The 68618-nt window shown below is 40.7% G+C and overlaps 1 protein-coding gene across 2 annotated transcripts; it reads right to left on the bottom strand.

Annotated features, from left to right (window-relative positions):
- Nucleotides 1–26083: 26083 nt before the first annotated feature.
- Nucleotides 26084–40612, bottom strand: khdrbs1b (KH domain containing, RNA binding, signal transduction associated 1b). Of its 2 annotated transcripts, XR_013771703.1 has the most exons (11): nucleotides 40212–40612; nucleotides 38397–38518; nucleotides 37197–37313; nucleotides 36718–36864; nucleotides 34772–34905; nucleotides 34442–34682; nucleotides 34095–34162; nucleotides 33684–33742; nucleotides 32262–32448; nucleotides 30043–30106; nucleotides 26084–26946 (listed from the first exon to the last, which is right to left on the bottom strand). XR_013771703.1 is itself a non-coding variant. In XM_079258250.1 (9 exons), the coding sequence occupies exons 1-9, from the start codon at nucleotides 40303–40305 to the stop codon at nucleotides 32342–32344; spliced, it is 1089 nt and encodes a 362-aa protein (XP_079114376.1). In that variant the 5' UTR covers nucleotides 40306–40612; the 3' UTR covers nucleotides 32024–32341. The 2 variants fall into 2 exon arrangements, 1 of the variants encoding a protein (XP_079114376.1); XM_079258250.1 differs by lacking the exons at nucleotides 26084–26946; nucleotides 30043–30106 and having other exon boundaries at nucleotides 32024–32448.
- Nucleotides 40613–68618: the final 28006 nt, after the last annotated feature.

Genomic DNA, 68618 nt, shown 5'->3' on the forward strand with positions numbered 1-68618 from the left:
CTTCCAGTCTCTCGATATCTCTGTTGCAACCTGCTGATGACACTCTGTGACACTCCAAGCTCAGTGGCCACTTCTGTCTGAGAACGTCCTGTTTGAAGCATCGCAATGGCAAGGGACTGTTGTTCCATTGTTAGGTGTCGTCTTGGTCTCATGATGTCAAAATGTGAACAGCATGATGAGGACAACTGTTTAAACACCAGCTCTAATTGAACCAGGACATTTATTGGTCAATTCAAGGATCACACACCTGCTGTGATTTTTGCCGTTAAGCTCCTTGTTAGAGAACAGCAACTTGTGCAAAATTTATTGAAACATTTAACAGCTGGACATGTGCATTTAAAAGCTTACAGAAGATCACATTAAGTTCACCTGTACAGGTTTGAATGCATTTTACGCTTGTTGTGAAATTTCACCCAAAAGCTGAATATCCCTAACTTTTTGTGAATAGTATATATATATATATATATATATATATATATATATATATATATATATACACACACACATATATATATGTTATTTGAAAGGGGTAATGTTATCAACATTATCCCTTGAGTCGAGTCCCTTTTTCTTAACTGAACATTAAATGGCTCTTTGAAACCAAGCAAAAATGGGTTTTCATTTAGATTTTATTTAGCAGAACCTACGGCGGTTAAAAGTGAAGCCTATGCGGAAGTGCATAAAACTGCAGTTCCCCCTTCATCCACTAGGGTCTGCAAAACAGACCAAATCCCCATAGACTCCCATGTTAAAAAGATTAACATCACAGTAGAAATAAACATGTTTACAGTCTGGTTCAAAAATCCATTTTCAGTTTAATAGTCAGGTTTACCTTCATGACAACTGTGGGAATAGTGTTTTTTTTTTTCTAACTTGCCCATTTAAAAGCAATTTAATCTAAAAATTTGACATATTCAGGGGTGTGTCCTTCTGATTGACAGGTACCCGATCTCCCGCTTCAAGTAAGAAGAACGTAAAACAACCGCGGTTTTTAGCCGGTTAACAACGTGACTTCGCTTTAGCCGGCTAACCTCCGTTAGCTGGTTAGCTCCTTTTATCTCCGGGTTAGCTCGGTTAGCTCTTAGCTACAGGCAGCTCGGAGTTCGCGAGATGTCAATCATCTGTATTATGATGTGTGGACATGCATAAAGAAGGCACATGTAGGTCTTTAGCTGAAGCTTTATTAACATGCCTCCACATGGGAACGTGTCACCTCCTAATGTGTCCTACCGGATACCACATAACATTAGTTCCTATCTAAATGCTCCCAGTACATCTCCCCCCTTTTGCTTAGGGTCTATATTTCCATTTATTTTCCACAGGACCTTTTTCTTATTATTTAGCCGTTCTTGTTTCTGTAGCCTTAAACATATAAAACATAATATTCAATAAACATTTAAGTGCTTTTACAATATGTCAACCTTGCACTAACTTTACCTTTTCTTTCCTCTTTTTTTTTTTTTTTTTTTTTTTTTTTACAGTGTCACAGTTCTAATAAACATTTCTAACAAATATGACACAGAACCTGTCTAGGGGTCAGGTCCGACCGCCTGGGTCCCCAAAGCTGTGCAGGGATTATTCTGCCCTGTGGACCACAGCGTTCTAACTTATTATAAGTCCAGTCTCTGCGGAGTGCGAACAACTCGCCCCGATCTTGTGACTGTGGCACCCTCAGGAATCACTCTGATGTGAGATCTGTTTCTCCTGAGATGTCCCGATGGCATGTCAATGTTGTAGGACCTCGGGGTGTTGGCTGGACTGCTGATTGTTCCTGAGTCATTGGTGTTCTTCACCCAGACCTTTTGTCCTGGTCTGAGCTCTTGTTTTATTTGTGTTTTGTGTCTCTTGTTGAACCAGATAGCTTGTTTGTGTTTCTGACCCTGGTCTTTCCTCCGAAATAGTTGAAGATTTGGCCATTTTGGTAGAGGTTTCTCCTGACTGACGGGCAGCGGTGTCCTGATGTTGCGACCCATCAGCAACTGTGCAGGTGACGAGCCATGAGCCAAGGGTGTGGCTCTGTACGCCATGAGAGCTTTGTGTGGATCCTCCCCCTTCTTCAGGAGAGATTTGACAGTCCTCACAGCCCTCTCAGCTTCCCCATTACTTTGAGGGTAGCGGGGACTTGAAGTCACGTGGTTGAAATCATAGTCCCTTGCAAATGTCGCAAACTCAGCAGCTGAAAATTGGGGGCCGTTATCTGTGACAAGAGTTTCCGGGACTCCGTGCCGTGCAAAAATCGCTTTCATCTTGTTAATCACTGGTACTGCAGTAGTTGAGGTAAGATTGGCCACTTCAATGTATCGGGAAAAATAGTCTATCACTAACAGGTACATGGCACGATTCCACTGGAAAAGATCTGCTGCCACACGCTGCCATGGTCTGTTAGGTGGTTCTGTTGTGAGGAGAGGCTCTGGTGCGTTGCGAACCTCCCGCGCACACACTTCACAGTTTTCAACTTTAAGCTTGATCCCTTTGGTTAAACCAGGCCACCATATGGACTGCTGTGCTCTCGCGATGCATTTTGTCATGCCCTGGTGACCTTCATGTATAATGTTGAGCATTTCTTCCTGCATGCTAGCTGGAATAACAAGCCTTTCACTTTTCATCAATAGTCCATCTGCAACAAGCAGGTCTTGGTGGTACTGCCAATACTCTTGAAGTTCAGGTGGGAGAGCTTTCCTGCTGGCAGGCCACCCTGTTTGGATCAGCTGTTTAAGTTTTTTGCATGTATTGTCCTTTTCTTGTGCCTGTCTGATTTGTGCAAGCTTACTTTCTGTTGCTGGCAGCTGTTGCAAAATCTGGTTGACAGAAACGCACACATCTTCTTCCAACTGCTTGTCCTGCATTGTGGGTGGGGCTTGGATAGGTGCTCTGGACAATGCATCAGCTGTGATTAAGTTTTTTCCAGGAACGTGTTCGATTTTATATGTGAAGCGAAGTAGTCGTAATCTAAACCTAAGAATACGAGGTGGCAAGTCATCAAGAGCCCTGCTGCCTAGTAGAGAAATGAGAGGCTTATGATCTGTCTGGATCAAAAAGTCCATCCCTACCAGGTAAGACTGAAATCGTTCACACGCCCAAGTCAGCGCAAGTGCCTCTTTCTCTATTTGGGCATACCTGCGCTCTGCGTTTGTCATGTGAAATGAAAGCCACAGGACGCCAGTCACCAGTTGGTTGTTTCTGTGACAAAACTCCTCCTAGCCCAAAAGAGGATGCGTCCGCAGCAACTTTTGTCTCTCTGTTTAAACAGTACTGAGCCAGGACAGTGGGTGAGCTCAGTTCTTGTCGGAGTTCAGCAAAGGCGCGCTGCTGTGCTGCCCCCCATTCCCAAGGGGTGTCTGCTTTGAGGAGCTCTCTTAGTGGCTGTGTGAGCTCAGCAACACGTGGGGAAAACTTTCCGACATAGTTCACCATGCCCACAAACCTCTTCACATCTGCGGTATCTTTAGGTGTAGGCATCTCCATAATCGCTTTGATTTTGCCAGGGTCCGCTTCAATGCCCTGTGCCGTTACAATGTGACCCAGAAACATGACTTTTTCTACTGCAAACTGACACTTATCGTTGTTGAGAGTCAGCCCTTCCTGCTGGAGCCGCTCTAGCACTCTGTGCAGTCTTTGGTCGTGCTGTTCTCTGGTGGACCCGAAAACCAGTATGTCATCTGCGTGACACACAGTTCCCTCCAGTCCTGTCATCATCTGAGTGAGTCTCTTTTGAAAATGTTCCGGTGCTGATGATATTCCGAATGGCAACCTTTTATAGCAGTATCTTCCAAACGGTGTTATAAAAGTTGTCAGCAGAACTGATTCTGGATGCAGAGACACCTGCCAAAAACCAGCTGTAGCATCCAGTTTTGTGAAGACTGTTGCTCCTGCTAACTTTGCCAATGTTTCATCGACAGCAGGCAGGATGTGGCGCTCTCTGCAAACATACTCGTTTGGGTGAGTCATGTCCGAGCAGATCCTGACTTTTTCATTGGGCTTAGGAGCCACCACCATTCCTGCGCACCACTCTGTAGGTTCCTCAATCGGCTCAATCACTCCCATTTTCTCCATTCTCTCAAGTTCTGTCTTCACCTTGTCATATAAAGGTAGTGGGACTCGTCGCGGAAGTGACAGTGCATAGGGCCTGGCATCTTCTTTCAGCTTTATTTTGTACTCCCCTTTTAGGAGGCCCAGTCCTGTAAAGACCTTGGGGTACAGTTTTTTCATGTCAGCCTCTAGCTCCTCGACACTGTCCACAGGATGTAGCAGGCATAATGCTGAAATAGCTGGAAAGCCTAAGAGGTGTAGACAGTCTTTGTACAACATAAATGGGCTGTGTTGTTGTTTCGTCTTTGTATTTTATTACAGCATCAAACTGACCTTTCACTTTCAGGGTTTCACCACTTGGACCACACAGGGGCTTCTCTGCTCTGGTGAGTGGGCCATGAATGTCTTTTGAGTATATAGCAGCTGGTATCACGGTCACGTCAGCTCCTGTATCCAGTTTGAAAGTCACATTTTTGCCATTTACTTCCAGCGTCTTTTTCCAGTTGGTGAGCTGTGCTCCTGCCGAAACTGCTCCTAAGAACAACATGTTGTCCTCATCCTCCAGGACTGCTCCAACTCTGCCTGATCTGCACTGAGCTGCAAAATGTCCCTTTTTTCGACATTTTCTGCACTCTGCGTCTCTAGCAGCACAGTCATTTTTGGAGTGTGCAGGTGATTTGCCACAGCGTCCACAGTACTTGTTCCCTTTTTGGTTTTGAAATTGACTCTTCGTTTCAAATAGTTTTCTTGCTTGGTTCTCTTTAAAAGTCTTTTTCTTAAACTTTAATGCGTCCACATTTGCCTCTTTCATGTCCTTAACATTTGTTTCTCTCATGACTGGTTGCTGTTTCTTTATCTCTTCATGCTGTCTTATCTGTAGCACTGCTTTTTCCTTTGTTAAACCACTATCCATCTGCAGTTTTTCTGACAGGTCCTGGTGCTGTATGCCCACCACTAGCCTATCTCTTATCATTTCGTCCTGCAGTGGTCCATACTGGCAGTTTTCAGCTAACTTGTAGACTGAAGCAATGAAGGACTCAGCTGATTCCCCTGGTTCTTGACACCTTTTGTTAAAACGTGCTCTCTCGTATATTACGTTGTGTTTGCCTATAAAGTGTTTATCAAAGGCTTCCTTCACACGCGTGTACTTTTTAAGCTCATCATCTTTCAACCCGAGCGTGCTCAAAATATCATCTGCTTTATCACCCATTGTGTACACTAAAGAGTTTACTTGATAGCTTTCATCTTTGCCGTCTAGTCCCGCCGCAACACGAAACCTTTCGAAACGGCGAATCCAGTTGGGCCATGACGAGTAGTCACCAAAATCAAAGTTCTCAGGTGGGTTGATTGAAAACAGGGGATCCATCATCTTTGCGCTGTCCTCCGGCCCTCTCGTTGCGCCGTTAGCTTAGCCTGTAGCACTTAGCCTCTTGTTTCGGCTTGCGGTAAGACTGCTGCCTCACACCGACCTCGTCCTCCGATCTCTGCCTGAGACGGGCTTCTTAACTTCTGACACCATGTATTATGATGTGTGGACATGCATAAAGAAGGCACATGTAGGTCTTTAGCTGAAGCTTTATTAACATGCCTCCACATGGGAACGTGTCACCTCCTAATGTGTCCTACCGGATACCACATAACATTAGTTCCTATCTAAATGCTCCCAGTACATCATCCACCATGACACTCACAGCCCTCCTCTCAGCTTCACCACTTTTAAATCTATTTGGGGCTTTACTCTTGGTCCAGCTTTCACATATTTAAACCATTATGCCCAGTGTGGTGTTTTCTCCTATGACTGGAAATCTAAAGCAGAAGCTGGATGAGTGGACATGAGAGAAGAAGACAGCAGAAAAAAAAAATCTAAACTTTATCAACACTCAGACACAGAGCTTTTTGCTGGAATTAGACAGCAGGGTCTGTCGCTCTAATTTCCCTCTCTCCTCCTGTTTCCATCTTTATCCCTGTTTCTGCCGAGCTAAGCCTAATGATGTCCCTCGTGACAAGTGCTTGTTAACTACTCGCCATCAACACACACGAACACGTAGACACAGATGCCGGAGCACCACCGTGCTTGCACACCACACACACACACTTACATTTCTGGCCAGCAGCTGGCAGCTTTGCCAACTGTGTCCCCCTGACTTGAAGGAGATATGGGGAGCAGATGTGGCTCTATTCTGCCTGACAGGTCTGGAAGAAGATGAGTAGAAGTGGCGAAACAAGAGCCTGTCTCCACCTTTTCACTGCATGGAAACATACAGCAGGTTTATTTGTGCTTGCCATGGCTGCAGTCGTATCTTATCCCTACACAAAGCATCCTGAGCAGGTTGCATCCCATTACCCTGGAAATGCTTCTTTCTTCCCTTCACTCCAGCCCCTCTCCCCTTTCTGGTGGTGTGCCCCAGCCATGCAGCCACTGCAGGAAACAGTAAGCTGCTTCATTATCTTCTTTGGAGAAGCTTTGTTGGAGGGAATACAGGACGATCTATTTAGAAACCATCTTCGCTGCCATTCCTCGCTACGCCCTCAGCTGACATCTGCAGCTGTGAGGAGCAAGATTAGCAATCCCCTAAATCACAGGGGTTAAAGATTAACAGAAGAATTTCCTTTTTTTTCAATTTATAACCCCAATTCCAAATAAACCTGGATTATGTGGGTTTAATGAAAACAGAACGTAATAAGGAACAAATCTAAAAATGTACTTCACTTCTAATAGAAGATAAACAATATCACAAATGTTGAAACAGATATTTTACTGTTTCATGAAAAATATAAGCTTATGAATTTGATGGCAACAACACATCATAAAATGTATTAATCTAATCAAATCAAATTAAACTTTATTTAAAAATCCATTTTCATACAAATGTAGCTCAAAGTGCCTTACTTAATAAAAACTTTGTAACAACCTTTACATATTCAAGTATAAAACATAGTGATCAACAACACACACCTTATCAATCGCTTTTACACACACACACACACAATAAATAGACAGATAAACAGATAGATAGATAGATAGATAAACAGATAGATAGATAGATGTGTAGCAGCGGTTTGGGATTCACCCAGTGTGTCCTGCAGATTGAAGAGTAAAGGGAGCATCTAGTTTTTTTTAATCAATGGATAATTCAAAAGCCTGCATCTTTTGAATTGGGGTTTGCATTAGTGCCTATGGCTCTTCTACATCCCAGAGTAATAGGAGTAAATGCTTGTGCCCCCCCCCCCCCGCAAGCAATTACAATATCCATAGAAATCGCTCACATTCGCTTATTGTGCATCTGTAATGACAAAGACATAATGACCAATGTTGTGGTAAAATATGTCAGGTCAGTACAGGATTTTTCCATTCTTCCAGACATTCCATAGTACTTTTATTTTGAAAAAAATGTTTTTTCTTTCCAAGTTGCAAGACAGTGAGTTTTAGAGGTTTGGTTTGTAGCTGGGTCAATGTATGGAATCATCAGTAAAAATTAATTAAACAAACAAGAATAAACATAAACAAAAGGAATGTGTCATATTCATTCTTTTTTTTCCCTTTTTTAAGATACCAGTGCATATTCCCTACAGCTCAACCTCTTATTTACATCCTTTATATATATATATTAATCTCATTTTTTGTTTTAGCTTTTGAAAAGCTAAATTGAAGCTCGGTTCCAATCATCACCATCTTGGCAGTGTCATGCCTGTCGTCTTGCCAGGAAAAAACATATAAGGGCAAAGAGGTAGAGCTGAAGGGAGGGGCTGTGAGCGTCATGGTGGATGATTGACATATAACGAACTCCGAGCTTTCTGTAGCTAAGAGCTAACCGAGCTAATCTGGACATAACAGGAGCTAACCCGCTAATGGAGGTAAGCAGACTAAAGCTAAGTCACGTTGTTAACCGGCTAAAAACCGTGGTTGTTCTACGTCTCCTTACTTGAAACGGGATATCGGGTACCTGTCAATCAGAAGGACACGCCCCTAAATATGCCGAATTTTGAGATTAAATTACTTTTAAACGGGCGAGTTAGAAAAAAATTCACTCGCCCCACAGTTGTCATGAAGATAAACCTGACCTATTAAACCGAAAATGGATTTTAACCACGTTATAAACAAGTTTATTCCTGCTGTGAAGTTGGCCTTTTTAACATGGGAGTCTATGGGGATTTGCTCTGTTTTGAAGCCCCTAGTGGATGAAGGGGGAACTGCAGTTTTATGCACTTCCACATAGGCTTCCCTTTTAAGGAAGGGTGCCACTTGGTTTTCCCCTCTGCTTCTTCATCCACTGTTCACATCATTTTATAGACAGCATTTACATTTTGACAAATTTGCTCCCCTACTGCATTTCTTTGTGTGTCAGATATCTTTCCTGGAGCTCCTGTTTTCTCTCCAAACTCGCCATGCTGCAAACCACCAAATGTGTCAAGCCCTAAACATGGAATATCCAACATGTTTAATCTGCCATCATTTATGCAATCTAGTAAATCACCTGCAAACCGTGGTGCAGCCCCACAAACAATTCTAGATTGCACACACAAATTACTCCTCGCAGATTGGGATCTTAGTAGATCTGGCTTATTTGTTGACAAAATCAGTAAGAAAACAGCCAAATTTTGGAACATTATTTGTGATATCAGGCCAACATTACTAAGTCGGTCTAATATCGTATTGTGATCAAACGTACACCTCTTGAATAATGCTGGCTTGATGAAATGTGGATTAACATAGTTGCATTTTTACAGCAAAGTGTCTTAATGGGTTGATAATATCAGTAATATCACCAATAAAGCATCACAATCTTTTGTTGCCCCTCCCCCACTCATTTAGCGCTCTCCCTCTAATGTGATACTTGGGAGCCGTGCCTCAGCTCAAACCAATGAAGATGAATGATAAAAACACCTCAGTTTGAATTAAAGATGTGTGGCTTTTTATGCCCAGAATCTAAATGCAATGCTCTGTGGAAGCTGCAGGACACGAGTTTAGCTGAGCTACAATGATTTATAATGAATAATTCCCAAGAGGCATGAAGCCCAATAGACACACTGTACATGTAAATGCTAAATGATCAAGCAAGGATATCCCTTACCCCTTGTCATCATTCATCATATTCAGACATTACACTGCACAAATGTGTGTTTGAGTGCATGTGTATGATGTGCATCTGCCTGAGTAGCAGTGTGTTTTGCACTAACACTACAGTTTACTCCCCATTTCATTAATCTTTAGGTGATGGGCTTATCTGCAAGCAGGCTCATTTCCTTTATATGGAGATTAAGAGAGAGTAATTAATCTCTCATCTCATCAGATACGCGGCTCTTGCTGGGGACTAACATTTTACTGTAGATGCAGCCATAACTCACGAAAGCCTGTATACGCACACATATATGCACACACACACACATATAGTTGGCTGATTAAAGTGTAATTTGCATAGTGTGTGTGCTTATCATGTTGCTTATCTGGGACAAGGTTATAATTAAACGTAGTCACAATAGCGCAGAAGGCTTTTCATGAGAAAGCCTGAGTGGTTGTCAGTGTCCTCCTAAACACACACGAACACATTAATCCAAAGTTCGGAAAGAGACATTTTTGGGCTGCTGGAAAGTTTACTTAGTCATCATAAGCCTTAAAGAATGTACTGGAGCTGTTACACTACATCGTTCTGCATCGATGCATTGATTCAGTGGTCAGCAAGCCAATAAGATCAATCCAAACTGAAATTATTGATCAAACATCAAGACAGTGATAATTTGTAAGGCACATTTAAAAGCAAAAACGTAAAATTGTTGATATCTGTTGTGGTGTGCAACTGAGATAGAGTCAGAATGTGGTAAATCCGCATGTGATATAGTCTCATGTTGATTGCTTGCACCTGATTTTAATCAGTTGTAGAACTTGTGATATCACCAAATGTAGAAAAGTTTGCCAAAGAATTGATATATCATTTTATAGTTCAGCTTGAGATTTATACCATTTGGGGTACCTTTTTTTCCCCTATTCTTTATCTAACACTGCTCGAATGGGGGACAATCAGTACAAACTGTGCAGGGCCAAAACTAGAGGGTGGGGGGGGGGGGGTGATGGTGACAGTGGCCACTTCTGAAATCTGATATGACACCCGGTGCCACTTCAGGTGACTCCATGGTCACATTAGAAGAGGACAGAAATACCTTCCCAGACAGTAATGGATCACCAGTTAAACTCCACCAGTTTGAAGTATGCTTCAAAATGGTTTTAAGAAATTTGTCTTTTAAACATATAAATAGAACAGATTTTTTTCCCTGTGCAAGTACAACTACTAATGTTATATAAGGCTATCAATCTAATGTTAGCTTGACGCTAAGCAGCGCTAATCTAATCATATGGTGACAACAGATTAGTTTTAAGACAATCCATGTCATATTTAGTTCCACAAAGTGTATTTAAAGACCACAATTCCTTAAATCTAGTTTTGAAAATAAATTATGAAGAGGCTCAAAGAGTATTTCAATTTCAAGTTACCTAGTACTGCGTAATCTAAAGTTAGACGATACAGTTTAATTTAACAGGAGGCCAGCAGGGCTGATTGTGGTTTTAAAATAAACTATGGCATGAAAATGTGGAGAAATATAAACTATTTTAGCCTGGAATCTGTCTAATATTGCACACTAACATAAGAATGAAGGGAAGGAAGATATTTCTAGGTTTATAGAATGGAATAATAAATTAAATACAATCTTTTTTGTCCATCAAAGTGGAAAATTGTCCTTTTGCTCACCAACATAAACAACACATACCTCTGAAATGCAGCACTGCAGTAAAAGCACAAATACAAATGCAACAAAAACACCTAAAAGGAATGAATTAGTAGGTAAAAAATAAAAGTGCAGCAGTTCAGTTAAATCTATGTAACCTTTTTATAATGAATATGATCACAGTTCAAGCCAAACAAACCCAAAGTTTAATGGCAACACCCTCAACAGTGGCGTTAGCTGTGGAAGTCATTGTGGTCAGACACAAGGATCCAGTCGACCTCCACTATAAGGTAAACTAGAACTCCTCAGGGAAGAGGCAAGCAATCCTCCCACTACCACATTAATCTCCACATATAGCACCCAAAAACAACCAACTTACTTCTCTATGAACCTTTCAAACTTCTTGCAAATATTTCAATTTGATGATCCAAATTATCAATATAAGATGTCCCTCGAACATGACCACAGTTATCACAGTAGTGGATGTGAGTATGTTGATCATTTTCTTCCCTTGTATGGGGTCACATTAAGAATATAACCAGGTGTGCTGAAGCAGAGAAACACCAGCAGAACCGGCAGAATTGTGGGCCTCGAGGATTATGGCATCAATACTAAGTCTCACTGGTGTGCAGGACCAACCCACAGTACACAGCCACAGCTGCAGCTCATTATTGTACTTCCATCCATTTTCTTAACCGCTTAGTCCAATTAAGGGTCGCAGCTGGAGCCTATCCCAACAATCACTGGGTGAGAGGCAGGGTACACCCCTGGAAAGCTTGCCAGTCCATCGCAGATGTCCAGCACTACAAATGGAATTAAGACATTGTTTTGCCATTAGCTGTCTTCTCAGCCTTTATATCTGCAGTCTGAATGTAACCAGTGAAAAGCCTTCAAACCCATCTTCCCCTCAATGAGCTCCCCTGGATCCATCACCCTCAGGGTGCCTCGATATTTTGGTCAAACTTTATAAGTTTTCACAGACTTCTGTTTTCTTTTTTTTATTTTAAAAAGCAAGAAACAAAGTTTTTTTTCTTTCAACTTTCACTTCCCAGCAAACAGACTGTTGTGATGACATGATTCAGTGTTGTATGAGTTATTAATAACTTGCTACATGTTTTATTGAAACGATGCAGTGGGTTTATAGAAAAAACAATTCTGAAACTTTTTTTTCACATTTAATATTTCTGTGAGGATTTATTTTGTCTGCATCCACAATGATTACTTAAACTGATCTGCAGAGAGTCAAATTTTCCTTGCAGGGTACTTCTACTTCAGCAGCCGCCGAGAATTAAGTAGAAAGCACAAACAACCAGCAGAAAAATCTTAAAGAGATCACTGAATAATACAGATATTACCAATAAATTATCAAATAATCATTTTGGTAAAAAAAATAAAGTGAATTATTGAATTACTGCTCTGTCAATTATGGAAGAAAGCTGAAGGTAAATATAGCCATTTTGCGTCTTGCAGATTTACCTCAGCGGTTCAGTTTTAGATCAGCTCAGCTCCTCTGGGACTTGTGTCAGACTTGTTGGACAGCTCACTGCTTGGCATCTTATTTGCAGTTATTTAAAAGATGCTCCATGTTTGGTTTGGGATTAGACCGGTGGAATTTTTAGTCCCAGCTGGTACGACATGCAGCTGTCATGGAATGATGTGAAGCAACACGGACGCCTTTCAGCAGAGAAAATGTAGCGACAACTCACTGCGGTGCAAACTGTGATAGAAAACACACAAAGCAGCACTCACACAAATTGCTGTACAATTTATTAAGTTTAAATTGTATAAATGGCAAAATTTTTCTCCTTTGGAGTTTGCTAAGTTAGCTAAACTGACCCATTTGACTGCCACTCTGCTTTTTTTTTTTTTTTTTAACGAAGACCACTGACATATCCACTGAAGACGTGAATTTCTATATAAAGACAGACACCACAACCATAAGCTAGAGCGAAAAAAATGTAAGTCAGTGCTTCTTCTCGAGCATTATTGGTGAACAGAGACAATCTATCCATCCTATTGCCTCCTGCTAATCAGATGACTCATATCCACATACAATCCCCATTTCTTCTGAATTTCAGAGTCCATATATCAGCCCCACAACACTTACTCAGACAACATGTTCAAATTAAATGTGCCAAACTTTCGAGGTAATCATACAATATCAACATCTTTGTCCTGCACTCTTTACATTTTCCATACGACTCTTTTTAAGTGTTTTGCGCTGCATGTCATCTGACCTTCTGTGAATAGTCAACACCTCTCCTTAGTCAATGTGTTTCCCACAAACCCTGAAAAACGTATAAAATCACATCACTTCTACATAAGCAAATTGAAAAGATCCATAGATTCTGGTTTTGTATTTGTTTGAATCTTACTTGAAGGACGGGGACGTCTTTCTGTTGATTGATAACAACAAATGTACTCAGATAAAAATGAAATGTGGAGTTCCCCAAGACGCTTTTTGGGGAACTTTATTGTTCAGCATCTATGTTCTCCCACTGGTTCAGATCATGGGAACAAAACATATAATAAGTACATTTTAAATATGCTGATAATATTCTTCTCAATATAACAATTGCAAGAGACTCTTGTCCAGTACAAAACTTACATTCATGCTTCAATCAAATTAGTACCTGGAGTTGCCAGAATTTTCTTCAGCTAAATAAACGTAATACCGAAATCATTGTTTTTGGAAACAAAGATAAACGTCCAACGACTAGTGCCCAGCTTCAGCCAGTTTTTTCATAAACAACAGATCAAGACAGAAATATTGGTGCCATTATTGACTCTAAGCTAAATTCTAACAACTATATTAAAGCAATAACCTAAGTAGACTTTTACCACCAGTACATATTTTTAGAATAAAGTGTATGACTTAGAAAAACTGAAGCTTTTTTTTAGTTGGTCAGAAAACTTTGTGTTACTTGCCACAATTTTAATCACATGGTGGAGGTTTTGTTTTAAATACATTTTATTTAACACATAAACTCATGATACTTATAATGATGACGATAGTTATGTTAATGGTGACTGTTATGGCTGTCATTAATGTCCTATAATTAGCCTCTCATTTTACATGCAAATTACTCTGTGTCATCACCTGGCCGGGATTGGCTCCTCCTCACCACATCTAGATCATCTACTCCCTGATTGGCTGCTCTCTGGGCCAGTGGGCGTGAGTTAACACTGTTTGTTTGCAACGAAGATACTTTGATGCACAATTAAAGGAATAAAAAAATGAATCTGAGTTGAAAATCAAGCAGCGCTAACTCACATCCTTGGGGTTCACAACCCTTTCCTCTTCAGGGCCAAACATCTGATGACCCAGTGACGTCTTTCCCTTATATATATATATATATATATATATATATATATATATATATATATATATATATATATATATATATACACGTCACCATGACAGCAACAAGGTGAATTACAGCCAAAGAACTGGCTCGATGTAGCTTGTACTGGTGAAATGCGCTGTGTTGCAGTTTGTCTTCCAACGCTGAAGGTGGCAGTGTGGGTGGTATCATCTGGTAAACTTTACAAGTTGGTTCGATGGTTCACTTCAATTCCAGCAGGCCTTTCCTGTTTTAGACATGGTGCAATGTCTCTACAAGCTCGTGAAGCAAACAAGGAAATATATAACGTGTGTTGTTTTTCTAACAACCGATACACAGACACTGATCCATTTTTTTCCAAGGTAGCCTTTAATGCCACCCTCTGGTGACAGCACACAGCCCATTTAATTCACTTTAAGCAAGTCTGTGGAAATGTTTCTTTTTAACATTTTGTGTTTGTGTGGCTTCTCTAAAGATCATTTCAGTCTTTTTTTTTTTCTTTTTTTTTTTTACATGAAAGGTTAGAATCGTCAAATGAAAAAGATTATAGCGGCTCATAAAAGAAATCTCTAAAACAGGGCACTAAACCTGTGATGCAGAAAAACCTTTAGCGACACAAGGGCACACTGACATTTATGTTAACTCTTTTTTTTTTATTAATAATTCTGTCAATGTGAGTCTACAAGGTTATTTGAGGTGGTTACAGTAGTTTGCAGTGGCAGAATAATGGCTGAGATAAGTCTGCGTGTCACTTGTATGACTGAGATGGTAATGGTCCATGACATTAACTGCGACCTGACATATTTTCAATACTTGTTTAGCCATTGTTTTGGCTAAAACAAGCCTTGTGGGATGGAGATTCATAAAAAATGTGAAGCAACACATCAGCTGCTGATCTGACCCAATGCACACATAGACAAGCCAATGCACGCACCACCTTGTCAAAACCCTTTTTAACTCTCTTCTGAAATGAGAACATGCCCTGGGCCATGCTTGGAGAATGAAAGTAAAAGACAGGAAAAGAAAGGCGGAGGGGTTTGGGGGAAGAGAAGCATAGGGAGGGAAATAAAATGAAAGAAAAGAAAGCCAAAGGGGAAAACAGAGTGATAAAAGGCTAAACCAGGTGAGGGAAGCAGGGAACAGCCAGAGAGAACACGACGGGGGCCGTGGATCACCCTGGAGGGTCAGAGGTGTGAAAGAGTTGTGGTTTATTTTAATGTCTCAGTTTCTTTCACCAAACCCCCCTCGAGTCTGCCTCCAACCACATCGCCGACACCACCTCCCACCTCCGCCCGGCCGCTCTAGGAGCTATTTAACATGGAAATTGATTTAAACAGAGGCTGAGATATCCACAGTGGGACCTGGGGACAGGTGCCTCCAGTCAGCAGAGGGGAAGCTAATGAGAGGTGAGAGACCTGAGCAGAGCTAACAAGGAAAGCAGAGAGCACAATGAGATGGGAGAGGAGCGGCAGGAATTACAGGGAGGGAGAGCAGAATTGAAGTGAAATTGGAGAGAAATGAGGGAGTCGAAATTGTATAATTTCCAGCTCTTCACCAACTGCAAGGCGAGAAATAAATAAATAAATAAATCAACGAGGAGGAAGAAGTGTGAGTGTTCAAGTCTGTATGTGGGTGTGGAGCGACAGTCTGTGGGTTAGCAATATATTCCAGTCAAGCTCGAGGAATATTTGTTAGAATTATACCAATGTTGGAGGAAAGTTTCTAGCAGGAAGTACTTTTTTCAGTACAGCAAAATGCTAATGCGTTTTCTTCATCCATGAGGGGCACACATCAATTTGCTGGACCTTTTGTGGCCCAGTTTCCAAAGATTCATGAAAAGTTTACCAGTTCAGTCCTCACTGGAGAGAGATGGGTAAATGGACTGGTGGAGTCTGGCAATAATTTCATGGCTTATGAAAATGTGGACTGCCGTTAGTTCAATAGTCTTTTTTTTTGCTTTTCCACATTAGTACTCCTTAAAAACAACTTTGTTTTATTTGACAGAGTATATATATATATATATATATATATATATATATATATATATATATATATATATCCACACACACGTGAAAGGATTAAACAAGGAGTGATACATTACTCAGATTTAATGCACACCGTGAAGTTTAGAACACCATGACAAGAAGTGCATTAAAACCATGTAATGCTCAACTCCTCATTGTGCCATGGTCCTACATATTAAACATTTTATAACAAATCTTTATGTCCTTTTTTTTTTTTTTTTTTTAACAAAAACTTTCTAAATATGCTAAGTATAGGAACTGTTTCATGTTGGCCTCTGTGTAGTTTTTGTGCTAAACTGTTGTCAAGTTACAGCAAGTTTCTCTCATTCACCAGTCAAAAACCAGCTGATCTGAACCCATTGATTATTGCGTTGCTATGGTGACATCCATAACAGAGTATAACAGTGATTTAACTTGCTGAACTACGTGTGCGTATATATGAAAATAATGCAGCCAGTCTTCGGTAAGGATAGTGAAGTGAAGCAGTTTCACCTTGAACAAGTTCGGCAGTGCTATTGGTGTTTGGGAGGGAGGTGAGGTGAGGGGAGATGAGAAGAGGAGAGGAGACTTTTACCATCCAGACTGGTTCCGTGGGACGTCCCAGTACCAAGTTGTACTGTACTGGGATGCCACAGCACCGTGAAGCTGAATAACTAAGATTAAAGACAATCCATTAATAATCAATGCATCAGTTTTACCTCCACTGACAAAGTCTGAAACTGAATCAAGTTTTTCCAACCCCTCATTCACAGAATTACACATTCACAGTACATGCCATGACTTGCATCCCCTCCCCAGCTGATCAATGAAATCAGGTACTTTTGATCCAACCTGAATCACCTCAGTATTTTGATCAGATTACCATGAGACAACCCGTCTTCATAATGTCTGTGTAAAAACCTCCTTATCGTGACGTAATTCCCCACTTTGGTTCAGGGTGAACTTTACAACTTGTTTGCTTCTGAGGAACTTGATATTGCATTGGCAAGCATCAAATAGCTGTGGATGATTCCTCTGAACTACAACTCCAGCGGCTAAACAACGACTTCTGTTTCCTCTGCATGTTTGCATTTAAATGTTAAAGGAAAAAAGAATCAAGCGAGTAAAATCCCCAGAGAATAACAGGCTGTAAGGTGTTGCTACACATGAAAAGACTGAGATTCTCCTTCCTATTTGCTGCTGTGTGAAACGACAAAAGCCGGCGTTTGCAGTAGTTACAGCAGCAAAAGTCTGATTAAGCAGTCAGAAAAACCGTACTTTAAATTCCACTTGTGAACTGCTGAAAACCGCCACCTTGAAAGCAAAAAGCTATTTGTGTGACGTGTGTGAGAGCATAACCAGGTTCAGAGATTTGAATAAATGTTTTCCTGTGGAAAGCAATCATAATAGAGAGCGCCTGACCTCTGCTGCTTCCACTTAATGTCTGGCTTCTAGCTTATTCCTGGTATAATAAGCCGACACAGAATAGTTTTGCCACAAAACCTCTTCATTTAACGTCAATCACCAATTACTTCTGATAAGAGGAAGTCCCCGTCCAGACCGGTCTCTGTGCTCACAGAACAAACTTCTGTTTGCACCCGAATGCATCTGCACTATCAGCACCACCTGGGCGGAGATGAGAGGAAGCAGCTTCATTATTTTTGAGTGAAACCAGCTATGACATGATGACATGACAGACAGACTGTGTTGGTTGGAGCGCCGTTCATTGTTCCCCCTCCCCACACACACACACACACACACACACAAGCTGTACCTGAGCTGTCAATACATAGAAGAGAAAGCTTATCTTCAGTGAAACTAGAGCCTCATTGATTTGTGCTTGCCACTGCGGGGATGTAAGAATTCACCATGTGAACTTGCTTCTGTGCGCGCTCGCATGAAGATGCGCTTTTGAATATCAATGGGATTAGTGAAAGGTCTGGCTGTCATGGGCTTTCAGATTGTAAACTACACCAGAAGACCGCCGTGTTGCTCTTTAAATGTGATCTCACAATTTGATAAATGTTATTTAGGATACACGACAGGTATGGCATTTCCTGGCAGTATCTCCTCTGCAGAGAAGGCCCTCATCAGTCTCTCCCTGCCTTTCAACAGAAACTGATGTATTTGGTGTGCTTTCTGTCTGGTGCGCAGACGCCCATGCGTGTGCAAGAAATTCCAGCTCGCTGTAGAGTTTGCCATCTTGCTCTGCAGCGTCTTGTAAGTATTCCATGGCAACCATTTCAAAAGTAAGCTTCATCCACTTTATATAGCTGGCCTAGTTTGTCTACTGCAACCCCTGCTGAGCACTGCCATCCATGATGAGTACTAGGTCCTGTACAGACTACACTGCAGAGGAGAGAAGAGAGGAGGGACAGAATCCTAATGCAAACGCCAGCATTGAGTCCAGAAAGTCTTATGTTCTACTTTCCAATGACTTAGAAAAAAAAAAAAGGAAAAAAAAAGGGATTCTTTTTTTTATTCATGTGAAAATACATTTAAGGCTTTAGGTAGATGCATACAGTGGTACAAGTAAAATTAGTCCGAACAGTTAGCATGGGTGCAACAAGAGGCACACAACAGGTGAGTTTAAATAGGTTCATGTGGCTTTGCATCATGAAATGACCCAAATATATAAAAGTGATTGACAGTAGGTGGATTATGTTTGTTGGTGATTCAACACATAATAATCAGCTGGAGTGCAGTGATGGTTTCCAGCTGTGAAAATGTTTTAAAACTGATCACAAAGGCCAAATTACAACTAGTACAAACATGTCTACATCTGGATTATACCATAACTGGAGGATGTTTACGAGTGTATGTGATCCAGAGAAGAAAGTACTTATTTTAATAAATATAAGATTAATTTAACATCATTTCTGGTTGATAAAAATGCAGATTAAAATGGAATCAGGATTCCTGTAAAGGCTCAGTTTTTTCCTAATCCACAATCATTTTAGTGACTCACAGTTGCAGAAGTCAAACAAGCCATGACTTTTTTTTTTTTTTTTTAACAAGCTAGACACAGTAATAAAAAGTAATCTTTTGGTTGAAATACCATAAAAACACAATACTTTGTCATTACACAAGAAGTTACATGAAATCAAGAGTACCCTTTCAGGATACAGATTCATAATTAGTAATATAAATCAGTGATGTATACAATATATTTTAGGGCGGTGACGATATGCTATTGTCCCTATTCGATTCGATTCTGATTTTTTAGGGTGCCGATTCGATTTAAACTGCGATTCCCACAATTCTTCGATATTGCTATTTTTATTGATTAAAAGCAAAAAAAAAAAAAAATCTATAAATTTTTTTTTTTTGCTCGTCATTTTTCTTGATTTCAATTAGGGAAAAACAACACAATGAGCCAGACCATCATTCTGCTGCTATAATGCCCAAGATGACAAGTAAAAAGATCAATAAAAACAATAAAAATTACAAAAATTTTGTAATGGATTATATTTATTTATTTGGAGAAAAAAAAATCGATTTTCTAACAAAAAATCAATTTTAAAATTGGGAAGCAAAAAAATCCAGATTTTCCATTTTTCGATTCAATTTTCCCACCCTAATATGTATGATATACACAAATATGTACATACTGGGTTTAATGGGAAAGTGTGTCCAGACTTTTGACTGGTAGTAAACACCCATAATATATAAAACACTCATACATAATACATACATTTTCATAGACACAGCTAAGCATCAACATTCATACCTTCTTTGAAGGACCTTTTAAATTGGGGAAACATTCAAGCCAAGTTATGTTTTTTTTTCCCCCAAGTCTACTTTTTAATCCCCAAAAAACTCATCTGCATTTCTGAAAAGAATTGAGTGTTTAAAAATATTTGCTATTGAGACTCCTGCAGCCTTAAACTTCTTATCTATAACTTTATACGCTTTCCTTTATGCAGTAAGTTAGTGTTTATGAATATTTTCAATATTGTGGTAATTTAGTCATAAATGTTTAAGATCGGCTGCATTTTCAAGTCTCACTCCTGCAGTTATTCTGCTTTCAGAAGGGTCAAGAATTCTAAATGAGATGTCCTAAGATCTGTCCTAGTGATGGAAATAGATTAAATAAGGAGTAAACAACTCAGACCCATGCATTACACTGTTTTAATGCACTTCCTGGAGGAACACCCAGATGGACAACAGTGTACTAGACTCCACATTATGCATTAAATCTGTGTAATGCACGGCTCAGAGTTGTTTAATCTGCTTATACTATTGTCACAAACAAGTAAATATTTTAAAACAAATGTTTATTTCTTTTTACAATTTTGCTAAATATGCTAAAGTACAGGAGGTATATTATGTTGGCCTCGATGCAAAACAAACGTTGTCAAGCTACAGCGGGTTAGGGTTAGTAACTCTATGGTTTGGTGCAGGTCTGCACTGTTGAAGATGTTTTACCAATATAGTAAATAGTCTGCAAACCAGCACAGCAATGTAGCTCCAATTTGCACACAGAAATAAAAAAAATGCCAGTTTATTTCACAAATACTTATATTTCACTCACATGCACTTAAATCCCAGACACCTGCTCATGGTATATTTGGTGACAAATAAGAAATTGAAATTTTCAACTGGATGCCTAACAAAACAAAACACGTTGTTGCTTATTTCAGGGTATGCAACATTAGAAAAAGTTTAGGTAGAGCATTATTGTCTAATCATTAAAAGAGTTTTGATTTCCATTTCTGCGATACAGTGAATCCAGCATGATGTAAAGTTGTTATTAGGTAAAGGAAAAAACAGAAAAGGTGCAGATAACTCTTTTTTTGGGGAGTGTGACACAGCAAATCCGAACCATTTAGATTTTCAGTACCAAGGGGTTATTAAATAAAATGCACAAGTTGTGATTTTGGGAGCTTTTGAAATGGGAATAACTTTAAAGAACGAAATGTTTTTTTTTATTATAGTCCTGTTTATCCCCTTGAAATTTGTGTTTACTTGACATATAACAGTAAATATCACAGTGCTAAAGCATTCATGTCCTGTTCCTCCTAACAATATATAACAATATAACACTGACAGTAATAGATAACATGAGGAAATAGCCTGAGTGCTCCATACTTGATGACAATATTAGCTCATAATGTGATGCTAATATTAGCACAGACCGTCGCTCTGGTCTTTGCTCAAGTCCCACTCACTGTTAGCGGGTCGGAAGTCAGCATTAAGAAAACACTTAAAGGAAAAAACTGCTGATAAAAGAGGAATGAGACGGATATGACTGTAGCAGCACCAGATTTTAACCTTTTCTCCAGCTAGTTTCTCCTACACCCCCTTGCCAATATGTAATGTAGAGCATGCAAAGTTGCCTCCAATCATCATCTCCTCAGAACTGTTTTGTGTCCCAAAAGTCAAAAAGTTAATGGTTCAATGTGTAAATTATTTAGCTTTTTAATAGCAAAAATCAAGTGTTGCTTTAAAAAAAATACATATTTTAACAGAATCTAATTATAATCACATCCATATGAATGCGTTGTCATAGCTAACAGTGACTTATTTATAAAATAAATAAATAAACATCTGTTGGGTGGCAGCACGCCCAACAGAATGTTGCCATCCTTAAATACGGCAGCTAAAAGGGGACAAACTTATTAGCCTCACACATTTTAGCTGTGCATCCCTGTGTGGTGTGTGAGGGGGAGGAGAAACAAGCAAGGATGATCATGGATCGTTCAACTTACAGTATGCATTGACTGCCCCGCAAGAGGGAGGAAAAATAGCCAACGAAAAAGAAAATAAACAGTAACCAAGAGAAAACGAGAATCTACATTGGTGTAGTGTTTACCAGATGGAGACAGTTAATGAGGGAGAAGGATTTTAAAACTGATGTGGAAGTTGCAGCTTTCTGCTAGACAAGCTAATTCAAGTGAAGTTTCTTTTGGTTTTATGTTAGAAACAGGGCCAGTAGTCTAGAAACTACTTTATCCTCGCATTTGAGTCAGATAATTTACTCTTATTTGCTTTATAAAACAGTAGTGACGCTAATTTGTTAGCTCCATTAAAACAGTTTTCAGAAGCTGTTATCCTTTACAGAAGTCACACCATCAGGCGACTGTGCGCTTCTCTCAGATGAATTTTCAAGTTTTTCCCCATGTTTCATCATTTATTTAAGCAGACTTGTCAAGGAGGTTGATGCCCTCCCTCTATTCACACGATGACATTCGCTATTAGCAGTAGCTTGATACCAAATATACGAAGGGCATGCTTGTAACTTTTTGGATTCAATAGCGCAACAAAGTTATGTATCGTTCTGTTCCTTATCACCTGATGGTACACTCCAACTTAAACAAGATGTTGACATTTTCATATTTGGAACTCTGCAGCTTCAGTAGTGGTAATAACATGCTTTCACAGTGAGGCGCCAATACTGTGTTGTTTGCATTAAATTAGCGCACCACTAGATGGAAGTAATTCTGCAAACCAGGGCTTGAAGAAAAAGGAGAGGGTCTTGCCTGCAGACTGGAGAATGAGGTGGGGCTGGATATTGGACAGGGCCAGATGTCCAACCCCACCCCTCAACATTTTGATGGGTGGCCATTGCTAACCCTAACCCCGAACACCCATTGCCTGTCTAACCACGCCCATTTTACATCCAACTCCGCCCAATATCCAGCCCCGCCCCATTCTCCAGGCTGCAGCCAGGGGTATTGGGAAAATGTGGTGGAGGACTGGGTAGAAATTTGGCTAAAATTAACAGATATACAAAAATTATTCAAGAGATTGCTCTTTCGTTACTTTATTTTATCCAGTGATCACACAGACTGTCTTTTCGTACATTAAAACTTTTGTTTAAATTAATATTAAATTTATTAAATAAATTCTTATCATCAAGGTAGCTGGTTAGGAATGAAAATGGCACAGAAGTGAAACATGTCAAAGACTGCTATCTCACTCCTCTGTCCTTGTATTTATTCTCATAAATCACCGTTCACACAACTAAATAAACTTTTACAGAGCTAAAAAATAGGGCAGATTTATCTATTTTATGTCATAAAGGATGGGCCAGAGTATTCTCTGCAAAAAGAAACATTAAAAAAAAGCCTTGAAGCTTCTTTTTGAACAGCTCTTATCTTCACCATTCAGATACGTACAGGTTCTTTCACTCAGAAAGGTTCTTAAGCAAAACAGACTTTTTGACTACACATCCTGTCTTTTTTTACTACAAGAAGTTGCAAACGGCATTGCATTTCTACTTTTGTAAATTAGTTAAAAGATGGATAGTGGCTAAACTACCATGTAGCCTTGTTTTTTACTAGAAGTTACTTGAACAATGGGGTGCAATGTCAGAAGCTGCTTCTTTTTCTGTCCCTTTACCATGAAAGCATCTTCTATATAAGTTAGCAGGTGGAAGCGTTGCATTACCAAAAGCTAACTTTGGATACATTCAACATTTCTTTAAATTTTTATCACAAGGAACCAAGTCCTGCTACATGGATTGTATTTACAACGAGCCACTGGATCCAGACCAATGAGCAGGCTGACTTACCCAGTGTCATACCAGATTTAAGGGGTCTTCTGCATGCACTTAAACATTGGCATGTTTTCTCCAAATCTGATGAGATATCTGGATATATACAATCACCTGGTACTTTATGGGTTCCCCTTGCCCCTACTGGATTTGGTCCATTTTTTTTTCTTCATAACTGCCTTCATTCTTCCTGTCAGAGATCCAACAAAGTGGTGGAAACATTCCTTTGAGACTTTGCTCCATTTTGACATGACAGCATCACACAGTTGCTGCAGATTTGTCGGCAGCACATCCACAATGACAATCTCATTTTCCATCACATCCCAAATCTGCTCTGCTGGATTAAGATTTGGTGACTGTGGAGGCTGTTGGGAGTACTGTAAACTCACTGTTATGGTCAAGAAACCAGTTGGAGATCTGAGCTTTGTGACATGGTGCATTATCCTGCTGGAAGTATCCATCAGAAGATGCTACACTGTGGTCATCAAGAAATATACATGCCCAATAATACTCAGGAAAGCTGTGGTGTATAATTATGCTCACCTGGTACGAACACAGAGGTGGGCAGCTCAAAGCTCCAGTCTTCGAGGGCCACAGTCCTACATGTCTTAGGAGTTTCCCTGTTGTAACACATCTGATTCAAATCAATGGTTAATTAGCAAACTTGTGCAGAATTTGTTCGTTAATGACGTCTGATGGGTGTCAGATGAGTTGCAGCAGGGAAACTCCTAACACATGTAGGCATGTGGGCTTTGTGGACTGGAGTTGACCACCCCTCCCATACCGTTACCCCACCATATACCTGTATGGTTGATACAAGGCAGGATGGATCCACGTTTTCATGTTGTCTGACAAAATTCTGATCATACCATCTGAATGTTGTAGCTGAAATGGAGACCCATCAGACCAGCAACATTTTTCCATCTTCCTGTTTCCTGTGCTTAGCTGACAGGAGTGGCACCTGATGTGGGTTTAGGTTGCTGTTGCTCTAACCCATCTGCTTCAAGGCTGGATGTGTTGTGTTTAGAAAAGCTATTTGCTTAACTTGGTTGCAACCAGTGCTCATTAGAGTTCCTATTGCTGTTCTACATCTCCAACCAGTCTACCCACTCTCTGACAATCATACGTCTACTGCTCACAAGATATTTTCCCTTTCTCAGACCATTCTCTGTAATTGGTTGTGTGAAAATCCCAGTAGAGCAGCAACCAGACTTATGTTCAGTCACTTACATCCCCATTTCCTCTCATTCTGATGCTCAGTTTGAACTTCAGCAAGACGTCTTCCCCGTGTCTAAATGCGTCCAGTTGCTGCCATGTGATTGGTTGATACCTTTTTGTTAGTGGCTGGTGAATGTATCACCAGGAGTAAAATCATTAATTCTCCTGGATTATCTCATGGGGAAAAAATTAAACCATAAACAACTCCAGGAAAATGTTTCCTGTAAAACCAAATTATTCTTAACCAGAAAAGTTACAACTTTGTCTTGAAATCAAAACTTTTGTATTTTTTATTTCAATCTACAAAATTTGAATCCAAATGCATCTGCTGTATTTATTACTAGAAATTGTCCCTGTGCATTGCCAGAGCCTCTTGCAGTCTCTGTGGAACATAAAGGACACCATAGATGAGCTCAGCCCCCTTTAAACATATCACCTACATGAAAGCTTCTCCTGATGTGTATGTGGGAGAGGCTGATAGTCACCCATCTCAAAGACATCGGCATGCAGTGTTCCTCCAATGGTGTGAATCTGTCAGAATCTGCCAGAGGATGGGATCCAGCTGTCCGCCACATCCCCACCTCTACCAAACACTCACTGCATTTTCACACATCCACCTCCTCCTCGCTCCAAGAGACGAGATAGCCTTCCCGTCCCTCGCGGTAGACTGCAGAGACGTAGGTAGAAACAGCCGACTTGCCCAGAGGAAACATCAAAAAATGACGGATGCGCAGCTTGCTCATTTTCAAGTCTACTTTTATTGATCACTGCACAGTAACATTTACTTTCCTCTCCACCTTTATGCCTTTGACAGTTAATCGATTGAAAAGGAGACGGCTTCCCAACCATCACTTATCTACCATTAGATTATAGGAGACGTAGAAATCATTATTTCAGACATAATGGCGCATAAAGACTGAAAAATGGTCTGTTTTGGATATGGCCCGTTGACATTTCATCTCAAAATGATGGTTTCAATCCTGATATCTAATGTTCAACCCTATAAGCAGTAGGCTTTTTCAATAAACCAAATGGAGCCTTAGACTTGGCTAATGCTGCCTCTGACCAGTAGATCGGGACAGAGAAATTTGTTTTTAATACAGGAAAGTAGAGTTTTGACCTCTAAATGTAACTTAGCACCACAGGCAGCTGTAATATCATCAGTGATAATGGCAGAAAATAGCATGGAGGGGAATCAAATCAGCAGAAGAATGATGGATGGATGTTGGTGTGTCTCTCCCCCCCCCCCCCCCCTCCCTCTTCTGTCGCTCTCTCACATGAATCCCCTTGGCACCATCTCACCAAATTATCATACTTGGATGCAGAGCTGCTGCGAACAGCCCACCATTGGTTACAGAAGTGTTTTACATTTGTGGCGAGGGTACATGCAAATGGGGTCGCTGCATTAGCATTCGATATCCTCAAGGTTCCGCGCCGCGTCGTGTGCGTGCTCACTGTGAACTTGAGATGCTGATCCGTACTCTCAGGGCATCTTTATACCCTCCAGCCTTGAATCTTAGGTTCTCATGACAATGAGGTGCAGAGAATAAACAGAATGGGGTTAAAAAAAAAAAAAAGAAGAAAGAAAGAAAATGTTTTGGACCAGACATGGAACCATGTGAGTGCAGCACGCCTTACAGGAAGTGAAGAGTTCCTTTTTATGTCTTATTCAAGGGTTAATAGAAATGAAAAACAATTTCACAGCCTACTATAACGGGAGGGCTCATTTTATGGTGAATTAGGCTGAAACAATTACATCTGCTGCGAGAGGGGGAGGTCTGCGGCGGCTGTGTACAGGAGCATATAATCAGCAAAGGCTTCAAGTGGGCGTCTTCAAAGTTAGCACATAATTACAAGAGGATAATGCCTTGTAATTCAGCACTGACAAGATATGAATTAATAGAAAAATAGTCCGTATGAAATGAATTCAGAAGTCAGAATATTCTGGGTTCCCAGTTAGGTCGCTGTCGTCGTTGACCTGCTTCATGCTCACTTCTTGTTTGAGTTCAAGTCTTTGCAAGCTGACTCTTTTAGGTGATGTGGCGGCAGCCCTTTATTATCTTTTTTTTTCTCCCCTCCCCAACGGGACACCCCCACCTCGTTCACGCCGAGCTGCTCCCCGAGCACCGCTTCACTGCAGAAGAGGAAAAAAAACAGGAAAAAAAAGTGGAGTGAAAACAGAGAGTTTGGCAAAGACAGAAAGAGTTCATTTCCTTTAATGCACTGGCCGCAGTAATTAGAGGTCATTTCCCTGCCAAGCAACACAGCTTTTCTACTGTAGCTAAGCAACCTGATTACTGCGAAGTCTGGTCATTTTTTGGATTAGTGAATTAAAATTTCAATCAGCAGATAATGTGGTCTCGGTTTTAGACTAAAAGAAAACGAGAGCTCAAGGGCAGGCGTCTTGTTTGATGCGGTGTGGTAAAGTCTCCACATGATGCGCCTTTCTTTGTTGCTTTAGAAACAAGCTGGATTTTTATGCTTATATAAAAAAAAAACTAAAAAAAAAAACTGGCAAAAGTCATATTGAACACATCATTCTAAAATAAAATGGACCTTTCTGTCAAAATGTCTCCAAAAAAAAAAAAAAAAAAAAAGTGCCCTTTAACACAGTGTTCTCCAACAGGAGCAGAAAATATCCCTCTAGCTGTCGTTCAGCTTCTCTCTGGCTCCATTTCTGGAATGACCAAAGTCTTCATGCCTCTGCTTTCCTCCTGTCAGCTACCGCTCCTCATTAGTCACTTTCCCAGAGACTGCAGCGAAGACGGCGTCGCGCCCCTCCCTCACCCCACTCGCTCGTACTCGCTGAGGGGTATCACGACCACACACCAACTCTCAGGCACTGTCAAAAGCTGAGGCGACTTCTAGGAGCGGGGCAATCATCAGAATCAACCAACCTTTGAAATGCTGCAAATGTCACGAACGTGGAGCTGCTGAATAATGTGGCACCGGCTGAAAGGCCTCGAGGGGTCTGCAGCACACTTACTTACACAATGGTCTTTAGAGAAAAAATGGAGAACTTAAAAAGGACCATACCAGTGCTTTGAAATGTTTTAGACCATTACCTACAAACTGCAAATATGTTAGATTACAGCTCCAGATGGTTAATTCACATCAGGGGAAGTTCTTCACGTTAGTGCTGCACATCGGGACCAAATGACCAACAATAAAGATCCTGGAAACAGCTGATTACTTCTAAAGACGTCGTCCAACTGTTCAGAGCAAACTGCCTGCAAGCACCTTTAAAATATGTTAATGAAAAGAATTTATACAAATGTAAAGTAACTCCAGAGATTGGAAAGAGATCTGGTGGGGTTTTTTTCTGAGTAGAAGCTGCTGCCAAGAAGCTGCACAGGCTCCAGGTTCCTCTTTAATGCTTACAGTGAAGGATACATTTAGCAACAGGAACCCTTTCCAGGAACTTGGGTCTTCTGCAGGGCATGTGGGGCACGCAGTGCTTGCTTTAGCATATCCTTGCACCCATATCTGCCTCAATATTCATAAGAGCTCCTAAACAACAAATTTCATGATTCATTCAGCTTAAAATACGCCGAGATAACCATCAAAGAGGCAAATGGGTCAACTAAGAAGGGAATTAAAGATGAATCAGTGCTTCTGATGGCAGCGAGAAAGCTGTAAACCAGAGGAGCGCACCGATCCCGTTCGATTGCTTCACAGTGTTCACATGTAGCTTAAAGCTTCACAGGCTGCTGTTTGACCAGTGAAGCAGCTCAGATGGTCCAACATAGACCACAAATCCTTAAGCCTTAACATGGAGACATTGGCTCGTCTTCAGACAAAGCTAAACGCAGCAAGAAGGCTTCTGACTAGAACCAGCAGGAGAGCCTAAATCACTCTCGTATTGAAGTCTCTTCACTGGCTTCCGGTTGAGTATCGTATTCGTTTGAAAAACCTTGGTGCTTACTTTCAACAGGGTCGTGTTACATTGAGGACCTAATAAAGCCCTACAGTCCCGCTCGAAGTCTGAGGTTGTACAGGCAACACCTGTTCATGGACCCGAACTCGTTTCACAACTTGGGGAGACCAATCTTTTAAAGCTGTCGCTCCCCATCTCTGCAATAAGCTTCCCCAGGATCTGCACTCTCTGGATCCAGTAATGTATATTTGTTCAGGCAAGCATTTCAGCTCCAAACAGACTCAGCGGTGCCGTTTCATATTTATAATGTGTTTCTCCATACGTTGTATGTTTTATTGTTGTGAAGCATTTTGTGACCTTGTGTCTATGAAAAGCGCTATATAAATAAAGTTTATCTTATCTAAAGAACACACTTAAGTTTTTTAAGCCATCCTGTACATCAGAGCCGAGTGGAACACAACCTTTACTTCTTTAAAAGCCACTCTACATTATTTTCAAACCTTAAACTGTGCTTCAGACTAATCTGGACTACACATTGACATTCGTTTCCTGGAGCCGTTGTTGCTTTGTAGCATCCAGAGGCCGAGAAACTGCACTTTACAACATCATGTTCCAGCCTGTAACATCGTGGTACAGCTATGCTTTGCTTTCCAGTGCCTCGTTTCACACACTGAATACCTGCACACTGGACATTGTGAACGAACAACTTTGCTGCAAAGAACCACAAGAGGATGTCAAACAAAAGGAAGTGAAAGAACAAGAGAAAAAGCAGGAGGGACTTTTACTGGCTGAGGAGGGCTCAGAGAAGAGAAGGATAAAGGACGGATGCTGAATTAGCCTTCGTTGCGTGCTTCTGTAAATGCTTCGGTTTGGTATTTACTTATATCACATTCTGTGGCATCAGTCTTAATTTAGAAAGAAATAAACTGAAATTATGCAGTTATTTCCAGAGATTATTATATTTTGGTTATCAGAACAAGACAAATTTAAACTAATATTTTCTTTATTGAATATTTCTTAAATGATTAGTGTATCAGAGTTTGATACTTTTAAACTAAATTGACATTTTCGGCTCAATCACTGAACTATATGAATATATAGTAACAAAAACAGTAAAAACAAATAACAGAAGGGGAAAAAGGGGACGTTGCTCTTTGCAGCAGACAATCTTAGTAGGAAGATCTGCAGGAACAGAAACACCACCATCCATCTGGAAGGTAAGACTTGCAACGGAAACACTGGATGATGAGTTTTTCATTATCCAGTCAGTTTGCCAAGACGTCCAAAATCTCAAAATGGTCTTTTTTTTTTTTAATAGAGAAAAATAAGGACAGGAAGCATCAGCGAACCAACCTGAGGGCTGCAAGGTCTCCAGCAGACCGTCAGTCTCCGGGCACTCAGTGACCGATAGCTGTGCCTGAAGGAAGGACAAAGCCCAAATCATCACCTCGTCTAAAACCACTGGGAGCAACTTGAAACTTGTCATGCAAAATCTACAAGAGAATTTATGCTCATGCAACTCGGTGTTTGGATAACTGCACAGGTTTTTTTTTTTTTTTTTTTAAATTACAGTAAGCAACCTTTACACAGCAAATAAAAAAAGTACCAGCGGCTCGGCTGTACAGAAAATATTGACAGATTTGGCTTGGTCCATTTAAGCTAGAGTTGCATTAACACTATCCGAACATATTTTGTTAGTACACAAAAACAATTATTTTGGTACATAAAATCCACTACTATGTAATGTTGGAAGTTACTTTTTTTTTCTTTCTTACTTTTGAGTCGATTCTTTTTTGTTGCAATGACTGTAATAATATTTTAAGAAAGTGTTTTACCAGCAAGTTTATGTCAAAGGATAAACACACTACGAAATTAAACATTTAGGGTTAGGTTACCTTTACAGTGGAGTTCTCTAGGTTATAACCATCCTCTCCATTGCACTGCCATTACTCTGTACTAAAGTAGCCATCGCGCCAGCGTCATTCATGACAATGAAACCTAGACCTGAATGGTGGTTTGAATTCAGTTAATTTTCAGACGCTATAAAAGCAATTCTCATTGACGATTACGACCACAGGTAAGAGGATTGAAAAAGTCTTATACATACCCAGGCATTCAATGCTTTACAACTCTATACACATTAGGAAGCTATCCAGGTTATTTTAGAGGTCTTACCTCTGGGTCCTTTTTAAAAAGTATAGAAAGAGAGAGAAAGAATAAGTTGTGCTCTTTTGATAATCAGTCAAGACATCATTTAGTATGGTTAAAGTCTTCAGACGGAAATACATTCATTTAGATTTAAAAAGCGGTTTTGAATGAGAAACAAAGGAAAACACCTACATCTGACTGCTGAAAGTTGTTTAAAAAAGGCAATTTCAGAGTTTTACTAGGACAGGAAACAAATAAAGCAAGTTAAGTTTCATAAAAAACAAACTAAGCTTTATTGACAAATTGCTGCAAAACATCTTTTGGACAGATTTAGTAACCTATTTAGGCAAGCTTACACAAGTAGCATAATGCATTTTATGGAGAGGGTACAGATACTAGTGGCAGAATAAGTACAGTTAGGATGTTTTAAAATATGTACAAGAGTTTGGATTGAGCTGCAGGATCCCTTCTCTACAGTAAGAGAAGACCCATGTGGAGATTTTTGTCCCAATCCTTCTTTTGTGTAGTTTGTGCATGCAGTTTATTATAGAATCAGATCACAAAAATGAAGACTTGAACTGTTTTAGATTAACAGGCCACGTCTCAGCCAGATTCTCATTAAACATCTTGTTTTCAGTCTTAATTTTTTTTTTTATTAAACAAGTAAAACAAATTGAGGATATGAGGACAGTCCATCTCAACAGTGTCTATTAGGGCTATATTTCAAAACTCTAAGTTCAATGACAAATATTGCTGCCTAAGTCTACATGGACAATGTTTTAGAAACTATTTAAAAACAAACCATTATCAAGAATGAATTGTACCGATCCCATTAACATTGATTTAGCCTTATCTTAATTATGCACGATTTGTTTGTTCACTTTTTGTCTCTATATTACATAATTAAAGTTTAAAAAGTTCTTTTATTCGGCTATATTAACAGAATTTTGAAATGTAGCCTAAATGGGAATCTGCAACTGACCCTCAACAGATTCTTTATTTTTAAAAACAATTAAAATAGATTCATTAGACAAATAAGTCATGAGCCTCTAATCCATTAGAAGAAGGGGAGCGTCCCAGACAGTTTAAAAAAAAAAATTAACAATGAAAAAAAGAGAAAAATACAGATAAAAAAAAAGCAAAATGCAAAAGATTTTTTTTGGGGGGGGGGGGGGGGGGGGGGGGGGGTTGGGGGGTTAAAAAGGGGAGGGACGACAGCTTTTCCTCTCTTGCCATCTACAAGCTGCCGGGTGGGCAGGCGGTTGGTAAAGAGGCGTTACAAAGTAGGGTTCGCGGTCAAATCTAAAAAACCAGTTCTGATTTTCAGTTCCCAATTTGCTCTCTTGTATAAAGTCCAGTGTAAGAAAGAAAAGAAAAACAAAAAGTAAAAGAAAAAATAAACCAAAGACAAAACAGACAATTACTTTTGTCAGGCTTCCTAAAGCGAGAGCTGCCGTGGTAGAGAGGCGGTTATCGGGGCGACACTAAGGGTGGCGAGTCCGCTTTAGTACTGTCGGTACGGGTGCTCCCGGTAGGTTGTCTTGCCGCCCCTGGATGGGGGAAGGGCCTTCCCTGGAGTTGTCCGCTGGGTGCCATTCCAGTCATCTTGGCCTGGACGAGACAGGGACACACAAAGAACAATTTAACATGGATTCAAAGCAGAAAACAGCTCAACAGCACAACTAGTGGCCAAAAACTGTCCATGCTGCACCTTTAAAGATACAATGTAAACTGGACTTTGTTTGGATCTAAAAAGCTTTTTATTGATGCTTATTTTGTGTTTTTATTTAGTGTCTCATTTCAATATTACACAACATTTTGTGTAAATTTTCAAAACTCAATGTATCTGAACCAAAAAGGCTCAAAGGAAATGTACATTCAGCAAGAATTTTGTAATTGTTATCTAATAAATGTGAGTTATGTGCTTTACAGTCTGTGTTATGTTGATATTTATGTAATATTAGAATATTCTGCTCTGTTGCAAGGTAAAATGTGAAAGACAAGGCAGGGAGAGACACCCAGCACCTGAAAATTCAGTCTGTGTAGCATCAGCGGCAGAATTTATGCTGGTTAATGTCATTTTATCAAAGTGCTCCTAGCTTCAGTTTTATACCCCTCCCCTTTTTGTCTATGACACAAAAACATACAACAATGCATCATTAAATGTCGTTTCTGTTGAATTAGTAAAATATTTATATTGGAATAGGTCTTTTAAGTTGACTTTCCAGTAAATGAGGTCATTATTTGAAAGAAGTTAATGGGTTGAATACGTCTGACATTACGCCCCATCTCACCAGTTTCCACAGGCAAATACCGGGATTGCTACCAGAGCATCCAACCCGAACTGTCCCACGTTTTTAAGGACCTTTCTGTTGAGCTGACACATTTGACACATCCATCGCTATCCGGCTGATAAGCCACCTACCAGGTAGAGGTATGGATGCCATCAACAAACACTGTTGCAGAAGCAACAGAGATCCAGATTTTCTGAACTAAACTGGACCAAACCGGCCTGTATTGACCCGGCCACATTGGCAGAAATGAGATTTTAGTTCAGTGAACTAACAGATTTTAGTAAAGGCTAATGAGAACCTATGTCTCTACAACTTAGTTTAAGCATCCACTCAGATTTCCAGTAAACTCAACTAATCCTGGACTACAGTGCTTAGTTAGTGGTTTTAGTTGGTCAGTCTGTCAAACTGACATTAAATGCTCCCAACAAATCTGGAACCATTTATGCACATTCATTTCATACACACCAATAAAAACTACAAAGATCAGACATAATCTCATTTTCTACTAGAAAGTTATTTTTGCTCAGGCAATATAAAAAAAACCCTTCTTACCATATGAGTCATATGACTCTGTGGTCTCTCCATGTCCGTAGTCATAATATTCTGGCTCTCTGGTGGTCCAAAACAGCAAAGAGAAGGAAGAGAGGGAAAAAAACCCACTTTAATCTTTAAAGGAAAAATGCATCACATAGCCGCTAACTGGCATGTTCAGGCAGACTCTAGCTGGCTTTCACACATTAGATCAAAGCCTCCCTCTCTGGTGAGGAGCATCTGAGTGTCATCAGGTCCTCTTAAGAACACCACCATCCAAAACAGGCAACACAAACCATCAGCTGTGATAAAACCCAAGTAGGATTGTCATTTTTCTCAAATCTTAGCTCAAGTGAAAGCAGAAACCAGCTGATCTGGTTTGAGTTGCGAGAAGCAGGTAAAAACAAGCAAAGACACATCTGATTCACTTACGCCTGCGGCTGATTGTAATAGCCGTCGTATGAGTCGTAGGATGGGTCTGTGTAGCTCTCATCGTAGCCCTGGAGATGAGCGGAAACAAGAGTGAGATTTAAGCACAGGCTTCTTCATGAATCATGAATGTCAAGATGTCCCCAAAGTGCTACACTCATACTGAAGCAGACGTGCTCCGCCTCACATCTACAGCTTCCAAAGTCCCTTATCCCCACTTCCACTAGTCCGCTAAATAAAAGCTAGCAGAGGGTCTTACTCAGAGCATCAGATCAAATTTAACTGGAAAATTATCCGCCATATACACACACTTTACCTTATAAATGATATGTCATTTATTGTGCGCTTACATAGTCGTCATAGCCTTCAGCAGCTGCACCAGGGGTGTGTTGGTGAGCCGGGGGTGGTGCCATCCTCTGAGGTGGTCCACCAGCCAGGGGTCTCGCCCGGGGTGCCACAGCTCCCCTGCTGGGTGCTGCAGGGGGTCCTCCTCTGCCTGCCGGGGCGCCTCTCACTGCACCGCCTCTGCCTGGGCCACCTCGAGTCACTCCTCCTCTAGCTGCACCGCCACGAGGAGGCATCCCCCTCCCCCTGAAGGAAAGAACACGGAGTTGCGTACAAAGATGAACTGCGGAGTCTTAGATAGAGAGAAAATCACATTTGTGCGCACTTTTCCATACCTGTGCTGTCCGGAAGGTGGGACTCCACGGCCTCTTCCCGGCATGCCCCCCCGACCTCGGCCCCCATGCTCCTGCCCTCCGTTCAGGTAGCTCATCTCCATGAACTGCTCTTGGCAGATATCATCCATCATGTCCTAAACACAGGAACCAGAGCACAAGATCTGGGAATGCTTAAGGTGCAAAAATAGAAAAGAAAAAAAAAAAAAAAAAGAAAGAAAGGGGGGTGTGGGGGTGGGATTACAGGGCTACTTAACCCCCTTCCCTCCTCCAAATGAGTGGCGACGAGTCGAGCAAGTGCAGGAAAAAGTCTCAGTGACTCAGAGCTAAAGAGAGGAGGGGGTGGGATGTGGGAGGCTGGAGAGCAACACTCCTTGTTTCCCTCCAAGTCTCTCCATCACGCAGGACATGCAGATCTAATCCCTCCGGCGCTTCCTCACAAGTCTGCTGCCACGGCATCAGCGGCAACCTGATTTTATCCACAGAAACAATAAGTTGCTGCAGGATTAGTGGAGCTGCCCATCTGAGCAGCACAAATCCCGTAACGCGATCCCCCCCGCCTTTCTTCAGGGAGCAGATCGCGAGAGCTGCTCTGTGACCCGATCAATTCTTTTTCATATATCAGTCCCCGAGCCAGGAGTGATGACAGGACTCTAATGATGCTGAAAAAGGGATGAAAAAGGTGTCTACTCGGATAAACAGCGAAGACAGCGGCCTTTGATTTATCTGCGACAAAAAGCAGTCAAACGCCGAGTCATCTGACTGATTCCAAACTTGTTTCAGGAGAAACGCGCTGTGGCCTCGGTTGCTGCTGCATCTTTAACCATTACTGCCTAGAGGTCGACCTTCTATAGGATATAAAATCTCTGCAATGTCTACGTTGTTATGCACGAAGCTATGCAAACATTAAAGGGATGAGGAAGAACAAAGAGTCAAATCCTCCAAGAATACCTGAACACAAATGCAGGCAAATCTCTAACGCATCACATCCTACCGTTTTCTTAAAATATAACCCTGCTGCAAACGACAAGCTTCCCCGCCTGACAGATTACTGCCTTTAATTGTAGCGAAGGGTGCTGCAGGGCATGGCTTGTCCTCACAGCTGGTTCTCTGGTCCATTCATCTTTTAACGCTGATCCAAATGAGTCCTCTAAAGCATCCTGTGCACCAATTAAAAAAAAATCCAAGATAACTCCCAACTCCTGAGCCTGTTTTGTCAGTCATGGCAGAGCTCAACTTTCTCAGTACAGACTCATAATGCAGGTGGCGTCGGCTGTGTGGTGTGATTATACCCACATGTCTGTCAAAGTCGTCCAGCTCCGGGGTGATTTCTGAGACTCAGGTAAAAGGTGCTGTGATGGATGGACGGGAAGCAAACCACTGGGTTTTGGAGAGGTGGGGGGGAGGGGGCTGACACTGACACAGTGAAAGTGACCCAATTCCTCCCTCTTAAGCTGATTGCTGTACGTGCCTGGACTGTGCCATCGAGTGTGTTTGCTCCAGGTAAATACCCACTCAATCTCCTCCGCCTGTCCTACTGGGCAGCCACCCAGAGCTTTGTCTAACTGTGGAAGGCACACCCTCATTCAGAGCGCGCTCAGTCAGGGCTGAAACTTTTTTTCTCACCTTGCTAATTAGAGATGCTGCGGAGCCTTTTTAATCTTTAACACTTCAAAAAGAACATTTTTAACATTTAAACAAGGACACAAAGTGGTTTTAGTAGAGTCCTCCCCGCCCCAGTCTGCAAGCCTTGATGAGAAATTACTCCGTTAAGAGCTGACATGATTAGCACATTACTCGATTAAAAAAATTCTTTTGCAACCATATTAATATTAATCTCACACTACTTTTGAATAAACTAAATGAAGCACAGCCCAGCTTCATCTTCCACCTCAGCTGTCATCATTTCTGTTTCTTTCTCTTGTATTTAAGTCATTACATAAACTTACAGGAAACAGGAACTTTTTGACCTCCTCCATGGCATGCGCCATGCGCAGGTAAGCGTCTGGAACAGGTGCGAACACCTCGATGAAAACGTGCAGCTCCATGGACAAGTGAGCGTACTTGGGCTCGCCGCCTTTCCTCAGCTCCTCCTCCTGAAAGGAAAGGCAACATGGTGTCAGCGAGCCAGAGGGAGAACGCAGCTAATGCAAAAATGTAATTATGCATGAAGTAAATTGCATTTTATCTGCCTCAGAAGGAACGTAAGAAAGGTGTGGCGTTTCCTTCCTGTATCAGACTGGTAGATAACAGGTTTAGCAGGCTATTTGTATGTTCCTGGAACAGATGTGCAGTGCATGGACGCCCTTGGCTTTATGTGAACATTAACATCTGGGATCTCTGCCTTTTATCCTTCTGCAGTAAAGTCCAGATGTGTTTTCACCTCATGTACCCTTCAAACAAGTGTGTTAAAGAATGCATGTAATACCTTGGCTTTGTCCCTCATAGATCCTTTGCCCAGCACAGAGATCTTGGCTCCAGTCTCCTCCTGCAGACGTTTGATTGTGTTGCCCTGAGGTCCCAGAATCTTCCCCACAAAATTGAACTGACAGAGAAAAACAAAGCAAAAGGAAAATTAGTCTGACAATCAAAGCAGGCTCCAGTTTAATACCCAAAGAACTAAAGGAGTGATCGCTGTCAGGGGTATTAGAGGCCCATACTGCAGCTTTAAGTGGTAGATTTACCAGACAAAGTCGACATCAGCCCTGGAGGATTGTAACACCGTCAGCTTCTATTTGCTACAGTCATCTATGCAACTGAGCCAGAGCCCACTTGTAATATAAAGCTGGAATCTTCTGTTCCCTCAACCTTTCAACAGAGTAATAACCATGTCTTACAATAAGCTGTCACCGCCAGCAACATTTAGCAAAAAGCTGCCCTAAAAGAAGCAATATCTTCCCAGGGGCTGTAAAAGTGGTTTCTACAATCTGAAACACAAATTAGCTCTGTCACCCCTGACACTGTTGTGTCGTGTACAGACTGCAACCAAGGCAGGGAGATCAGATGGCTGTCACAGCCCCAGAGACTGTTCTCATTTATCACATTGATCCTGCTAACTGAGGCAAGGATCTATAAGTCTAATTCTAACTAATAAAGTCAAGCAGATTACAACCACTTTTGACTCCCATGTCCAGCCTGAACCAAAATGGACAACTATAGCATAGACAAACTTCTGCCAACACATTCAATGGTACAAAGATTCTGCACCACACAGCTAGGAATGTGTTTTCAAAGTTTCATAGGGCAGATCATCAAATACATCCATCAAAAAATACCAAATAATAAATACAAAAATCAAATGTAACCAGACGAAAGCTCATGAGTTCACATAATGAAAGCCAAATTAAGCTTCACTTTAAATGAAAAAGATCTGAACGCAGGATGGCTGTATATTCCACTCTAATTACAGCTAAATTAACATTTTGGTCCATTTGGTGATATTTTAGAACATGTCAGGAATGGACTGTAATTATAGTCTGGAGCTTGGAGATCAAGAGTTGAGGAGTAATTTGAGACTCCCAGGTAACCCATGGCTTTGTGTAATTGAAACACAGCAGCAGGGGAAAATTAAATCAAGAGGAGTTAACAGAAGACGAAGAAAAAGAAAAGCAGGGCAAAGAAGGCTCACCTTCGGGTACTGTTTGACAGGTATGAGCACTCGCTCCTTGAGTTTGATGTTCTTTGTTGTGAAAAGGTCCAAGTAGGTCTCTGTTTCCTTTTTAGTCTCTCCTTTCTGGATTCTATCAATTTCTAGAAGACAAGAGGTTAAATAAAAACAAAAACATCAGTTTTGGTTCACCAGAGCGAGCTTGTTTTGATACGTTTGACCATTACAAGTACATAGCTTGGCAAAACAAGAAAAAAAAAACAAAAAAAAAAAACAAAACCGAAAACTTGCTGTACTTCACTAGTTAAGATTACCTAAGTTACCTTTATTTGGGATAAACATCTGTCTGTATATATTTTGGTTCACCAAACAATGCAAAATATTTCAGATGTCAGAACGAAAAATGGCATAAACTCCTTGTACTCATCTTAAAAACCCGGTCAACTAACCCACTGAACACTTATTGTTTTCATAGTTTTAACAACATTAACAGATAATTTCCTTTTTTCCCTACATCTCCACCATGGAGCACAGCAGCAGCAGCAGCGTCTTCACCCCCTCAAACCACCACCTCTCTCTTGGCCATGACATCCCCTGAGTCTGCGATGTGCAAACACGTCAGCTACACCACAGTCTACCAGCTGCAGATCCCAGGGACGCTTCGGTGGACATTTCACCAAGACCAACTCGCAGCACATCCTGACACACTTTGGCATACTTGAAATTCCAGACAGTAGCCTAGATTTTTGCATATCCTGTAAGACAAATACGCCAAGTGAGATTACCAGCCAGGCTTCCTGAGATGCTGGTGTGGAGCAGAAATATACAGGCTAGGCTTTGAAGAGAGGTTCACAACACCCCGACGACAGCAGACCAAACTTACTATTTTCTTTTGATGTTTTATTTAAAAGATAAGCAGCACAGAATGACTTCACTATGAAAAAAAAAAAATCCTATATATTCACAATTTATTTTACATATCAAGCCAAATTATGTGAAATTAATCCAATTATATCAGTTTTAATTTAATAAACAAAGGATAAGATTTCAGACAGCCACAAAAGTGAGACATTTTCCTCCAGCACAGCTACAACTGAATCCAGGATGTACCCCAGCTGCAGTCGCCTCCACTACCTGGTAAGAGCACTCAAAAGGCGGGAGACACCGGGACGTCAGACTCCCTGACAACGTCATTATTAGGCCGCCTCTCCTGCTTTCGAGGAGAAATGTGACCCAGGCATTTTACACGGTCAGTTGCGCACATTTTCAACGTTACATTAAAATAAAACAAATAAATAAATAAATAAATGAAGCTGACAAACGGCTGATAAAATGGTTAAATTGGATCAGCCGTTTGAACCGTTAGAAATTTAAACTTTAAACTGCACGAGCCACCCCGCTGCCCCCCCCCCCCTCCATGGTGTGAGAGGTATCAGCAGCGACGTGTCGCAGCTGCGCGAGGGGAAGCGGAAATTATTTAGCAGTGCATGTGAATAAAGTGCGTCTCCCTCTGTGACGCCGTTCAAGCTTCAGGCTGTCTACCGTTTTTCAGAGTATTCATTAACTAGCTCCAAAACGTATCGCGCGCGCCCTGCTTTGATTGCTAGGCTTCGAGGTGGACCCAGTGTCAGCACTGCGGTCACGGGCCCGAGCCAGTTCACGTCCCGTGCGCAAGCACATGGCGCTGAATGCGTCCAGGTGAGCCTTAGTATTTTCAGAAAATTCGTTTCACCTCGAACTGTTTGCGTCCTCGCTTTTACTCAAAACGTCCGCAACATCGTGGGGGGCAAAAGGGGAAAAAAAAACCCGCACAAACATTACTTAACGGCTCTTTACCTCCGTTTAAAAGTTTCATGGCGTGGGTGAACGAGGAGTCCAGGCTGTCTTTCTCCGCCAGCAGCTCGGGGAGATATTTATCGTCGTTCTCCATCTTGTTGAATTCAAAGCGAGAGGAGGAGGGGGGGGAAGTCAGTATCGGTGCAACAAGAAAAAGCGTTAAAACTCCAATAATAGTAGAAGGGGCAGAAAAAGAAAAAGTAGTCCGGTTATGTAACTATGGAGTGCGACGTATCTCCTGAGCAGACGGGGCTTTGCATGTGGCTACCGGCCGTTTTGTAGGTCGGACGGGTCCGCAAATCTGCCTCGCTGTGGTTTCCTAACCGTCTCGTCCCCTCTTTTCAGCAGCCCTGGCTGGTTGGAAATGGGAGAACAAAAGCGGTGAGAGAGTAGAAGAGAGATACGACTCTAACCGACGGAAATGAGCTCAGAAGGACGTAGATGTCCGGATTGACACCGCCTACTGCGCGCCTGTGTGTAACGCCTCTAATCTCCACAACCATTTTCCAATGTTTCAATCTGGTACTGGTTTGCATCATACTAACTCAAATATCCAGCATACAAAATGGGTCGAAGACTTTTAATACTTTGCACTCATAATGAAACTTTCTTCAGTGTTCCTATCTATTATGTGTATCAGAACTTAAAGAGCTAAGAAACTAATGGCCATTTGGCAATATTGACGTCACGTTAAGGCACCACTTTAGAGGTTTAACAAAAGTTTAGCTTAATTTAAAAAAACAAAACATATATATAGCCTTTTATTGCAAAGATTCTGAGAAATAAAAATAAATCTTCTACAGCTTTCTTTTCAATGGTTTGGATGCCACCGTTATAGTTTGTATAGAGCATAAAATGTTGAAATGTACTGCTACATGAGACCTTTTCATACAAACTGATCAATTAGTAAACAGAAGTCTGGGTAAGTGAAGCGGTACTGAAATAGTGGGGCTTCCATATGAGGCTCTCTATTGCCCCTCAGTGGTAGACCTTGCTGTGATCAGCGAGCAGAGAGCCATACTTACTCTAACCATCCGTTTTCCTCTCACTGGTGTATTGATTTAAAAAATGCTTACATGTGAGTGAAAAGCATAGTAAGGAGAATGTCCAGTAGACACATCTCAAGCCAGGATTGATTTCTCCCACTCAGCCAGTGGTAATGAACCCACAGTGCTATTCAGCGAAGCACAAGGGGGGTCAAAGGTTAGAGCTGGCCTATGCATACAAAGCAAGAAAAGACTACTTCTTCTATGTTGGGTCTTTAACGCACGCTGAAGCGTGCATTATGTGCAGCCTCATGCTCTTTGAGCAAACAGCAAAAAAAAAAAAAAACTGCCAGTGATTTGTCAGTCCGCCGCTGGAGTGAAAACTATTACGATCGACCGCAGGTGTACCCAGGCATGCATCTGCTCAAAACAAACAAAGGCAAAAATTGTCTGCAATAAACACTTATGGGAGACCAAAGACCCACTCTAACTATCAGCGCTCAGTTTGATCTATCTCCGACCATTACAGTGTTATTAGTGTTGGGGGTTGCAAGGTTGTTCTGACTCCTCTTGTCATTGACAGAATGAATCGCCTGTGAGCTGAATTTCAATTGGCTCATAAAAGGAAGACTTACTTCTCTTGGCAGGTGGAGAAGTTCCAATCTGATAGCTTGTGCATTTGCCTTCTGCTTATGTGGGTCTCCCCTTGTCCCATAACATACAGGACCACAGTCTGGGGTAAACAGGGGCAGATGGAGGGAGGTAAACACTGTGGTTAGGCTAATATAAACTGCCACTTTCCCAGGTTTTCGCATATGACAATTATTCATGCCCCACAGGTTTAAAAAAAAGAAAAAGAAAATGGCAAAGATTCAGTGCACCCCCTGCATTTCATTCTTGTTAAAGCAGGGGAGCCAGCGTTTAGAGCATCATGGGAGTGTGAAACGCCACTAAAAGTCAAACTAATGAAATTCTTAGCAGCTCCTTATGGCAGGTGTCACTGCCATTTTACAAACTGCATAATAACAAGACTAGAAGCTAAACCCCCCTGTGAAGATGTACATGGGCACAGATGTTTAGTTGTTCGTCAGCTTAGATCTAAATGCTACTGCACTTAATATCAGATTTTTATTGATAAGTTTGACTTGCCAGTAGGAACTGCGATGGATAGGCAACCTGTCTAGGGTGTACCCTGCTTTTCACCTAGTAGCTGCTGAGATAAGCTCCCCAACCCTGCATTGGAATAGGGACGAATGGATGGACCTGTCATCAGTATGTTTACTATAATTCATCCTTAGGAGGACATGAATACATTGTGTTCCAACCATGCAATCCATCCAAAAAAAAAAAAAAAAAAACACATTTAACTCAAAATCATAATTTAATATTAAGACAGATCTGGGTCAGGCCACAACCAGCTGAACCAATGTAGATATTGTGATTTTACTGTTAAGGGGAGAATTCCAGCAGCTGCTGACATTAACTGGAAAGTCAGGGAATAATTAAAGTCAGTAGGAGGTATTCTCTGGAGGACTTGAATGTCTCAACCAAATGTCATTGCAGAGCATAGTTGTGGCAACGTTTCACCTGAAACCACAAATGTCAGCCTTGTGGTGCCACCAGAGAAAAGGTCAAAGGATCGCCAAAGTAATTAGGATTAAGAAAATACCAGTCCACTTAGATTCTGAGATATTACCAGCGGAGGCAATGCTCGTGGCCTGATAGTTTCATTGAACAAACTTCTTTGTGGATTACAAAGGTTGTCACACAGTTTCAGCAATAAGTGGCAAAGTGTCATTAATAAAGTTTTACACAGTGCTTGGTTACAAATGATCACATCCTGATGATGTTTCCCACATAGGTGATATAATTTGAAGCATCTTTGCTACAACCCCAATCCCAATGAATTTGGGATCATTTGTGTTAAACATAAATAAGAAAAAAAACAGAATACAATCATTTGCAAATCCCTTTAACCTTTATATTTAACCTTTAATTTAATACATGGCAAAAACAAGATATTTAATGTTCAAACTGATAAAAAAAAAAATTTGTTTTTTATATATTTATTTATTTTATTTTTGTAAATATTCACTGATTTGGAATTTGATGCCTGCAACACATGAGACACAAGAAAAGCTGGGACAGGGCCAAGTTTTACCACTTTTTATCATAATCTTTCCTATGTAACAACACTGAAGTGTTAGGGAACTGAACACACTAATTGTTGGAGCTTTTTAGGTGGAATTCTTTCCTACTCTTGCTCAATGCACAACTATAGTTTCTTTACAGCCAGAGTCTCTGTTGTGGTATTTTGCTCTTCATAATGCATCACACATTTTCAATAGGAGACAGATCTAGACTGCAGGCAGGCAAGTCTAAAACCAACACTCTTACAATGAAGCCACACTGTTTTAACACATGCAGAATATGGTTTGGGATTGTCCTTCTGGAACAAGCAGAGCCATCCCTGTAAAAGACATTGCTTCAGTGGAACATATGTTGCTCCAAAACCTTTATATATCTTTCAGCATTAATGGTGCCTTCATAGATGAGCAAGTTATCCATGGTATGGGCACTAACAAGTCATCACAGATGCTGGCTTTTGCCAATATCAATCGGGTTAGTCCTTTTCCTCTTTGGCCCAATGACATGATATTCATGATTTCCAAAAATAGTATGAAATGTGGACTTGTCAGACCACTTTTTCATTTTTCACCAGTCCATCTCAGATGAGCTCAAGCCCAGAGAAGCCGGCAGCGATTCTCGGTGTTAATATGTGGCTTTGGCTTTGCATGGTAGAGCTTTGACTTGTACTTGCAGATGTAGCAACAGACTGTGTAACTGACAATGGTTTTCTCAAGCCCACATGGTCATATCCTTTACCCGCCCAAGGGGTTGAAGGTCACAGGCATTTAGTGTTGGTTCTTGGCCTTGCTGCTTAGATGCAGAAATTTCTACAGATGCTGTGAATCTTTTGATAATATTACAAACTGTAGATGATGAAACCTTTGCAAATGTGCATCGAGAAACATTTGTCTTCAACTGTTGAATCATGGCGGTTGTTCAAAAAGTGCTGAACCTTGCTCCATCCTTGCTTGTGAGCAGCTCCCTTCATACCCATCATGACACTTATCTGTTTCAAATGAACCTGTTCACCTGTGGAAAATTCCAAACAGGCAATCCTCTACTTCCTCGTTCTTTTGTTACCCCTGTCCCTGCTTCTGTGAAACATAATGCAAGCATCTAGTTCAAAATGAGTGAATATTTGCAAAACACACTAAAGTTTATCAGTTTGAACATAAACTTCTTGGCTTCATGGTGTATTCGACTGAATATAGTTTGAAAAGGATTTGAAAATCATTGTATTCTGTTTTCAATTTACATTTTACACAATGTCCCAACTCTGTTGGAACTGGGATGGTAGTAATGCAACTGAAAACCATTGCAGGTTGTATGATATACAATTTTAAAGGAAAGGCTTTCATCAATGTGCTATACTTCCCAAGTCAACATTACGGAGGAAATAGAGATAAAGTGGAATTTGCAGTGGGACAAATAGAAGGAGAATAGGAATTTCTAAGCTTAAATCCTATGGTCCACACAATGTCAGCGGAGAGTTTTCCTTTTTAGTGGGGAGGTTTAGGCAAGAAAGCGAGCGGGAGAGTGGAAAAGATTGCTGAGTTCCGTCTGAGGGTCACGCTCAGTTTAGCATCGCTACAAGGCCAGAGAAACCTTTTTTTCCCCATGAAAGCTTTCAGAAATGTCACACCTGCTTAGGTCTGTAACACCAGCACGCTTCCCCCTCCATCTCCCACAGTCCCTACACCTCCCTCAACACTCACCTTCTCACCACAGAAAACAAGCTCTCCATTCAGCCTTGCCACCCCAGTGAAACTTCTTTCAGTTCATGTCGTTTAGCGGAAGTGATTATCTTAAGCCTTAAATTTGAAAATGCTTTCACACTTTGATTTGTCGGTGTGAATTTTGATAGATGTCCTGTGCTTTCTGAAATAAAAATGAAAAAAGCATAACAGAAATTTAAATTGCAGCGCTTGCTCAGCTTCTCAGAGGCAGGAGTTCAGGGGAAAGTCATTAGTGAGGGTACTTACGTATTCTGCAGGTAGGCAAAAAGTGGGAAAAAGCTGCGCATCGACTCAGCAGCTTAAAATTTTTAATTTACCTTATTAGCAAAGCAAAGGTCTAAAGAGCATGGCAGGTGAGATCAGAACATCTTTTAATTCAATGAATAATTTCAGGCTGGGGTATTCCTTATGTAACTGAGAAATAGCATGGAAATGACATTTTCTGTCCGGTGAGATGCACTGCCATGCCGTCGCACAATTTCCTCACATCCTTCAAATTATAGAATTATCTGCAGTGGAAGAAATAAACACTGTTATGCTTTAACATATAAAGTGTTTAAACAGCGCAACCATACAGACCAGAGACCTCCAGTTTGGGTCCATCAGGGCAGGTTTCTTGTAGGCTTTAGATGTTTTCCTGCTCCAACACAATTATATCTATCTATCTATCTATCTATCTATCTAATAGATGGATAGATAGATAGATAGATACATACATACATATACATTGGTGTGTTGGAGCAGGAAAACATCTAAAGCCTACAAGAAACCTGCCCTGATGGACCCAAACTGGACATCTATATATATATATATATATATATATATATATATATATATATATATATATATATATATATACATATATATATATATATATATATATATACACACAAAAAGTTAGGGATATTCAGCTTTTGGGTGAAATTTCACAACAAGCCTAACATGCATTCAAACCTGTACAGGTGAACTTAATGTGATCTTCTCTAAGCTTTTAAATGCACATGTCCACCTGTTACATGTTTCAATAAATTTTGCACAAGTTGCTGTTCTCTAACAAGGAGCTTAACGGCAAAAATCACGGCAGGTGTGTGATCCTTGAATTGACCAATAAATGTCCTGGTTCAATTAGAGCTGGTGTTTAAACAGTTGTCCTCATCATGCTGTTCACATTTTGACATCATGAGACCAAGACGACACCTAACAATGGAACAACAGTCCCTTGCCATTGCGATGCTTCAAACAGGACGTTCTCAGACAGAAGTGGCCACTGGGCTTGGAGTGTCACAGAGTGTCATCAGCAGGTTGCAACAGAGATATGGAGAGACTGGAAGAGTCACAGAAAGGCCTAGAAGTGGACGTCCTTTGGCCACATCCCGTGCTGATGACCACTACATTGTGAACACTGCCCTGAGAAACCGGATGATGAATGCCACTCAACTCCAGGCACGTTTAAGAGAGGTGAGAGGCACCCAAGTGTCACGTCAGACCATTCGAAACCGTTTCCATCAGCGTGGTCTGCGTGCTAGACGACCTGCACGGGTACCTGACCACACCACCAGGCACAGGCATCATCGTCTTGCATGGGCCAGGGAGCATTTACGCTGGACGAGGAACCAGTGGGCCTCAGTGCTGTTCTCTGATGAAAGTCGATTCACACTGAGCAGAAATGATGGCCGGCAACGATGTTGGAGACGTCAGGGAGAGCGCTATGCATCAGCCACTGTTGTCACCAGGCGAGCTTTTGGTGGTGGCGGTGTTACAGTGTGGGCAGGGGTGTCCACTTGGTACAGAACTGCCCTACACTTTGTGAATGGTACAGTGACAAGCCCATACTACCTGAATAACATCATTAATCCAGTGATTGTGCCCCTACATGAACAGCACAGGCCTAATTTCATCTTCATGGACGACAATGCTCCTGCTCTTCGAGGCCGCATCATCAGGGAACGGCTGTTGGAGACTGGTGTACCTCAAATGGAATGGCCTGCACTTTCTCCAGACCTGAATCCCATTGAAAACCTGTGGGATCAGCTGAGCCGTCGTGTAGAGGCTCGAAACCCTGCACCCCAGAACCTCAATGACCTGAGGGCTGCCCTTCAAGAAGAGTGGGATGCCATGCCTCAGCAGGCAATAAGTTGCCTTGTGAACAGCATGAGACGTCGTTGTCAAGCTGTAATTGATGCTCAAGGGCACATGACGACATATTGAGACGTTCAAATTTTTTGTTGTGGTGTAACTACCATTGTTGTTACCTTTTGTGTTGAATGAATTTTTTGAGATGAGGAAATCAGTAGTGCATCCTTCTACTTAAATGTCTTACTTTTATGATATTATATCACTGTAGCATGAACATATTGCATTTTCCATAAATTTCACCTGAAAGCCAAATATCCCTAACTTTTTGTGAGTAGTGTATATATATATATATATATATATATATATATATATATATATATATATATATTTTTTTTTTTTTTTTTTTTTTTTTTTTTTATTTATTTATTCTTTTACATATATTCCATGTGTAAAATGGAATTTTTACTCTAAAGTTGTCTTAGACTTGGTTAAGAAAAAATGACACATATTTGTTAATATGAACTCATGTGATTGACTGGTTTGTTCACAGCTATACTATCCAGTTATTGCCAGAAATGAAAGTAATTAACAAAGAAAACTCTCCATCATTTCTTCCCTTGTGGACTTTTTTACAGTGTCGTTTGCTTTTTTCTGGTCTTTGTGCCTGTTAAAGACAACTAAATCTTAAATTGCCATCACTAGTGACTGGAATCTAGTGTTAAAAACCAATGAAATGGTTAAAAAAAAAAAAAAAAAAAAGCAAACAAACGCACAGTTATGTTTGTGACGGAGAAGCTCATAATCCTTTTGTTTTTCAAGGTAACCACGGAGATGGCATTCACTTTGCTCTCAATGATTCAGAATCTAGATTAACCTCAGCCAGCATTAATGAGATGATAATGTCACTCTGTACTTGTTGGATGTATCAGTTCAAAACAAGGGATTAGGGACAGTTTGTGTGTCTGCTGGGAGTTGGACTTCTTTCTTGCTTCCTTCTGGCTGAAATTATAATGCAGCATGGAGCACTGATAAGATTTATCTGCCAGCTACACATGTCACAGTACATACGTTTCCAATCGTAATCTGTTTTCCTGGCCAAAGTCCAGAAAATCTGGATTATACCTCTCTCTGAAAAATAATACTATCTGTAGTTTGTGTTGACTATATAAATAGGCCACATGTGAACCCAGAAGGAAACTTTTGACTCAAAAACACAGTTTTCAACCATAATCAGTGTTTGGATTTTATTAAAGTCTGGTTTTACCTCTGTGTGTGTGTGTGTGTGTGTGTGTGTGTGTGTGTGTGTGTGTGTGTGTGTGTGTGTGTGTGTGTGTGTGTGTGTGTGTGTGTGTGTGTGTGTGTGTGCAAAAAAATAAGACACTTATCAGTGAATTAGTATAAATAGAGCATTTCTTACTCTCAGGGGTTTTCCTTCTGTCACACAGTTATGTAAGTGCTCGCTTCCTTCCTGCTGAAGATACACCTACACTATTGATCTGTGTTAGCCGGCCACCTTTGTCAAACCCAAATGAAAAGCCAACAAGTTGTTTATAGACATGCCTGCACATAATGCCCCCTGGCTAATTAGTTTTTTTTTTTTTTTTAATATCCAGTGTTGCCACTGGGAAAAACACTCAGGTAAGAAGTTTGCCTTCAGCCGGTGTCATCAGTAAGTAAACAGTAAAGTGGCGGAGGGAATTATTTAAGCTGTCAGGCAGCGCTGCGGTGCCAAACAGACGAAGGGATGATGTTGCTCTGCTGTAAGTAAACTTTGTCAGCATGATGGAATTTACTCAACCTCATCTTCTTGTATGAACATAGACTCGTTTTGATTACGAATGGGGTCTCTGTGGTTGTTAAAGCCCCTTTGTGGAGATTTTCATAAATGTTATTCTGGTGGCAGAACATGAAAATGCAGAGGATAACCTGACAAAGCCAACAAAAATTTTACACTAATGCCTGTTTTTATTTGTTGTCATGAGTTCCTTTGGCTATTACAGTACATAAAAATTACAACCCAAATCCCAAACAAGTTGGTATGCTGTATGAAATGTAAACACATGAAATGCTAAAACTGAGACATTTTATCAATTCAATTCAATTCAACTTTATTTATATAGCGTCAAATCACGGCAATGCCATCTCAAGACGCTTTACAGACAGAGGGGAAAACATAATGAAGGCCAATTCATAATAGCCTATATAAGGAAACCAACAGATTGAGTTGAGTCCAACTCAATCTCCCATTCTGAGCAAGCACACTGGCAACAGTGGGAAGGAAAAAACTCCCTTTTAACAGGAAGGAAACCTCCGGCAGAACCCGGCTCAGGACAGGCAGCCATCTGCCTCTGCTGTGTGGGGGGAAGAGGACAGAAAGACAACAGACAACAGGAACTGCTACTCCCGGCCAGGGAGACCTGCTGAGACAGGAGACATACATGTTAATGATGCAACACTGTTATGGGGGGGGGGGGGGGGGGGGGGGGTAAAAGAAAGAGATAAAGAGAAAAAGAAAGAAGCTCAGTGTATCAGGAAATGTCCCTCAGCAGTCTAAACCTATAGCAGCATAACTAAGGGATGCTAACCATCCCTAGCTATAGGACTTATCAAAAAGATAAGTCTTCAGCCTAGTCTTAAAGGTGGGGAGGGTGTCTGCTTCCCTAACACTAACTGGGAGCTTATTCCATAAGAGAGGGGCCTGATAACCAAAGGCTCTGCCTCCTGCTCGGCTCTTTGAGACTCTAGGAACCACAAGTAAGCCTGCAGTCTGCGAACGAAGTACTCTGCTTGGTATATAAGGAACAATGAGGTCTTTGATATATAGTGGTGCCTGGTTGTGGAGGGCTTTATATGTAAGGAGAAGGATTTTAAATTCTATTCTAGATTCAACAGGCAGCCAATGAAGAGAGGCTAAAACTGGAGAAATATGATCTCTCCTGCTGGTTCTGGTCAGGACTCTGGCTGCAGAATTCTGGATCAGCTGAAGGCTTTTCGGGGCATATTTAGGACAGCCCAGTAATAGAGAGTTACAGTAATCTAGTCTCGAAGTAACAAAAGCGTGAACCAGTTTTTCTGCATCACTCTGAGACAGAATGTCCCTAATTTTGGCTATTTTACGTAAATGAAAGAAGGCTGTTTTAGTAACCTGCTTAATATGTGGGCCAAAGGACAGGTCAGGGTCAAATATCATGTATTTGAAAATATCAGCACATATTCATTTTAATTTAATTGCAGCAACACCTCTCTAAAAAGTTGGAACAGTTGTACAGAAGCTCTCAGATATGAAGATGAGCAGAGATCACTAGTGTGTGTGTGTGTGTGTGTGTGTGTGTGTGTGTGTGTGTGTGTGTGTGTGTGTGTGTGTATACATAATCCAGAGATCATGTTCTCATTTGAAACATTTTTTGTGTTGTGCTGTGGCTAATTGTGTTGTGTTTTATTGTGTTGTGGCTAATTGTGTTGTGTTTTATTGTGTTGTGGATAATTGTGCTGTGTTATGGCTAACCGTGTTGTGTTGTGGCTAATTGTGTGTTGTGGCTTAATGTTGTGCAGTGACTAACTGTATTGTGTTGAGGCTAATGGTGCTGTGTTGTAACTAATGGTGTTGTGGCTTAATGTATTGTATTGTGGCTAATTGTGTTGTGGCTAATTGTGTTGTGTTGTGGCTAATTGTGTGTTGTGGCTTAATGTTGTGTAGTGGCTAACTGTATTGTGTTGAGGCTAATGGTGCTGTGTTGTAACTAATGGTGTTGTGGCTTAATGTATTGTATTGTGGCTAATTGTGTTGTGGCTAATTGTGTTGTATTGTGGCCAATCATGTTGTGTTCTGATTTAATGTGTTGTGTTGTGGCTTTTGTTTTGCTGTGACACTTCAGGGCCACCATACAGGCTGCATGGTGGTGTGGTGGTTTGCCGAACGGCTTCCCAGCAGAATGTCACTGGTTTTAGCCTTGGCTGGAGAAAGGTTTAAACAGTGACCTTTCATATCTGTGGGCTCTATTCGGGTACTGTCCAAAGACATGCATGTTAGTTTAACCCTTTAACTTCCACACTACCAAAAAGACCAGAGAAATATGTTTCTTTGTTTTTCTCTTTGTTCTGGACAAGAATAAACAGAATAGATGTTCTTTAGCAAATGGTTGATTTTAAAAAAAGAATTTAATAATGTAGCACTCTCTCTGCTCTCTGGTCTTCTAAAAAGTCTCTTTCCAGCCTACAATTACTACAGAATTCAGCGGCACAAGTTCTGACGAGGACCAGAGGGCGGGAACACGTTACACCAGTTTTAAAATCGCTGCATTGGCTTCCTGTGCGCTTCAGGATTGATTTTAAGATTCTTTTACTTGTTTATAAATGCCTTAATGGTCTTGGGCCTTCTTATTTATCCGACCTTTTTAATTATGAGCCTTCGCGGACCCTGAGGTCCTCTGGTACTGGCCTTTTAGTGGTTCCTAAAGTCAGAACTAAGACATACGGTGAGACCTCTTTCCATTGTTATGGTCCTCGACTGTGGAACAGCCTGCCAGAGAGCCTCAGGGCCGCGGAGACTGTTGACGTTTTTAAGAAGAGGCTCAAGACACAACTTTTTAGCTTAGCATTTAACTGAATTTTATTTTACTTTATTTACTTATCTTAATTTACTTAATTCATTAATTTATTTATTTTCAAAATGTTTTATTAGATTTCTTATTTTTGATACATTATTGTAAAGTCCTTCTATGTATATATGCGTATTTTCTTTTATTGTTGCTCTTATTTCTTACTGCTTCTTAAGGTTATTCATCTTCTGGTTTTAACTCCAGTGTTTTCCTTATGGGGATCCAGCACGCTGGGGGCCCTGCCTGTTTGGTCTGGGGGCTGTTGTCATGACGACCGCTGCTGTTTGGGTGGCGCGGGGTCCAGCACTGCAGCTTCACGGCTGCGTGGTGGCCCCGTTGCTGCCTGGGAGTTGTGCGGTTCCTGTGGCAGCGGCCCCTGTGAGCATGCGGGGGACTGGCTCCTGAGGTATTGTCTCCTCAAATCAGCACCAAGTCAGAACTTTTATCACTTACTTAATGTTTTTAGTTGTTTTATTAACCAGAATTCAGTTAAAGAGACAGTATTCAGGGAATGATGTTTTTTGGGGAATGTGGATGGGTTCTTTGCTCTATGTCCTTGTGTGTGTGTGTGTGTGTGAGTGTGCGGAAAGAGCTTGTGTCTATTTTTTTTAAATGCCTTTTTATCCACTGTTTGTTTTAATCCTTATGACTTGATTTTATCCTGTAAAGCACTTTGTGTTGCCCATGGCATGAAAAGTGCTCAAGAAATAAAGTTTGATTTGATTTGATTAGCAACAGTGAAACTGTTAGAATTTAATACAGTTAGTATTATACCAAACATGTGGTTTGGCTTTCACATTCTCAAACCAATTGGTGGATATGTTTAGACACGTTTATTTCCACAATTTCATGAGAAGAAATTTACCCCTACCAAATGATGGACCAGGACCTTAAGAGATTAATTGGTCAGTCTAAATACTCCTTTGAAGATGGCATGAATGGTTGTTTTCTCTCTGTGTTGGCAACCTGTACACAGTGTAAGCTGCCTGCTGGGATAGGCTCCAGCTTCCCTGCAACCCTGCACTGGATGAAGCAATACAGAAATGAATGTGTCTTCTATTAAAATTTTAGACAGAATCTCAACTTTTTGGGACTCTGGGCTGTAATGTTATCATGTTTCTTTATTGTAAGACTTTAATAAATCATTACTTAATAAGGTAAATGTAACAGGGTGGCCGGGGCATGTTAAAACAAAATAAATAAAGAAAATAAAAACAGGTAAAATAGGGTCCTCCCAGCCACCTTGGTTCTTTTAAAAAATCAGGGGGGAGCAGAGTTAACCACACTAAAGCTCAATAAAAACGGTTGATTAAAAACAAGATAAAAAATTAAAAAGGTTAAAAAGTTAAAATATAAAACCCCAGTCCTCTAAGAATGTCTAAAATGTACTTTAAAATGGCCACTGTGCGGCTTTGGGTGGTCCTCCTCTCTGCAGAGACAGATCCAGTCTTTTCAGCCTTCATTTGGCGACATCACGTCCAGGACCTGCAGAGAGGAGCATACACGGCAGTCTACACGCTTAAGAGGGGAATCCTCCTGCCTGGCCCTGCAGCCAGCCTTTCCCTCTGGACCCTAAACTAAGCTATTTGTACTCACGCTTGGTCCTGAGCCAAGAATATCCGTAGGCCCAGAACTGAGAAGCTGCGCCTTAGGGTCCAGACCGGCCGCTGCACGTCAGGCTCTGCCTTGCCACCACCAAGCCGCGGTGGGACCAGTTGTCACTGGCCCCTCAGCAGTCCCTTCCTCGTCCTTGTCGTCATCATCAATATCATCGCCATCGCCATCGCCCTCGCCCTCGCCCTCGCCCTCGCCCTCGCCCTCGCCCTCGCCCTCGTCAGCTTCTTCCATTTTCCAGGAGCCCTGTCTCCTTCCTTGTCCTGCTTCTCTTCTCTCCTTCACTTCTGCCACGCCTGTTGCTCCAATTTAAATGGTCTGCTTCCAGTCACTCAGGTGTTCCCACTTAGCAATTAGGGGTGAGGTTGATTTGATAGGCCTCTGGGGGGGGGGGGGGGTTAGTAGTGAACAAAAGTTAAAAACACTTGCAATAAAACTATTTTAATTTAAAACCCATGCATTTGACCCTGTCACATGAACATGACATAAAGCTTAATTTGACACCATAACATACCTGAATACTGTTGCTGAACATATCCATCCCTTTAAGGGCAGTGTACCATGCCCTGACTCCAGCGGGATAATGCACCATGTCACAAAGCTCACATCATGTCCAACTGCTTTCTTCAACATGCCAATGAGTTCACTGTACTCCAGTGGCCTCCACAGTCACCAGATCTCAGCCCAATACAGCATCTTTGGGATGTGGTGGAACAGGAAATTCTCATCATGGATGTGCAGCCGACAAATCTGCAGCAACTGTGTCATGCTGTCATGTCAATATGGAGCAAAATCTCTGAGGAATGTTTCCACCACCTTGTTGAATCTGTAGTATAAATTATTAAGTACGTTCTGAAGGCAAAAAAGAAATCCAGCTCAATACTGGGAAGATATACCTAATAAAGTTGCTGCTGAGTGCAGTTACACCACCGTTTACACAGTCACATAAAAAACTGTTGGTCAAGGGACTGAATATTATCCTCTGTGTTACCAAAATGATACTATGTGTCTACCAGTTTGCTATTTATTATCTTGAAACAGTTTACCTTTCAATCTACGAGGCATGTTATAAATAATTCTGTCATCATGTCAGCATTTATAGTTTATAAAGTTTGGCTGCCGTTTCACCTCCTTTTCACCCTTAGTATTTAAAAGACCCCAGATAGACCTGGGATTTAGCTGGAGACTCTGCTGCCACGCTGATGCAGCGACATCAAACAGGACTAACAGGCCATTTTATTTGTCTACATGGATTCCCTCCTGTCTGTGTGCTGAATTGTGCCTATAAACCACAAATACGCTCAATAATCTCCAAAACCAAAGCAGGATTTAGCATTTGGTTGTTGGTTCTAATAATCAGAAATGCATTTAGACCTTGAAAGGCTGGCTGCAGATGGAGATCAGAGGCCCTTCTAAGCTGTCAGAGCCCTGGAGAGACTGCCGAGACATCTCTTTCTTCCCTTGTACCTGCTTTCTGCCTTCACGGGCATTTATGCAAACACAGCCATAATTCATCCTGTATTCCGCTTTTTTTTTTACATTGTAAATGATATACCACAGTTCTTAGTGATTCTTCAAAAGGGCTGTTCTTTAAGGTTAAAATTGAGGAGGAAGTGAGAGAAATCCCACTTTTGAGCTTGTTTTCAGGGTTGCCTTTGATCGAAGTCTGAGTGTGCAGGCCTGTGTGTTTAAAGACATGTATGTGTATTTGTTTGAGTGCACAAGTGCTCATATAAGCAGTGGAGACAAAAAGGAGAACAGTATGTTGTCCAAAGCCAAAGATTTGCTGCCAACCACAACTAGCTGAGGCACCTGAGTGTGTACATGTGGAAATGAAAGGGCTTGTCTTTTTCCCCCGCGGACAACACACACCTCAGATGGAATTCTGAGAGCAAACAAATAAAGAAACAACCAACAGACAAAAGCCACGTTATCCCTGCTTCACTCCCCAACCCCCCCTGCATCATTACCTCCTGCTTTAAATGTTTCATGCATGCAAAGATTGGGAGAGAAACCCAATCTTTCACCTCACTGCTCAACTATTACCTAAAAGTAATCACTGCCGTTTGTAATTTGCCTGGTGATGCTTTCCGTTTCCTCTATAAGAGCAATAGGAACATCTGCCTTACTTCTCAGACTTTGACCCTTTTACTTGGTCTTTTCTGCAACCATAGATCAGAAAAATAAGGGAACAAGAACGAGATCCTTCCCCAAGTGGAGCACAGAGTATTTCATGGTCTTGTTCACAAGTGTGAAAACAATGTAGTGAGAGATCGACAGTTGGCTTGGTGTGCCACTCGCAGTTATGTGGCCTCTACACTGGTCTGTTGTAGAGAAGGAGCTGAACCAAAAAGCTCTTGATTTACTGGTCAGCCTCCATTCCTGCACTCACCTATGGTCATAAGCTGACAGATAGATCACAACTGTGGACAATAGTGGCCAAAATGAGTTTCCTCAGCAGGGTGGCTGAGCTTCTCTTAGGCGCTGTCTGACTTGAGTTGGCATATCAGCCAGAGAGTGATTGATGCATCAGCTGCATAATATTGTGATCTCTTAGAGGTACTGTGCCTTTCCTGAGTTATAACAAACTGGAAGCAACAGAATGGTGGACATCCAAAGTAGCCATTCTTTCGGATAGCAGTGGATAGCAGCGTCTCAGGTTCAACCGTTTAGGCTCAGATTGGTATGGTTCGGGCCTCAGTGGAAAGGTCCTAAAAAGTAGAATGGTTCAAATTAGATATTCTGGCGCCCCTCCAAGATTTTGCCTGTGGAAACACAAAAGAAGGCATTCTTCATAATGAACTGAGATGACCTTTTGGTTGAAATAAGGCTTTGGAGATGAGCTGAGAAGCTTAGTTGGAAATGTAGAAAGGATCCCTCCCTGGTGAGTTGCTCTGGATGCGTCCCACCAGGAAGAGGCCCTGGGGAAGAACCAGGTCATGCTGGATGGGCTGTATTTTAGCCTGGGAATGCTAAAATCCCCTCGAACAAGCTGAAAGAAGTGGCTGAGGAGAGGCAAGTTTGGGCTTCTCTGCTTAAGCTGCTGAATCAGTGACATAGTGATACAGGAAAAATCTGCCAAAGTTCAGCAGTGCCATTTTTCTTTCCAATGGCTGCAACACTTTCCAAAGAAATGTGGGTATTTCTGCACACATTACTTGTAAAGATTACCTGCATCAAGCCTTTAAACATTTTAGGATTTTTTTAGCCTGTTTTTCCACACTTGGGTTTTATGTCTTAGAAATGTCCATACATTCTTTGTTTTGAACAAGTCAGGACTTAAACCAGGCCAGGCTTGCTTCTTGACCCTCTTCTTCCTCGTTCATGCCTTTGTAAAGTATGCAGAATGTAACTTTTCTTTGTCTTGTTGAAAAATGCACAAACAAATCTTACTCCATACGATTTTTCCATTTAAGGCTACTCGGCACAAAGAACAAAGAGACCATCAATCAAAACCCCTTGGGGCGCTTTTTCAGTTTTTTCCTCTGTCTTCTCAGATGTCAACAACTCCAGTTCTTTTCTGTCGTTTTGGGTAATTCTACTGCTTGGCAGGCTCGACTCTCCTCGCATCAAGGTTGCAAGGTCCTTCTTGACTGTCGAGTCTGATTTGTCCAGATTGCCCTTTAGTAAGAGCACACATACAAACAGCACGAATAAAGTGCCAAGTGCATGAATGCTAGAAAAAAAATGCGCTAAAACACGAGCTGCAGGCGAGGCGAAGGGTGAGCCTTCTTGACTTCAACAACACCTGGATCCAGACAGCTGGCCTGAGGAGGTCTGATTTGGCTTTGAGCATCTCTGACTTTGCATTATCAATGCACTCACTCAGGTACCTGAAGTATATCCCATAGTAGGGAGGTCAGGAAGCCCATTCATCCCCAGGACTGGGTGAGTGTTTTTTGGCAACTCCCTTGCTGTGTTCTGTGGAGTCTGGAACTCTTAGCATCCTGTTTTCCTTTTGGAAACAGCAGCTTTAGAAAGTCAATTGTGTGTTTCAGTAAATGCCACTGAATATCCAATGTAACAGGATTTTCCTGTGATGTCCCCTTGGGATCATGAAATGTAGCCCAATATTTGCATAAAAATATCTATAAATACATTGACACATTACTAAACGGACTGGACTGGAGATTGTTAGTTATGACCAAAAAGAGTACCCATTTATTTAACTTCTTTCAAACTGCTTGCAGACAACCTTTATTACTTCATAACTTTCCTTTTTATTTAGGTTTCTAGTTAAATCTGGCTTGAGTTCCCCTTATAGGTTAGCTGGTATAAGCTTAGACATCCGGGGGATGTCCATGATTCCCCAAGAACTTCTCTGCCCTCATCTCTCATCACTATTTACCCTCTTTTTGTTATGCCATTTTTACTGTTTTTAATGTGTTTGCCCTCTCTGTCTTTTCAGGTATCCTTGGATTTCTGATCCACATTGACATCTTTTTCCTGTGTTCCACATCCCCAACTAGTAACTGGCCTTCCTGAGCTTGGCTCTGCTGGAAGTTTTCTGTTACATTTAAGGTGAATTATTGGCACAATCCTGGAAGTTTAAAGGTCAGTTTACTATACAGTATGTCCAAACTTTGAAACATGACTGGAAAATGTAGCAGAGGAAGTGATGTTTCAACTGCTTGGAAACATTCTCGTCCACAATCAACACCATTTGTTAGTAGCAATGCACCAGTTTTCCTTTCTCAACACCAAAAACACAACTGTTGTTAACGGTTAGCTTAGACACTTGTTGGCTAACTGGCTATTATTAGTTCAGTTAGCTAACCAGTGTTAACTAACTAGTGTTAGCTAACTTTTTTTTTATACATGGTATCTAACATATTAGCATGAATGATACACACCTAAAAGTATAAAGTATGCTGTTGAAATGTATTGATACCATGTGTTCTCTAAATGAATTTAATACTTTCACATATCAGATCTCCCAGTGAAGTCTTCTTAAGGATATATTCTTATGATATAGTTTTCTTCACAAATATGCATTCATCATTGTCAAAAGTGATAATAATAAAAGTTTACCATGAAATTCTATTGGAAATAAATGTCTTTACCACAAACTAATATTTGTCTAAAAGCAACGGAACATTGGTATTTTATGGATTTTCATGTTGTTTACAATTCATCAACATTACTTAATTAATTGCAGATCATTTAAATAAACCATGCTGAGATGTGTTGATTCTACAGTCCATTATGTGCAAATTTAGGCACATATTTGTAGTTTGTTTTAAAACTGGTTTCTTTCTGTGTTTTTTTTTTTTTTAATTATTATTATTATCTGCGATGGACTGGCGAGATGTCCAGGGTGTACCCTGCCTGTCGCCCAAAGCCAGCTGGGATAGGCTCCAACTTCCCCGCCACCCTAAATTGGATTAAGCGGTTTAGAAAATGAATGAATGAATGAATATTATTATTATTGTTAAGAGAACAATGACGAAAGAGGCTGACACATATTTTCTATAAAGTGGCCTTTTGTTTGTGGGTGGAAACCCAACTACTAAAACATAAGTTCCAAGGTAGCAATATTCGGTCCTGGGTTTTTCCTCATGAGCAGTCTAAAGCCTCATTAAAGTCTCCGATCTATGTTGAACATTTGCATATGGACCAAACCTTATATCTATGTCCTGCATCCTATATTTGCATCCTTTGGTTCAATATTTTCAGCAAGCTTGTGGATGCATACCCAGAGATAGCAAACAGAGCAGAAACCGTGGGGGCTGTGCTGTAGTATAGCTGACATGCCACCAGTAAAAACACTACTGTAAAAGGTAGAGGCTGCACCATACTTAGTGGCTGCACAGACTATAGCTGTCTACTGAACGTTATGTCTCTGAGTGCATTATTATATCCTCCTCCTTCACCTTGTTTGCTTCTGCCTGAAAGTGATGCAACTTTGACATGAACACTGAACTCTACACTGCCCTCTAGTGGAATCACTGCCAAACAAATATACCAGTAAAACATGCATGGAAGTCAATGAAGAGGAAAGTTTTGTAACGTTTGACACAGATATCCCGATTTACATATGCAAAGGAAGCATAAATAAGGCTATCAGTGTATAAATACACTTATTTTGAACAATAACTTATTTGCAACTATTCCATTGCCCTAAGTAATTTGTGTTCATTTGTGCTCTCATCTCACTCCACTCACTCTAGTTTCCCCTCATTTACAGGGTAAGTTATGGGAGCTACCAACACTTCATTACACCAATCTGCCCCAATGCATACATATGTCAAAAACTCAGGAAACTCTAAACTTTGTTTTTCAGCTTCCACCATTAAACTTAACCTTGTGGGTTAAAGCAATACGAAGTCAATTAATATATTCCACCCCCCATTTCTCTCTCCTTGCGGTTTTGAGCATGATATGAGCTGAGGAGTTAATAAGCGTATTAATTACCTGTGTAGGAGACAAACCAGATCCCAAAGCGAGCTCACAACCCCCTCCTGCATGCTTCTTCCCTCTAACTAAGGGCCGTAACCGTCATTTTAAAATGAGCCATTAATGTCTCCAAGGTCAGTTGAGGGTTTGCTGTTACCACAGTACAATCTACACCAAATGTCAGCTATGAGAATAATTTGAATAATACAATGTCAGAGAGGACAAGGGAGAACATAGAGACGGAGTGAGCAGAGATCAGGATAAAGCAGGGGGAGAGGAGATGGTGGTAACCGTAGAGACTGAATGCAATCACAGCTCAATACTTCTTAACAAGTTTTCAGGACATGTGTACTTAACAGTGTGCAACATTTTCACTCTTTCTGGACATATCTGAGAAAAAAAAAAGTGTTAAAATTTCATCGGTTTGCTTGACTGTATCTCAGGCAATATATCCATCACTCACACCCTCACAAGCACCTCCACATACTGCGCAGCAATGTGATATCTTCTCCAAAGATCAACATACATGTATCCGATGCTTTGGGCAAGTCAGGGCAGAGGTGCTTTTTAATAGCAAGCTCCGATAGAGGCAACTGGCAGCAGAGGCAGAAACAAAGAGCAGCAGTTCAGTGTGCACAGTGCACAGAGCCAGAGGTCAGCGCAGGCCGGCTCACGAAGCATATAACAAGCCCAAATAACAAGCAGAACTAACAGCAGGGTTTCACTTCTCTGCTGCAATCTCTCTCCTCACAATGCTTAAAGGAATCAGTCTACTGGTGCTTTCATGATCGCAAATTTGGACTTTCATGAGATTCAACAGTTGAGTTCTTTCATATTTCGCTCTTTGTTGGTGTCAGACAAATGTTTGAAATTCATTTTGTGCTTCAGGTTAACTTACCCCAGCAGACGGTTTAAAAAGTTGTTGGACAATCAATATTACATTTCGTATTTGACTGAAGGTGAACTCCACTCATTTTGCCTAAGCACAGTCTATGTGACGCTTTTTTTGTTGTTGTTGTTGTTGTTAAAACTAAAGCATCTTTATTGCGGATTGGTGTGAATAGGGGGGGGGGGGGGGGGGGGTTAAAGCTCTGCCCCTCTGATCTGTACAATGTAAACAACCAGCTTTGAATCATTCATTCTACAATGCTATGAGTTTAAATATTTTAAGACCATGCGTCATCGTACGTTTCACCATGTATTATTTTCAGCTAGCTATTGAGATGTTATCACAGAAATATCAGACGCAACCTAGATAACCTCATGCCTCCTGTGGTTATCAGTAATCTGTGAAAGCACATGCCAGTGCAGGCTTAGACTGGCTGGTTTGGTTTATTTCAGAATAAAACCAGTTGTTAAGGGGGGGGGGGCTTATCATCACAGCAAAATGGTGAAAATTATGTGGAAATTGCTGAATGTTAACCAACAAAGGGCAAAACATTAAAGAACTCAACTGTTGAGTCTCATGAAAGTCCAAGAACATAATTTTAGATATAAACAATCAATTCTAAATGCAGATGAAATCAAAGGAACCTAAAGGTAAAACATAAATAAATTAAAACATGACTGAATATATAGGTTAATCATTTGAAAGGCTTAAAAAAAAAGTGAGATGGAGAAATTTCCAGACTGTGTAGTTGAATATGCTTCAAGTGGTTGTACTGTAGACTTCTAAAAAAGGTGTCGTTTTAATTGGAAGCAAAAGCAAAAGGGTAAATAAAACAACAACTGTGGTGGACACCCATGACGAGAAAACTTAGGATGCTTTTCGACAGAAATGACTTCCATCTTGCACTTCATATTACAGCACAGTGATAAGATGATAACAGAGTGGTAACATTATGGTAACACATAGGTGATGACTGGGTAATACCTTGTAATAACCAGGTTAGCCATGGATGCTAATTATATTTATTACAATATTACATTCTTAGTTAAATTTACCAGTAAGTGGAGACACTGTTTTTATTTACATGTACGCGTCAAAACTTCTGTCATTACAGAAAATAGGTGAGACAACAACAATAACCCCGTAAGGCCACCAATGGCTCTGCCACTGTGTCATAACATCTGTTAACTGTTTATAAGCAAGAGTTCGGGAGGATTGGTGTTACACCTGAAAAAGGGTTTTCCGTTTTTAAACTCAACGTCATATTTGCAAGGCTGCTGTTCAGATAAATGGAATTTGGTGCAGCTCGGACGAGAAGGCGCTGGGTCGTCGGACTGTTTGGAGTTAAAATTTGCTTGAAAACTAAATGATGGAGGACTACTGCCCTAGTACAGATATATTTCAGACTGCCATTACCTTTCTGAGTAATTATTGGAGGCCTAACAAACTGACAAGTTATCCAGCTACAGTTGTACTCAAACTTTTTGGGCCATACACCTGATAATAAGATACATTGCTCTTCATGACCCCTGCCCACACAAAGCAATGTTATTGTGTGACATATGAAATTAGTCATCCTCCAGCCTTTTTCTAATGTAAAGTTGGAAAACCTACATGCCCTAAAATAAGCTTCTCTCACAGAGATAATGCCAAATTCTGATTTATAATTTGGAATATGAACTATTTACTCTATCATCTCTGTATAAGGTCCCAATCTCCAGTTTAAGAACAACTGAGCTGCAGAAGTACATACTCAGCATATTGAGCTTTTCCATTATATGCTATATAACAAGCAGCAGTAAATTATTCATCTAAAACACGAGGATAAAGTAGTTCCTGGACTACCTGCCATGTTTCTAATATAACGCCTATATAAACTTCACCTGTCCATCAGAAAGCTGCAACCTGTCAGTTTTAAAGCTGATCTCCCTCATGAAACGCTACATGTGTGTAAACTCCTTTTTTCTGGGAACAATTTCTTTTTCTTTTCTTGGCTACTTTGTCATCCCTTGCTTGAGGCAAAGAGTATAGATGGTCCTCCATTTCAATGGAAAGTGGCAAGTTAGATTATATACGGTCATCTTTGCTTGTGTCATAAATATATATTTATGAAAGCAATAGATATTTGCTTTCATAAATGTTTATTGTGGTAAATCTAAATTGTCCCGAGGACTGAGTGTGAATGCTTGTTTGTCTCTTTGTGTTCGCCCTGCGATGGACTGGCGACCTGTCCATGGTATCCCCCGCCTGTTGCCCGCAGGCTGCTGGGATAGGCTCCAGCTTCCCAGCAACCCTTGATCGGCTTAAGCGGTTCAGATAATGAATGAATGAAACTACTGGAAATTTGTTCCCTTTTCATTGCTGGAGGTTCCAGGCTCTTTATTACTTTGTGAGTTCAGTTCTAGTCTGTTGTTACCATGATGTACCCAGTGTTACTACCAAGATATAACCTGGTTATTACTCTAGTAATCACAGGATATTACCTAGTTATTACCTGATTATTACAAAAAGTTACCACACTATTACCAAGTTATTACTGTGTTGTAATGAAAGTGCTACCATTATGTCATATATTGAAAGACATTTTTGTTGACCAATGTATCCTGGAAACGGATGGTGAGATATGTAAATTTAGTCATTACAAGAACTGAAGCGTTTATGTTTCCCTTGAAGCATAAAATCTCTTATTAGAATTTGGTAAAATTCACCAAAAGCTTTTTAGGGTTGGAGCTATAAGAAGTATAGCCAGAGTCTATTGTTGTTGAAATGTTTATTCAACTTACAGTTTCAAACATCCTTTGTTTATCCATATCTTCTGCATGCAAAATGAAAAAACAGCAATGAAAACCAAAACCATGCTGTTGGAAGCGCATCAGCATCACTGACTACACGCGCTGCTTGTTCTGCGTGTTTGCTAAATATGCATCCTGGCTCTGGGTTTGCCTTCCTGAAAATGACGCTGAGACCTTTGTTGTTTTAGCTGTTTGACTTTTTTGCTGCAGACAAATGTCAACAACCACAATCCCATTCCTTGTTTTCTTCTTCTTCTGATCAATTCACTTATGGCTTCTGGTAAAGACGAAGAATTTGCTGCTTTTAGAGATACATCCTGTGCAAACACAGAACATCTAGGAAGTCATCCCAATCCCTCACAAAGGCACAAAGAAGCTCAAACTGCGATTTTACCCCAACTTTACCAAGCAGACAATGCTGTGACTGAGGAATTAGAGGCGGGAAGAAGAAGAAAGATGTGCCCACAAGGCTTTTGGCTCTGGCAGCCTCGAGCTTGCTTCTCCAGCTTGCTGGTATTTGAGCGTCTGCTGGGTCTTCGGATCTTTGCAGTCTCATTTGCATTTCTATGACAGAGCAGCCATAAAAATGAAATAATGTAATAGCTTTTTTTAGAGTAATAATGTACAGAGTGGCTATATTTATGTGAATGTCGCTAAGTGTGTGATGGTAAAAAGGGTAAGAGTTACTGTGGCTGTGTAGGAGTGTGTGTGAAGGGGGAGGTTAACTCTCTCGCTTCATGTGGCTGCTGCACATCATCAGCGAAGTGAAAGACAGCATTCTGGCATCTTTTACACACCGATACACAGGAGAATAAAACTCCCTCACTAGACCACCCTTTCTTCCATATGTGCACAAACACACACAGACACACACACACAGCAACCTTCTAAAAAAAGCACAAACATCAGACACGAGTAAGTTGCTGAGAAGCAAAAAGCCGTCTAAGCTGTTGATCCTGTTTGCCGCTTTGAAATTTACTGGGGAATCTTCCTTTTCAATCTCCTCCACTGAAGGATGAGCATGTGGTGAAGGAGGCCGACAGAGAAAGGGTCTTATCTTTTGTAGGGCAGAGTAGCGTCCTCGGATGCGTCATCCCATGCATCCTTTTCTGCTAAGCTTTAAACACTGATGAAACAGCAGGGAAGACTGGAAAGGTTCTATAAACAGCGATCCATCTACAGATTATGTAGTCTTTTGTCCAATCAACAGTCTGTCGCTTCTTCTCCAAACCACCCACATGATTCTGCGCATGTGGGCAGCTTTACATATTCATTTATTTTATTTTTTTATTTGATTTATTTGACAGCCACATTGCATTTGTACATAGTTTTTACCCAATGCTAATTCTCAGATCTTGTGTTGAGCCTTTCTTACCTACGAACAACAAGTGTGCTTTAACTATAATTCAGTCAGCTAAATGATAATACAGATTAGTTTCCAGTGTTCAACAGTCAGTTTGTATTGTCAAGCTTCTACAGTGGCCAAAGTAAAGATGTTATCATGAAACAGGTGATTTTTTTGTAACAATAGTGATGCTGTTGCTTTATTTTAGAGTCCTTATTTAAAAAGCAGGTTTTGCTCTGTTTGCACCACCTACAGCAACTTTCCTTCAGACTTACTCGACATTAACTCTGTCAAACTATAGATGCCAGTCACAGAGTCCAGACCGATGGCTGAAACAGGATTCTGAATAGCTCTGCATAAAACAAACAGAGAAATACAGTTCTCCCAAAAGCTGGCACTGCTGGGGCTGTGGAACTGATGTAGCGTGTCGATCAAACATTTGCATGAATCAGAAAAGAAACGAGCTTTGTAAGAGACAGAGCATGAAAACATAAGTGCAAAAGAAAGGGAGGAGATGAAGCTATGTTTCTCCACAACAGCAACTTCCATGTTGGAGAAAAACTAATGGGAAAAAAAAAATGAAGAAGGGTACACGTTTCCAGTTGCTCCAAAATGTTCGGCATCGCCACCGTGTGGCAGATCAAGTACATTCTAGGTGGTGAAACTTCCCTGCAGAGCCATGTCGGAGCGTATGTAAGATGTTTAAGCCTCAAGGACATGCTGCATGTCCAAGACGAATTGGGGACAGGAGGGAGAGTTGCTCTACTTTGCAAAAAATAATAAAAAAGGCAGAGGGATGTTTATTTAGAGCACCTAAATAAAAACATGATTACAAAGAATCTTATAGTCATAAATGTAAGAATTAAACAACTAGGAGCCGTGCGTTAGATGGTTATAATGCACGATGTGCAGCAAAGTGCATTATAACTGTCTAATGCACTGATGTAAGCTGTCTAATCTGCTTTTACCATGGTCCCACATAGTAAACATTTTAAAACAAATATTTATTTCTTTTTTTACAAAACTTGCTAAATATGTTTAAAGTGGAACTATTATGTGCATTTCAGGCTAATTTATTTTTATTTCTGCGCCCAGAAGGGCTGGGATTGATCAAGTTATTGTCACAAATTGCTTTATTTACTTCAGACCGACCCTCTCCGTAGGCTGTCAGATCAGCCTGTGGGCAAAACGAGTGGATTGAGACTCTTCCGCATTAAGCCCCGCCTCCCGGCACTGCACTACATCGGGAGCGCGCACCGCACCTGCTTTCGCCGTCATTGTAACATCTCATAAACAGAAGGATTAGGCTGATATAAACTCAATAAAAAAACAAAATACAATGTCAACACATAGCATACAGCCCTACATGTTGGAACCTGAATCAGAGCCTGAAAACAAAGTGGAAAACAGCAACCCACAGCAACGAATGCAGCAGGATGTCTCTCTTTGGTAAACTCACCAGCCATCGTTGGAAATAACTTTATCCCACGTTTTCCACCCGCCTGATGTATTTGTACATGCCCTTGTTAACCAGTAGAAGGTAACCAATCACCGAACCTTATCCCCCGGGACGTCACAAGGATTTTGAAGTAGAAAAAAACTCTCTAAAACGACGTGTTTTTCGTTGCCATGGAAACCGAACGGAGAGAGTGATTAAAAACGGTGCCGTTCACATGTCTGATGAGGATTCAGCACTGTAACACTGTAGAAAGCTCAGAAAAGTCAAAATATCATAATAGGACCCCTTTAAGTACAGGAACTATTTTATGTTGGCCTCAATGTACCCTTTAAGTTACAGCGCTTCTCTTATTCACCTGCCAAAAGCCAGCTGATCTGAATCAGTTGATTAAATTGTTGCTGTGGTGACCCCATAACGGAGTGATAAAATTGCCGAACAACGTGTGTGTATATATGAACGCAATGCAGCCAGTTGGCATTGGAATTATCACTGACCATGGTATAAAACCAGATACATTAAACCAACAATTACATATACAAGCATTAATTTACAAAGAAAAAAAAACCCCACGAAAAGTAATTTTTAGGGTTTATAAGTAAAGATATAATCTTTCTCATTTTCATAATATAATCATTCATCAGCTGAGCTTCTACATCAGATACCCACCTTCTGATTCCAGTTTTGGCCCTTCGGTACGGCGAGCAGCTACCTCACAATCCTGCAGATCTCAGAGCACCAACATGTGTTTAACCTCTAACAAGGATAATTATGTATCCTGGTATATACAAGTTTCAGTCATCAGCAACCAGTGCAGTGAGCACAACTACAGCATATTTGTTTGTATCTTTATGTATCTGACAGAACCTGAGAAAATACTTCAGGGGCCAAGAGGCCAGCAGACAAGTAGAGCTACTGGACAATTTAGAAGAGGCTTGGGGGGCAGGACCATCCCTGTGATCACACTAATTCTGACCGCTAACTCATCAAGTTTAACATAGTAACCAAAAGTTACAACAATACTGTTTATTTATTCATTCGTTACTATTTGCAATTTGCTTTTAAAAACATTCATTTTTAAGCTACATTGTTTTGAATTTTTCATTTAAGTTGTTTTGTTTTTACCTCTAACATTTTTGCTTCATAAAGCACTTTGGGTTGCTCTTATGTGCTTGATAGAGTGATAAATAAGGTGGAGTTGAGTTAATGTTGTCATGAATGTGTTTTTAAATTCCTGACAGAAGGCAGCAACATATGTTATAGATGTATGTGTTAACTAGAGCCAACATTATATATGTGGCTACCTAGTGTGTGAAATATAAGCAGACGTGGGATCAGAGCGATGGGGGTTTAAAAGGTTTAGTATGGATTGACAGGAGTGCCATAAAAAACAAACAAAAAAACAAAACAGGAAATAAATAAAAAATAAACGAGTTTTTGACTCATTTGAGTTTTGAGTTTTATTGACTTTTTATTCATTTTTTATTTTCACATTTAAATACAGGTGGACCTCGGGTTACACAATTAAATAAATGTAAATTTAAAAAGACAGAGCAAGTTTTGTATTTACGAGGATCCATATAAGTTCTTACGATGCGTGACACGGAGGCAGAGACGACACCTCAGTGTGTATTTTACTGTTCTTTATTTATGTGATGTGTAATACATGTCTTTAGATAGTTATCTAGTGATCAAGGGGGCAATATGTGGTATTTACGGATAAAAATCCCATTTACTCGGAATTTTGGGTCACGTCGCAGCAGTAGAGACGGAACTCGTTTGTAAACCAATGACCGCCTGTACATTTATTTTTCCCTATTCTTCTCTTTGTACTTTTTATTTTATTTTTCCAATGTAGTTTCCAATTTTTTCTTTTCTTTCTTTCCAGATTTATTCTTTTTTATGGCACTCCTATTATTCCATACTTTGGTGGGGAAAAACCAGCTTCAGTCAGCTTCCAGCAGCTACGAGAACAGCTGATCGTTGGTCTTTCTGTGTGTTTACTCTACAATATAAGTCACGTTTAAAGCCTTTCTTTCCTCAGAGATGAAGGAGTTTATAAGACCATTTAGCTCTTTTTCCAAATTCATTTACTGTTTAATCTATAACACATGCAATCACTGTTTTGGGATCAGAAACAGTTCAAGGCTTTTACTTAAGAATTTCTTTATCCCAAACAATCCTTGTATTTCACACATTGATTCTGACAGAAAACAGTATAGTTGCGTTTCCATTACAGTTTTTTGCAAAATAAAAGGGATGTTTCTGAATATTTGCCAAATTAAAATTGCGATTTTCAAGTGTTTCTACTGAATGCCTTCTTATTAAATCTCATGAATGAATATCTAATTCATTGTAAAACTCTGCTTTTTTCTGTTGTTTGCTATGA

This window comes from Telmatherina bonti (assembly GCF_933228915.1).
Source record: "Telmatherina bonti genome assembly, chromosome: 19".
Taxonomy (NCBI): Eukaryota; Metazoa; Chordata; class Actinopteri; order Atheriniformes; family Telmatherinidae; genus Telmatherina; species Telmatherina bonti.

What these genes read in the sequence shown, in the direction of transcription:
- khdrbs1b (XM_079258250.1), bottom strand. Translation starts at nt 40,305, where the DNA reads ATGGAGAACGACGATAAATATCTCCCCGAGCTGCTGGCGGAGAAAGAC. An exon ending in TCAAAAAGTTCCTGTTTCCT is followed by an intron (nt 34,906 to 36,717) that starts GTAAGTTTATGT and finishes TCCTGTGTTTAG; the next exon opens with GACATGATGGATGATATCTG. An exon ending in CTGAAGGCTATGACGACTAT is followed by an intron (nt 34,163 to 34,441) that starts GTAAGCGCACAA and finishes GCTCATCTCCAG; the next exon opens with GGCTACGATGAGAGCTACAC.